Source organism: Monodelphis domestica, chromosome 5 (assembly GCF_027887165.1).
Source record: "Monodelphis domestica isolate mMonDom1 chromosome 5, mMonDom1.pri, whole genome shotgun sequence".
NCBI lineage: Eukaryota > Metazoa > Chordata > Mammalia > Didelphimorphia > Didelphidae > Monodelphis > Monodelphis domestica.
Window position 1 is genome coordinate 37,733,880 of NC_077231.1, and position 50,716 is coordinate 37,784,595.

General features: G+C 38.6%; 1 protein-coding gene across 1 annotated transcript; it reads left to right on the top strand.

Annotated features, from left to right (window-relative positions):
- The first annotated feature begins 2,145 nt into the window (after positions 1–2,145).
- On the top strand, positions 2,146–42,957 carry CCNT1 (cyclin T1). The gene is made up of 9 exons (XM_056798354.1): positions 2,146–2,368; positions 7,997–8,078; positions 25,951–26,079; positions 27,105–27,165; positions 29,408–29,470; positions 30,822–30,867; positions 31,998–32,161; positions 32,906–32,976; positions 36,772–42,957. Exons 1-9 carry the CDS (start codon positions 2,217–2,219, stop codon positions 38,164–38,166), a joined length of 2,163 nt encoding a protein of 720 aa, XP_056654332.1. The 5' UTR covers positions 2,146–2,216; the 3' UTR covers positions 38,167–42,957.
- Positions 42,958–50,716: the final 7,759 nt, after the last annotated feature.

The following is a 50,716-nucleotide window of genomic DNA, read 5'->3' on the forward strand; positions in this document are numbered from 1 at the left end:
TCATCTTCCAAAAATTTTTGCTTCCGAAAGTGACATACTGGTGATGTCTTTTGACTTGGGCATAAATGAGATTTAAGTGAGGCATATTTGATAGTTTCTTTTCCAGTCATCAAAGTCTAGTGGCAAGACAAAAGTCATTTTGACAGCCGATGTTTCATACAATGGATGACCCTCATTTCTTCAATGGCTAATCAAGCTTTAAGTTTTCCAGTGTCTACTTCTGTTGCCTTCATGGCTATAGGAACAAATTGTCATCTGCTTCTGTTACCTTCTGTTGTTCTATAAAAAGAACATACAGACTGCTGGAACAAATTGTTCATCCACCCTTTCTGCGGAAGGAAGTCTTCACATATCTGGGGTAGCTACACCACTAACTCACCTATGGGTTTGAGGCCTGTCAGTTAGTTTCACCCTGGTCTGGACCACTGGCAGACTGGGGTGTGACTGTTATGCATGATTGCATAGAGCTACAGGAGAAAGCTGGGTGGAAAGTAGACACCAAAGGAAGAAAACAGCCTTGACAACAGAGATGCTAGTCTTCCTTAAATACCCAGAACACCAAACTTTCTGAATAGAATGGATATGAATAAACAAAGCCTTGACTAAACTCCTAATTCAACATTCCTAGTTGTGTGTTAAAACTGCACAGGGTAAACTAGAGAAGGAGAGAAAATAAATGGGGAGTTAGGAGTATGCAGGTAAATGTTTAACCAACAGGCTCTGGGGTGAGGGAGTTGGGAGAATAAAACCTAAAAGACACTTACTTTATTCTGCATTTTTGTCAGCACTTTCTAAAGTCTAGATAATCAATAAAACAATAAATCAGGACCCATTTGTAGTTTTGCTGATTTCGAGGTATAAATGCTCATACGGAAAATTTAACAATCAGCTCAGGCTCTGGTTGGTTTCAGCATGCCTTAACTGATTTTTTTCTTTCCCAAATAAGTCTTTTTGCTTGCCTGTGTCTATTTCTTCATCTGTAAAATTAAGGGAACAGGAACTAAAAATGATCATTAAAGTCCCTACTAGATTTTAAAATTCTAATCTTAAACCACCTAAGTGACTGACATTTCCCTCATTTGGGAAATCTTGGATCTTTTTTCCAGTTGCAATTTATCCCCCTTTCCCCTACAAAAAAAGCAAAAACTCAGATCGAGTAGAATACATTTTCTCATTATAAACCTGCATTTATAAAAAGAACATACAGCATACCACCTATATTAAGATGAAGTATGCGTCCCACCCCAAAGCTGGGTTGGTTCCAGAATTCATCTCTCTCAGGATGGATTCACACTTTAGAACATGACTCTATACTAGTTCTACCACTCTTTTCTCTGGCATATACACATACATACATATATATATATACATATACATATATGTATATATATGTAAGCTGCAGGGTCTACCGCACCCGGATCTGGAGTCCCAGCCCCTATGATCGAATCCTGATTCCACTACGTGGATGACGAAGTGACACACTTCAGAAAGGCAGTGGGACAGAACCGATTCCAAAAGTCCCTTTCCTGGCCTCAATTCTACAATCCCGGTGATGATGAGCTTGGCCTGACCCGCCCCAGCACTGGACCGGCTTCTCTTCCAATGGCCGCGGCTTCCATTTTGGACCTTCTTGCAAAAACACCCAGGAAAGGGCGTGGTATCCAGAATTTCCCCCTCCCGGGTCAGCAATGCCACGGGACCTCAGCTAACTTGTAGTGGAAAACCACCAGGAACATTTAATCATCCTCGAGCCAGTCCCAAGGCTCGTTGGTTACCCCAACCCTCCCTCACAGCCTCCGCCTTACAGCAAAGGATTCCACTCCCCGCCCCATTCCACCCACCCCTGGCAAGGCAGGAGCGCGCCACAACTGTCGCTCCTCCCCGAACCTATTCTCGCGCGGTGAGCGCATCTTGCGACGGGATCACCTAACTCCCGACCATTAACACAGCCTCCCCACCCCACCCCCGGACCTGTTCCGGGAGTCTACCAATCCGCTCGAGGTTACTGCCCTGGTCTGAAATCAAGGTGAGGCGCTCTGCGGAAGTGCCCGCCTCTCGCTCCGCCCCTGCCTGCTTGCGGCGGGGTCCCGCGGGCCGCGAGATCGGATGTGCGTCATTGCGCGCTCATGCGGCGCCCAGCGGAAGTACGTCGCTGCGCAATTGACGCCGGGACGTGCTTGCCGCTGCTGCCGCCGCCACCGCCTGGGTGAAGCACTATGGAGGGGGCTTCGGCCAAGCGCTGGTACTTCACCCGGGAACAGCTGGAAAAGAGCCCGTCCCGTCGCGCCGGCATCGACCCGGACAAGGAACTTTATTGCAGGCAGCAAGCGGCCAATCTCCTCCAAGACATGGGGCAGCGTCTCAATGTGTATCCTTAACGCCGCGCCGCGGCCTAGGCCTCGGGCTTGCTTCGTAGGGCCTCAGGCTCCGGGTTCTTGCTGGGATGGAGGGATATGGAGACTGGGAGCGGGATTTAGCGGCCCTTCTTGGAGTTTAGGAATCGCCGAATAGACTCAGGAGGCTTGCGTGGGGAGGATTGGGATTTTTCAGTGTTTCCTTGTGGGAGGCTAGGCGGAGTCGTTTCCCGCTCCATAGTCAGCAGCCATCTACTCCTTGGCGTAGTGTGGGCAGCTCCGGACCCAGGTTTCTTTCCGGTCCTGTCGCTTAGCCTCTTCCTGACTATGGATGATTTTTAAAACCTTTGTTCGGCCTTCCAACACTCGGCCTTGGAGAACTGGCCCCTTTGTATCACCACAGGGCCGGGAGAAATGGATTTCCAAAACTTGAGTTGCCTTTTGTTGAAGACATGATGAAAGGGGAGGTCGGGAAACTGCGGCCACGGACGGGTCTTGAAACAGAATTGTTCGGTAGAAATTGCTTTCAGTGGTTTGCCAGAATTTATTCTCCAAGTGGTAAAAACACCGGGATGGCTCAAATTAACCTCAAATTTTGTCATTGTGCCTTTGCTGATCCTAATTTGAACTCAGGACAGTTCTTGATGAAAATTTTAGAAAATATTTGTTGGCTTGAAAATGCTTTATTTAGTCCTTCGTTTGTGTTATAGGTTCGTTGAGTTGAATTTACTTATTAAGATCTTGAGTGTGGATTTAAGCAATGTTCCCTAACCTAAATTATTTTTCAGTCTATTTGCCCAGACTGATGATATTTGGATTCGACGGTCTAGAGGAGGGGTCTTTGAAACCTGAAATAGATTTCTGGGGCAGGGTCTGTGAATTTGAATGGAAAAAAAAATAAGTATTTATTTTACACAAATGAGGGGCAGCTGGGCAGCTCGAGAGGAGAGGTCCTAGATTCAAATCTGGCCTCAGACATTTTCTAGCTGTGTGGCCCTGAGAAAGTCACTTGACCACCATTGCCTAGCCCCTACCACTCTTATGCCCTGGAACCAATACACATTATTGATTCTAAGGTGCAAGGTAAGGGTTTAAAAAAAAAAATAGTGGGTAGAGTGCTTATTCCTGGAGTCATGGAGGCCTGATTTCAAATCTAGCCTCAGATACTAGCAGAGTGATCCCTAGGCAAGTTACTGAAAACACTGCCTTGATTTCCTCAACTTTAAAATGGGAATAGTAGCACCTACATTCCAGGCTGTTATGGTGACAAAATGAGATAATATTTATTTGTAAAACTCTTTGCAAAGCTTAAAGCACCATAAAAAAATGTTAACGTATTATCGTTAATTGAAATTTAACATTTCTTTCAATTTCTTCAAAGCATTATGGGGGAAAAAACTCCATCAGTCTGCTAAAGGGATACCTTACAGATCCACAAAAGAGTTAAGAATGTTTGCTGGAGGGTTTGGAAGGCCCTACTGTATTGATGTTTTGGTGACTAAATCTGCTAATTCTTTAGTTTTTTCTTTTAATTTTTATTAGGTCAATTTCAAACATTATTCCTTGGTTACAAAAATCATATTATATTCCTCCCATAGCGGACACACAATTCCACTGCGTATTACATGTGTCCTTGATCAGAACCCATTTCCATGTTTGGTGTTTGCATTAGGATGTTCATTTAGAGTCTACATCCCCAATCATATCCCCCCCTCGACCCATGTCATCAAGCAGTTGTTTTTCTTCTGTGTTTCTACTCCCACAGTTTTTCCTCTGAATGTGGATAGTGTTTTTTCTCCTAAATTCCTCTGGGTTGTTCAGGGACACTGCATTGCCACTTACATTCCATTCGATTGTACCACAGTGTATCAGTCTCTGTGTTTATTGTTCTGGTTCTGCTCCTTTTCCCTCTGCATCACTTTTTGGAGGTTGTTCCAGTTCCCATGGAATTCCTCCACTTTATTATTCCATTGAGCACAATAGTATTTCATCACCAACATATGCCACAATTTGTTCAGCCATTCTTCAATTGAAGGGCATCCCCTCATTTTCCAATTTTTGGCCACCACAAAGAGTGCAGCTATGAATATTCTTGAACAAGTCTTTTTCCTTATTATCTCTTTAGGTAAAAACTGAGCAGTGCTATGACTGGATCAAAGGGCAGACAGTATTTTATCACCCTTTGTGCATAGTTCCAAATTGCCCTCCAGAATGGTTTGATCAATTCACAACTCCACCAGCAATGCATTAATGTCCCAACTTTGCCACACCCCCTCCAGCATTCATTACTTTCCTTTGCTGTCATGTTAGCCAATCTGCTAGGTGTGAGGTGATACCTCAGAGTTGTTTTGATTTGCATCTCTCTGATTATAAGAGATTTAGAACACTTTTTCATGTGCTTATTAATAGTTTTGATTTCTTTGACTGAAAATTGCCTATTCATGCCCCTTGCCCATTTATCAATTGGAGAATGGCTTGATTTTTTTTGTACAATTGATTTAGCTCTTTGTAAATGTGAGTAATTAGACCTTTGTCAGAGGTTTTTGTTATGAAGATTGTTTCCCAATTTGTTACTTACCTTCTAATTTTGGTTACATTGGTTTTGTTTGTATGAAAACTTTTAATTTTATATAATCAAAATTATTTTACTTTTTGTGACTTTCTAAGTTTTGCTTAGTTTTAAAATCTTTCCTTTCCCAAAGGTCTGACATGTATACTTCTTTAGTTCTTTTAATCGAAACAAGTAATAATGCTGTGAAGTGGTTAAGAGCCATTCATTAATCAAAATGTTTTTGGAATTCCCATTGGGCAGATTAGTAGCTACAAAGCATTATGACAACTGCTTGGGAAAGAGAGCAGGGATACAAAGAACAAGAGTCTGCTTTCAAGGAATTTGCCATCAAGTAGGGGTATTTGTACTTAAAGTATAAGGTTGAACTACATAACTGTCTAGTCTTTGTGTTATAAGATGTAATTTTAGTGGGGACTAAACTGCTGCTTGGCTAGATCCAGAAATGTTTTAATTATCTAGATTAACAATTGATAGTAGTGCAAAAACAGATATAAGATCCCAAGAAATTTACTGTTTAGGATATCCAGCATTTCAACATGAAAAATTTTCTACAAAAGAGTGAATTCTAAGTTTTTTAAAGCATAGTGATAATATATATTATTCCTATTCAGTAATAAAGTTTCTGCTAGAAATTATTATTTGTGTATTTGTCAGAGAAAACATAAAACCAACAGTTAAGTTCTTGGTTTCTATAGTTGTCGAAATATGCTCTTGAATGTGATTTTCTCAGACTTGCAGTTGCTTGGAATAGCTTTTCTCATATTTGCTTTTTTTTTCTCAAATACTTTGGCCTTCTACCAGTCTGTCGGTATTCCACATTATTTGAAGTTGCATTTTTGTTCATTCTTGGAGCAGTTTTTCTTTGTGGTTGAATTTTCCCTCATCATAAAGTTTTCAATACAAATGTCTCCTTTTATCATCACAGAAAACTGAAGCTAGCTAGTTGCTCATTTTACAGATAAGGAAATGAGGCTAGAGGTTACGTGACTTACAGAGGATCACAGGCTTGGTTCAGTGGTTAAGTGTCTGAGGCTGGATGTGAACTCAGGACTACTTTGAGATGGTGTATTTACTGTACCCATAATCTTTTTTTAACCTGTATTTTCTGTCTTATCGATTCTTTTTTTTTTTTAACCCTTACCTTCCATCTTAGAGTCAATACTGTGTATTGGCTCCAAGGCAGAAGAGTGGTAAGGGCTAGGGAATGGGGGTCAAGTGACTTGCCCAGGGTCACACAGCTGGGAAGTGTCTGAGGCCAGATTTGAACCTAGGACCTCCCATCTCTAGGGCTAGCTCTCAATCCACTGAGCTACCCAGTTGCCCCTGTCTTATCAATTCTAAGACAGAAGAGCATCAGGGGCTAAGTAATTGGGATTAAGTGACTTGCCTAGGGGTAACCCAGTGTGTTGGTCTTTCAAGCCCTTAGTTTTAGTCAGAATGGGGGAAAACCACATCAGTCACCAAATCTTGTGGCCTATTGTTGTTAGATTGAAAACATCAAATTAATACATAAAAATATTGATACTTTTTAGATTATAAAAACAGATGGAGATTTTCTTTGTGTTTGGTCCCTTCCTCATTTGAAAGTGATTCTGTTTCAAATTTTTGTCAGGATCTGTATTTCTGAGGCATTTTTTCTTGATGGAATTGTTATAGAAAAGTAGTAGGGAATATCTGACCTGACCACTTGAGATACCCTACTTAGAAGCACCATATTTCCTTATAATGGATAGTTGAATGGCTGGGAAGGTCAACATGCAGAAACTAGGGTAAAATTGTTGTTAAAAAGCAAAGAAAGTTTTAGTACTAGTGGTCTGGGAGATCTCTCAGGAATATTTTTATATCAGTGATTCACGGAATTTAAATCCTAGGGAATCTACCAGTGCAGATTAGTAGCTCTTTTGTCATTTAAATATTTAAAATTTTTAAATATCTCTTGGAGTTGCTAGGAGCACTGAAAGTAGCATCCCTGTTGTTGCAGAACCAAGACTGACTGGGAGGCCTGTTCTGTATCCACTCTGCCAGTATGCATATCATGTACTATATACAGTGTGATCTCTCATATCATGGAAGTTTTGTTCTAGAGACTCTCGAAATAGGTGAAAATCCTTGAAGTAGTGACATTGTGTTTATTTTATTATTTATGTATTTTGGAGGCTTTATAAACTCTTCTCACTCCCCTGTAAACTTTTTTTTTTAAGCCTTTACCTTCAGTCTTGGAATCAATAGGCAATGGAGGTCAGGTGACTTACCCAGGGTCACACAGCTAGGAAGTGTCTTGAGGCCACATTTGAACCTAAGACCTCCCATCTCTAGGCTTGGCTCTTAATCCACTGAGCCACTCAGCTGTGTGCCTGCCCCGCCCTCCCAAAACCTTTCCCATACTCTTAGAAACACTTTATATGCTCTTAAACACTTTCCACACTTTTAAACCTATGTAATTTAACATTTTACGAAAACTTCACAAAAAACACAGAGCATAGCAATCAGACATCAGTATGAGGTGCGGGAGAGCAAAAAGACTGATACTACAATCACTGAGCCAATCAGCACCCAGAACACAGCAGCACTGTGGTTGGTTGTCTTTCATTCATCCCATTAGCCAGTAGTATGTTGAACTTGCACAAGGGGTAGTGGCATACTGCATTTATCTGCAAAGTCTTGTGATATAGCAAAAACGCCGCAGAATTAGATTTTTTTTAAACCCATGATAAAAGTGAAGCCGCAATAAGTGATCTGTGATATAGTACACATCTGTTAATGACTTCCCTTTTCTCTCCTTATTGTAAGTAAATTACATTTGAACGCCAACATAAAAGTAAGTTACCCAGGCATAAAGCATAGATTTTGGTATTATTGATCTTTTAAAGAGACTTGGAAGTCTTTTTAGTCTGATTGCATTTTGAGAAATTCACTTAGAATCTATGATTGCACTGATAGATTATATTTTTATTCTGGATTATTTTTGTGCTTTGTGTGGTCTGAGAAAAGTAGAAGGTTATTATATGTTTGTTGTATGAGAACTCTGGTCTATGCCTATCTGTGTTTTGACTTAACCTAAATCTCTTAGCTCCCAACTGACTATCAACACTGCCATTGTGTACATGCACCGATTCTACATGGTCCAGTCTTTTACACAATTCCATCGAAATGTGAGTATGATTTTACAAATGATAAGAGATAAATGAATACTTTGTAGATGGTGGGGAAGAAGGAAGCAGTCTTTTATTGAGGACCTACTATGTGCCAGGCATTGTGCTAAGTGCTTTACAAATATCTCATTTGATGGAGAATTGTAAATAATGCAGTACTTTTGGGATTGGTATTGTCTGTACCTGTTCTTATTTATTGACTCTATAGAATTGAAAAATGTCATCATGCACGCCTCTTTCAAATAATTTGAAAGAGGCGTGCATGATGATATTTCCAATTCCATTTCAAGTCAACAGACATTAAGTTCCTTACTAGGGCACATTAAAGCTTGAAAGAGATACATTTAAGACATGTGCTACTTTGCATAATTAAGAAATTTGGAGAATAAGAAATAGTAGATACTAAGAGGAGAGACAGAGAGACAGAGAGAGAGAGCCTTCCAAGGCTATTATGGAGGTAAAGTGAGATCATATTTGTATACTATCTTGCAAACTCCAAAGTGTTGTATAAGTGATAGCTGTTGTTATGGTTATTCATTGTTTTCATGGGTTCAACTCAATTAGTATCAGTTCATGCAAGTCTTCCCAGATTTCTCTGAATCCATCATTACTTTCTATTTCTTTCATACCATCATAATGTCCTCAGCCACTCTTTAATTTATGGCACCCCTTTAATTTCTAATTTGTTGCTATAGCAAAAAATGCTGCTATTAATTTCTTTAATAACATATACCATATAATATTGTAATTTTTGTCCTCTTTCTTGGAACTCTTAATGGTATAAGACTAATAGCATTGCTAGATAGAGGGGGGAAATAGGTTAATAGCTTTTTCGGGAACCCAGCCTTAATTTTTTTCCTCTGCCCCACATAGTCCTGAACAATATTTATTGCTTTCCTCTGCCCCACATAGTCCTGAACAATACTTATTGCTTGTGGAAAAGAACCTTTTCTCATTTGAAAATACTGAATCATTTGCCTGAGGGTATTTCAAGGGGGTTGGGGGGTGGTTAGTGAGGCACAGTAGAAAAAGTTCTGGGTGTGGAATTAGACCTTGAACTCATCCTGCCTCTGGTGCTCACTTACCATCTTTGTGATCTGGTTTGGGCAAGTAGTTAACTGGCTTGAGTCTCAGGTTCCTCCTCCATCAAATGAAGTTTTGTTTTTGTTTTTTACAAACTCTATACACACCAAACCCCCATACAAACCAATACACGATACATGTATTGGTTCCAAGACAGAAGAGCTGTAAGAGCTAGGTAGTGGGGGTCAAGTGACTTGTCCAGGGTGACACACATAGGAAGTGTCTGAAACCAGGTTTGAACCTAGGACCTCTCATTTCTAGGCCTGGCTCTCAATCCTTTGAGCCACCTACCTGTCCCCCAAATGAGGATTTTAAACTAAATGTCCTCTAAAAAGAGGGCCTTTTGAGCTCTATATATGGACCTATGATTAATTGCTTTGTTTTGGAAAATTTTAGGACTTCTTCCCCCTTTAAATGAATGCTTCTAGAATTTGTTATAGGAACTTTTTTTTAGCTAAACTTTTTTTGCAAATATTATTTAAAATTTGTGAAATTCTTTTTTCCTTAGATAAATATTAAATTATCTATTTCTGCAGAATGGAGAACATAATTTTTTTTAACCCTTCCTTTTGTGTAATTGGAAATCTTGTGCCTTTGAACTACATTTCCCAGAAGCCCACTGACTTCCTGTCCTTAAGTGCTGACAAGAGATAAATAGGATGGTCTTCCGAGGCTAGCTCTCTTTTTATTCCTGGGTCAGGACATTGGTGGAGTGAGCTGTTTGAGCAGGTAGATTAGCCATGGGCACATGGTTTTATTTTGTTAATAATTACCTTTTTATTTTGTTACTTCTAGTGATTATTAATAAATCTTATAAAATATAATATACTTTATGATTTATAAATAATCTAATGTAATAAATTATAATAACATAAAATATATAATATAATAAAAAATAACAATATAAAAGTTATTGTATATTAAGTGTAATCTTTACACTTTCCATCTTAGAATGAATACTGAATAACTTGATTCCAAGGCAGAGATTCAGTATTTTCAAACTAGAAGTAGGAGAAAAGGTTCTTTTTCCTCAAGCAATAAGTATTGCTCAGGACTATGTGGGACAGAGGAAAAAATTTAAGGCTGGGTTCCCAAAAAAGCTATTTTTCCCTCTATCTAGCAATGCTATTAGTCTTATACCAGGCGGTTATGTAACTTGCCCAGGATCACATAGCTAGGAAGTGTCTGAGGCCAGATTTAAACTCAGAACCTCTGTCTCTGGACCTGGATCTTAATCCAGTGAGCTGCCTAGCTGCCCCCCATAGAACGTCATTCTATTTATTTATTTGTTTGTTTGTTTATTTATTTTTTGGTTGGGATTTTTTATTTTAGTTAATTTATAGTGCTTTTCCATGGTTGCAGGATTCATATTCTTCTCCCCCCCCCCCCCCCCCCCCCAGCTGATGTGCAATTCCACTGGGTTTTATATGTGTCATTGATCCAGACCTATTTCCATTTTATTGATAATTGTACTAGGGTGATCCTTTAGGATCTACATTCTTAACCATATCCCCATCAAACCATGTGATCAAGCAATTGTTTTTCTTCTGTGTTTCTGTTCCCACAATTCTTTCTCATAAGTCCCTCAGAATTGTCCTGGGTCATGTGACAAGGAAATCACTTTAAAAGACTGATATATATTAATTTAAGGTCGCCAAGGAATTCAGCTATGTAATTCCTAAATGAAAACTCAGGTCAGCAGTTAATCTTTTATAGAGTTTAATTACAAACAGGAGGAAGAAAGGAATTAGAGAGAGAGAGGAAGAGGGAGAGAGGGGGAGAGGGCTTAAATACCCCTTCTGTTTAGACTGGGCCAAAATGCCCAAGCCCTTAGATAGCTGGGGCAAAGAAAGGAGATCAGTCCCTATTACTCACGTGACCAAAATGGAGAAACAGTTTCAAGGGCCTCCACCTCCAGCTTCCTTCAGAGCAAGCTTCAGAGCACCTCTCCAACCACACAGAGCCAAAACTCCCCAACCAACCACAGTCCTCAGACCCCTCTATCTTTAAGGAAACCATCCAAGTTCCCTCCCCTCAGTTCTCACATCTACCAATCACTGTCCATCATTTTCCCTGTGCCAATGGTGGCTCTAGCTTAACCCAGGACCGCCCAGAGGTCTGTGGCTTTGCACATGTCTGTTGAAGGTCATATTCTCAAATAATTAAATCTTGGTCTATGCTGCAGCCCTTCCTAAATCCTGTTAGGACTGAGTAGGTTGGAAATGGTATTTTCCAAGACCTGGTTCTGTCATTCCAAGTATCTCTATTGTATCAATTCTAAAATCAATCATGACTCAAAGAAATTCCTGTTCTGTGCTTAAGCATAGGTCAAAGCCCTTTCCATTGTTCAGCAAAAGATTTCTGTCCTAAAGTAATCTTAAGAAGGGAGGAGGAGGAGGAACCTCCCATGCCAATGGGGTTCACATTCCAATAGCCAAGACCCACTATCAATAGGAAATTTTTCAAGTATGAAATTTCCCAATGGTGAAATTTCCAACATTTATAAGTCTAAGAAATTTTAAGGTTTACAATCTCCCCTGATGATCATTGGGAGACTAGTCTCCCCATTGATCATTTAACATAATCATTTTGTAGTTCTAAATTCACTTCTAACTAAAGATATACACAATATTCAATTTTCTAAGAGAAATTAGAATAGTGAGAGAGGAAATAGAAAAGAAAAGAAAGCAAAACCAATGTTTGCTAGGTGCATTGACAGAAAGCCAAATTAGGGGCAGTCCCTTTTGGCATAAATGTGTACAGTTACAATAAATGTTCAATCAAAAGTTCAGTCCAATCAATCACATCCAAAGTTCATTCTTGATCTTCTTGATGAAGTGTAGGTTTTCAGCATCTTTCTGCAAGAGTTCATTCTCTGGATATAAAAATTTCAAGCTTCTTTCTTGAAGATCTTTTCTCAAACAGAATCAAAATCTTTGAATTTTTTTATAAAAGTAAAATCTTAAACAAAATTCTTGGATTTTTATAAAAATACAATCTCAAAAAAAAATTCAAAAATTCTTAGATTTTAAATTAAAATACAATCCCCCCTGAAGTAAGTATTTAAGGTTTACAGTCATTGTGTTGCTGCTAGTAGAGAAGTCCATTACATTCATAGTACATAAATTGCATAGTACATTATTTTGAAAAACAAAGCAAGACAAACAAAAACCTTTCCTTTACCCTACTATGCTTTGTAGCTCCTGTCTTATTTTCCTCTTGCTATTCTCTCCAAGATTTCTAGGAATTGTCTGTACCTGTTGTCTTTTGCTCCCAGTGCTTTCTTAAGCCTTTTCACCTTGTCCTCTACCCCCACACCCAATTTTACTGAAAATGCTCTTGCTCATGACTAAAGGTCTCTTTTTTGCTTGACTTCTGTGGCATTTGTTACTAGTCACTTTCATGAAATTTATTTCTTCCTTTGGTGATATTGTCTTTGTTTTCCAAGTGATTATTCCTCAAGGCTTTCCTCAGCTTTTTTTCCCCTCACTTTTTTACACTCTCCGTTTCAGAGAATTTGTTCTTCAATGATTTTAGCTACCAATATTATTCCTCCTACTCTGATTCTGGAATTCTAGCCAAGTTCCTTCATTGCAGTATTCTTTTGTTTTCAGACACCTAAGAAACATTTCTGCCTGGGTGGAAATTACTTCCTTGCTATCCTTTTTATTGTCAAACCTATTCCCTCAAATCCCTCCTGCCTGAGGGTGAAGAAGGGAAAAAATGGACTTTTAGTCTAGTCTTCCTTACGTTCCGTTCCCACTCTTTCCATCCTAATTCGTCTTTATTTAAAAAAATAAAAGTATAGATTATTATAATTTGTTTCCTCATTATTAGCCTTCCTAGCCTTCACCTCTCTGTACATCTTGTATAACAAAGTTGTGAGATGGATTATTAGATTTTCACAAGTCCTGCATCATTATAAAATTGTATAATGTCCCTTTTCAGCCCCAGTACCTTAGTGGCATTTTCTTGCTTATTTGAAAAAGTCCAGATACAAACATTTTCTTCTAGCCAGGTTGGTCTTCTGATTGCTGTGCCTTCCTATTTTTCCACTTAGGTTTATTTATTATTTATTAATTTTAATCTTCCTACTGCATTTCTCAAAGCTTTATGTGCACGTCTTGAAACAAGCATGATTGGAGAAAAATTACTATTGTGGGAAGTGTTGAAGATATGAAAGAATATTGTCTCTCTTTCATCCTTAACTTCTTTTCCTTCTTCCATTGTGCCTTCTGGAATCCTTTTTTTTTTTTAAACCCTTACCTTCTGTCTTGGAGTCAATACTGTGTATTGGCTCCACGGCAGAAGAGTGGTAAGGGCTAGGCAATGGAGATCAAGTGACTTGCCCAGGGTCACACAGCTGGGAAGTGTCTGAAGCCAGATTTGAACCTAGGACCTCCCGTCTCTAGGCCTAGCTCTCAATCCACTGAGCTACCCAGCTGCCCCCTGGAATCCTTTTTTATCATTAACAAATTTCCATTAATTTTAGACCTCTTCCTCTCAAATGCTTTCCATCTTCTACTTGGAATTCTGTGGAATGTATTCCATTCTAGCCACCCTCTCTAGAATTAAGTTTCTCTTCTCCTAACTGCCATTTCTAAACTACCATCCCTTTGCTGTCTTTATTTAGTAATTCTTCCTTCTTTGAGATTGTCTCCATTAGCGTGTCATCCTGTCAAGAGCCCCATTGGAGTACCCTGTTGATCTCCAGGTCACCTAATCAAGTGTTTATTTATTGAGTGCCTCCTTTGTGTTAGACTCTAGTAGGTACTAAGCATGCAGGGGAAAAGTGTTAAACAATCTCTGTTCACAGTCAAAGGAGGGAAGACAGTAAGACCATGTGAAAATATATTCAGTATAAAGTTAAAAACACAGATATGTGAAAGTTGTTAAATACAGAGTCATTAGGGAGGAAGAACACTAGCAGCCAGCTAGTAAGGATTAAGAAAGCTTCATGCAGAAAATGGTATTTTGAACTACATCTTAAAAGAAGAGACTTGACGTACTATTTTTCACTTTAGTTTATTTGAGTTTTTATTTTGGAGTTTTGGTTTTATATGATTATTCTCTTACAAAAATGAACAATATGGAAATATGGTTTGCATGATAATACATGTAGGACCCAAATCAAATTGCAAACCTTCTCTAGGAAGGGAGGGAGGGAGACAATTTGGATTATATAACTTCAGAAAACTTATTATGAGGAAAATTGTCATTATATGTAATTGGTAAAATATAAAATATCTTTCTTAAAATAAAAAAGAGGCTTAAACACAGAGGCAGAGGAGTTGGGAGATAGATTGTGAATGAGGAACAAAAAGCCACATTGGCCTGGTCACAGAGTACTGTGTGTTCAATGAAGATAAATTGGGTCCAAGTTGTGGATGGCTAAAACAGAACTAAACAAAGGAATTTCTACTTTATACTAGAGACAACAGGAAGCCACTGGAATTGGTTTAGTAGAGGAGTCACATGATCAGATCTACACATAAGGAAAATTACTTTGGCAACTTAGAATGAACAAAAGTGGTAAGAAACTTGAGGCAGGGAGGCTAAGTTGTTACTGAAGTTGTTACTGCTGTTCTGTAGGCAAGAGGTGATGGAGGTCCCTTGAAATTTGTGTGAATGGAGAGAAGGGTTTGGATTCAAGAGATTCCATAAAAGATGGATTGTAGAAACAGCAATATTTGACAACTTGATCAGATATGCTTGGTGAAAGAAAGTGAGTAGTCCAGGATAATGCCAAAATTAGGAACCTGAAACACTTGGAACAATGATGGCACCTTTGACAGAAATAAGGAAGTTTGGAAGAGGGAAAGAAGTTTAGTTTTAAACACAGCTAAAAATAAAAAGTCCAATAAAGCAGTTGGTGATGTGGGCTCTCAAGGAAAAAAACCGAGACTTTATATATACAGAGTATCCCAAAAGTCTTATTGGAGTTTTAAGCTAATTAGTATACTAAGGCTTTTGAAAACCTACTATAGATCTAGGAATCCTCTGCATAGAGGTGATAATTATACCCATTGGGGTCAGTGAAGTTACTGAGAAAGAGTTTATAAAGGGAGAGGAGAGTCTAGAACAAAACTTGGGAACACTCACAATTATAAATGTGGGTGATGAGCTGGCAAAGGAGATTTGAGAAGAAGCAATCAGACACATAGACATACTAGGAGAGAGTCACAGTAATCCAAAGTAAAGAAAGTATTCTGGAAAAGAGAATAGCAGTGTCAGATACACAGGTTGACGATGAGACTGAGATTTAGCAGTTTAAAAAATCATTTGTTACCAGATCTCCAACTGTATTATAAAGCTGAAACCATCAAAATAAACTGATACTAAGAAATAGAGTAGATCAATGGAATATATAGTATAGCACACGACCATAGTTATTTAGTGTTGGATAAACCCAAAGATTCACTCTTTTGAGACAAATCACTATTTGACAAAAACTGGAAAAAGCTATTGCAGAGACTAGAGACTATTGAATAATAGAGACTATTGAAACCAACATTTCACACCCTATGTCAAGATAAGGTCAAAATGGATACATGAGGGGGCAGCTGGGTAACTCAGTGGATTGAGAGCCAGGCCTAGAGATGGGCGGTCCTAGGTTCAAGTCTGACCTCAGACACTTCCTAGTTGTGTGACCCTGGGCAAGTCACTTAACCCCCATTGCCTAGCCCTTACTTCTCTTCTGCCTTGGAACCAATATACAGTATTGATCTAAGATGGAAAGGTAAGAGTTTATTTTAAATGGATACATGATTTAGATATAAACAGTACTACTGTTGGCAGATTAAAGGAGCATAGAACTGTCTACCTGTCGAGTCTATGGACAAGGGAAAGATTTATGACCAAACAAGTGAAAATATTAGCTAATATAAAATGGCCAACTTTGATTATATTAAACTAAAAAGGTTTTGTGACAAGGAAATCACTTTAAAAGACTGATATATATTAATTTAAGGTCGCCAAGGAATTCAGCTATGTAATTCCTAAATGAAAACTCAAGTCAGCAGTTAATCTTTTATGGAGTTTAATTACAATAGGAGGAAGAAAGGAATTAGAGATAGAGAGAGAGAAAAAAAGAGAGAAGGAAATAGGGCTTAAATACCCCCTCTGTTTAGGCTGGGCCAAAAGGCCCAAGCCCTTAGATAGCTGATGCAAAGAAAAAGAGATCAGTCCCTATTACTCACGTGACCAAAATGGAGAAACAGTCTCAGGGGCCCCCACCTTCAGCTTCCTTCAGAGCAAGCTTCTCAGAGTACACTGCCACCACTCCGACCAACTCCTCAACCACTGCGAGTCTCCAGACCCCCCTGATCTTTAAGGAAACCATCCAAGTTGCCTCCCCTCAGTTCTCACCTCTACCAATCACTGTTCTTCAATTTCCCTGTGCCAATGGAGGCTCTAGCTTAACCCAGGACCGCCCAGAGGCTTTGCACATGTCTGTTGAAGGTCATATTTTCAAATGATTAAATCTTTGATCCTTTGCTACAGCCCTTCCTAAATCCTGTTAACCTGAGTAGGGTAGAGATTGGAATAATTAAATTTTGATCTAGGCTGCAGCCCTTACTCAATCCTGTTAGGACTGAATAGGGTGGAGATTGATTCCAAGTATCTCCATTGTATCAATTCTAAAATCAATCATGACTCAAAGAAATTCCTGTTCTATGCTTAAGCATAGGTCAGAGTCCTTTCCATTGTTCAGCAAAAGGTTTCTGTCCTAAAGTAATCTTAAGAAGGGAAGGAGAAGGAACCTCCCATGCCAATGGGATTCACATTCCAAAAGTCAAGACCCACTATCAATAGGAAATTTTTCAAGTATGAAATTTCCCAATGGTGAAATTTCCAACATTTATAAGTCTAAGAAATTTTGAGGTTTACAGTTTTGAGACATTTATGCACTGCTGGTAGAATTGTGAACTGATCCAACAATTCTGGACACCCAAAAGGCATGTATCCCAAAGAGATTAAAGAAAAGGGGGAAGGACCTGTTTGTACAAAAATATTTATAACAGCTCTTTTTGTGATGGCAAAGTACTGGAAATTGAAGGGATGTGTATCAATTGAGGAATGACTGAATAAATTGTGGTATATGATTATGATGGAATAGAAATGATGAGAAGCCTGGAAAGAGCTACATGAACTAATGCAAAGTGAAGTGATCAGAACCAAGAGAACATTGTTCACATTGACAGCAATATTATATGATGAACATTTTGAATGACTTAGCCATTCTTAGCAATAGTGATTCAAGACAATCCTCAAGGACTCAGGATGGAAAATATCATCTGCTAACAGAAAACTGATGAGTTTGAATGCAGGCTGAGACATACTATACTTTTAATTTATTTATTTTTCTTTTGTTTGAGTTCTCTTTCACAAAATGACTAATACAGGAAAATGTTTTACACTTTTACTCATGTAAAATATATATCAGCTTGTTTGCAGGGACAAGGGAGAGGAGTGAGAGAATAATTTGACTCAAAGTTAAAGAAGGTTAAAAATTGCTTTTCATGTAATTGAGGGGGGAAATAAATATTTTTTAAACATCATTTGATGCTTTGGAGAGAGCATTTTTATTGAGTGACAAGTTAAAAGATTATATAAGAGGTTTAAGGAGAAGAGAAAGTAGAGGCAATGGGTGTTTCAGTTCAAGGTGTTTGAGAAAAAGAAGAGAAATAGAGGAGTTGTAGGGTCTAATGAAGATTTTGTTAATGGTTGGAGGATCCTTAGGAATGTTTGAAGGTATTAGGAAGGGACAAGTTGATAGATTGAAGATTTGTGGGGGGAGAAGAGGAGAGTTGATTAAGGAATTTTTTTTCTGCAGTAGCAGATGAGAGTGGATGGAGAAGCATACATTACAGCCAAGGGACTTCAGAGACTGAAGAAAGGAATAGTAGATGATCTCAAGGGGTTTGGAGATGAAGAGAGAGGCTCACATTAAATGGCCAGATTTTTTTCCCCCAGTAAAGTAAAAGACAAAACCCTCAGCTGAGGTGAGGGGAAGAAGGATATCAGGGAGACTTTGAAAGAAAAGGAGGTTCAGAATGGTTTGCTCACCTTCCTTTCTCTGCAGCCTCTTGAAATCCGCTTTGTTGCCTTCCATACATACAACTTAATTGAAACTGTTCTCTCCTAGGTTACCAAAAAGTCTCTTAACTATTGTCTCTCGCTGGCCTCTTTTTATTTTTTCCTTTTTAAAATTCTCTTCCTCTTTGATTTCTGTCTTATGACACTTAAAATCTCCTCCTAGATAGTCATCTTCCCTTGGCTTCTGGCAGTGCTTTCTTCTGATTCTCCCCTTGTCTGTCTGACTGCTCCTTTCTTAATATCCATTACTAGGTTGACCATCCTTAAGGTGTCTTCTAATGCAGTGGTTTCAATGAGGATCCTTGTGACTACCTGTCTATGTTACTTTTTTTTTTAACCCTCACTTTCCTTCTTTGAATCAATATCGGTTCTAAGGCAGAAGAGTGTTAAGGGCTAGGCAATGGGGGTTAAGTGACTTGCCCAGGGTCACACAGCTAGGAAGTGTCTGAATTCAAATTTGAACCCAGAACCTTCCATATCTGGGCCTGGCTCTCAATCCATTGAGCTACCCAGCCGCCCCGCCGCGGGGGGGGGGGGGAGGGGGGTGTTATATTAAGTATTTCTTTGTTACATTTTTTAAAAAACCTTTATCTTCTGTTTTAGAGTTGATACTAAGTATCAGTTCTTTTTTCTTTTTATTCCTTTTCTTTTTAAATATTTTTCCATGTTTATATGATTTGTTTTCTCTCCCTACCCCCTCCCAGAGCTGACAAGCAATTCCACTGGGTTATACAAATGTCACTTGATACCTATTTCCATATTATTCATTTTTACTATAGAGCAATTTTTTTTAAGACTTAAACCCCAAATCACATCCCTATATATACATGTAATAAGCAATGTCATATGTGCTTTTGCATTTCTACTCCCATAGTTTTTTCTCTCAATGTGGATAGCATTCTTTTACATAAGTCTTTCAGGAGTGACCTAACATTGTAAATGACCCTTTCTTGAGATATAAAATGCCCCAGAACAGTGATAGAATCAGAATTTTAGAGCTAAAAAGAACCAGAGAAAAACGTTGAAAGCATAAGTATCAGTTCTAAGGCAGAAGAAAGATAAGGGCTAGGCAATAGGAGTTAAGTGATGTGCCTAGGGTCACACAACTAGGAAGTGACTTAGATCGTATTTGAACCCAGTTCCTCCCAATTCCAAGCCTGGTTCTCCACTGAGCCACCTACCTACCCCTTCTCAATATTTACCAATTAAATTTTAATCTGGTTCATGCAGGCATTTGATTACGTTGCTCTAAAACTGTCCTAGGACCTCTTTTCTGTCTATGCTGTCTTGTTTTCACTGACACCACCCCCACCCCCGTTGAGTTGTTGTCATCTCTACACAGATGACTCCCAAAATCTATCTCTAATCTCTGTCCTGAATGGCAGGTCCACATTGCTAACTCTTTTTCTGCCTTCATTTGAAAGTTCCATCATCATTTCATATTCAGCATATCTAAATGCAACTCCTTATAGGATCTTAAAAACAAGTTCTATCCAAACTGTGTAATTAGAATTTTGTACCCCAGAACTCCATTTCCCAGAACCCCATTTTCGTCCTTAAGTAAGTTGCGACCTTACATTTTGGAGATAAGGTTTCTGTAACCCCGCCCCTCCTTGGCTCTTCTCCCACTTTTGCTGTCCAGTAAACTTGTCTTTACTCAGGCTATATTTTTCCTCCTCTTCAAATGATTATTATTAAATCTTATAAAATATAATTCTTGGAGTTATTGGATATTAATTTTAATCTTACAAAACTAACTTCTTAGCTTTTATCCTTGCACCAGGCATTCCCTCTTCTTCCTCTCAAATGTCCTATGCCTAGATTCTATTTCTTCTTTGAGCCTCTCTCCTGCCTTCTCTCTGTTAAATGGTCTGTCCCTCTCTGTTAAATGGTGTGTACCATGACACATGAGTTTAATTCATTCCATGGCCAAGCTTGTAACTCAATTTGCTCATGTGTCAAATCAAATTTCCCTGTTTAAATTGATGGAAGTGCAATTAATCTATTCCCGCCCCCCAAAACCACATAAAATTTTTTTTCTCTTTTTTTAAATTTATTTTTATTTTTAAAATATTTTCCATGTTTACATATTTCATTTTCTTTTCCTCCCCTCTTCCCTTGCCCCTCCCAGATGCAGTAAGCACTTCCACTGGATTATATAAATGTTATCACTTACTTATACCTATTTTTCATTTTTGCAATAAAGTAATCTTTTAAAATCAAAACCCTTAATGATGTCATTTGTTTTTCTTCTGTGTTTCCACTCCCAAAGTTCTTTCTCTCCAATGGACAGCATACTTTCTCATATGTCCCTTGGGATTATCTTGTAGTAGCAGCTTCCATTACATTGGATTGTTCCACAATATTTCATTTTCTGTATATAATGTTCTCTTGTTCCTTCTGATTTCACTCTGCATCAGTTCTTGGAGGTTCTTCCCCTTTTGCATCTGAACTCTGTTCTGACTTAGCACTTCCTGAGTCACTAGTTATTCTATCAATATAGCTATTGAAAAGATAGCTCATCATCCCACAGTATCAGCCCTTTGATCATAAATGACTAGAAATAGGCTTCTAAAGTTCTAGGTAGGCAGTGTAGGAAGTTAGGCCTGGTTTGCCAGGCAGAAGAACCTGTCCTTGAAGATTGTAAGAGTAGGTTTTTTTTTAGAAATTTTAGTTGAGATTAGGACGTTAGGTATTGAGGGAGGCCTGAGCAGGAAACTGCCCAGGCTTGGAAGTTCAGAACATCCGTAAGCAGACCCCCAATGGAAAACAAAAACATGTCAAGCAGCAGTATGTACCAGATAAGAACTTAGGGGCCAAGCAGACCCCCGGCGGAAAACATAAACATGTCAAAGTTCCAACAATAGTATGTACCAGATAAGGACTGGGGGGCCATACATGCTGGTGGGTATATAAACCTCTGCATTCACGAGCTACAATTGGAACTCCTATGCTGAGCTCTCCTGGTGTGCACCAGATCAATAAACAACCCTTTTGCTTAATTGCATTGTCTACTGGTCTTCCTTGGTGGTGGGCAATAACCTGGACCCTAACAGTATAATCCTAAGGTATTAGAGTATTTATCTCTTTTTCCATCTTCTATTTTATATCTGTACTTCTCAAATTGAACTAAGTGTTTTTATCAAACTACTCTCCTCACTTTTGTCAAACTCCTACCAAATTAACCCTTAACAAAACCTAGGTAGTATTGCTGGGAAAAGGCTATGCATTCTTTTGAAGCCCTTTGGGCATAATTCCAAATTGCCTTCCAGAATGGTTAGATCACTTCATAGCTCTGCCAGCAGTCTATTAGTTTCCCAATTTTGCCATATCCCCTCCAACATTTATTATTTTCCTTTACTGTCATATTGACCAATCTTCTAGGTTGAGGTGGTACCTCAGCATTGTTTTGATTTGCATTTCTCTTTTCAGGAGGGATTTAAAACACTTTTTCATATGATTATTGAAAGTTTTGATTTTTTTCACCTGGAAACTGCCTATTCATGTTCCTTGGCTGGTCCTTTTCTCTTGAAGGGTCAAATTCCAAAAAGTGTCTTCCATCTTTGAATGACAGGCTTTCCATATTTACCTGCAGACACTTAATCTGTTGACAGTAACTACCATTTCAGTAGCCACAACTATTGCTTCTGATAGGTTATGTTAATAACTCTGACTACCATTGGATCCTCTCCAGTCTCTGATGAATCACTGGAACTTGTAAAGTTGCTGCCTGGAAAATTTCATCTGTGGATACTCATTCACTTGTGATCAGGGACCTTTTCAGGTATTCCTTGCTCTTTGATTTTCGGTATCAAACTTTCCACAGAGCTCTGGTCTTTTCTTTGCAAAGAGTTGGAAGTCTTCTATTTTGTTGAATGCCCATACTTTCCCTTGGAAGTATATAGTCAGTTTTGCTGGGTAGCTGATTCTTGGTTGGAGACCCAGCTCTCTTGCCTTTCTGAAGATCATGTTCCATGCCTTACGATCATTCAGAGTAGAACTTGCAAGGTCTCGTGTGACCCTGATTGGCATTCCTTTATATCTAAATTGTCTTTTTCTGGCTTCCTGTAGGATTTTTTCTTTTGTTTGATAGCTTTGGAATTTGGCAATTACATTCCTGGGAGTTGTCTTTTGGGGGTTTAGTGTAGAAGGTGTTCTGTGAGCTCTGTCAGTGGCTGTATTGCCCCCTTGTTCTAGAATCTCTGGGCAATTTTCTTTGATTATATCTTGTATCACCATGTCCAGTTTGGTGTTTATTTCTGGCTTTTCTGGGAGTCCAATTATTCTTAAATTATCTCTTCTCCCTCTATTTTCCAGATCTATCACCTTGTCAGTGAGATATTTTATGTTCTCTTCTAATTTCTTGGTGTTTTGGCTTTGCTTTATTAGTTCTTGCTTTAAAGCCTGGTTTTCTTTTACAGTTTGGTCAAACTGGTTTTGTAGATGCGTGAATTTCTTTTGCATTATTTCCCACTTTTCCTCCCAGAAGGCTTCCATCTTTTTGGTCATTTCTGATTCAAATTCTTCATGGGTTTGTGGAGAGTTTCCATTTCCTTTGGAAGATTTTGGAGCATTTTCTTGTATATCTTCTTCTATCTGCTCTGTATTTTGTATTTTGGCTCCATAGAATGTGTCCAAAGTCGCCCCTTTCTTCTTATTTTTCTTGGTATTCTGGGGCTTCTGTGCTTCTGTGGAGTTTGCCATCTCTGAATGTGGAGGATTAGCTTTTCTTATCTCTGTCTGGTGTTCAGAGGCTTTAGTCCTGGGCAGATTGTCTGTTCTATGAGCTTTCCCTGGGTTAAACTGAATATGCCTCACTGGAACTGGAATGGAAGGGTCGGACCACGAGGCCACACTCTCCCCCCCAGCTCTCTGGGTCGGGTTGCTTCCCGGAAGTTGCCTTCAGAATCGCTGGCCGTGAGGCTGTTTCATCGGCCTGCGGGGCGGGGGGGGGGGGGGGGGGGGCGGGGATGGGATGGGCTGCAGCTTCCCCAAGCTCCGAGGGCAGGGACTTTCACTGAGACTTGGATAGCAGGATCCAGCCCGTGAGGCTGTCTTGGCCGCCCTGAGGGTTGCTGTTGTTTCGACCAGCTCTCTGCAGCGGATACCCCAGGCAGTAACTTTCACTGGGACTGGGATAGAAGGCCCTGAGGGTTGTTGTTCTGAGGACCCTGCTCTCTGAGCCAGCCGGGCTGCTGCTTCCCGGAGCCTTGGACTCTGCGCTCCTACCCCTTAGGTCCGAGTGATCTCTGGTTCTGGCTTTTGAGGGGAGCCGTACCTTTTGAACCAGGTCCAGGTCCAGGAGGAGGGTTCCCAGGGTCTGTGCTGTTGATCATTTTGAATTTCGGCGCCTTAGGAGCTTATAGTTTGAGATCGGTGGGGAAGGGTTGGGAAGGGTTTTCCGGAGATCTGAACTTTAGCTTTCTCTAAGCCGCCATCTTAACCCGAAGTCCGGGTAGGCCCAAAACCACATAAATTATAACAAATATATTTATCAATAACAAAAAATGTAAAGAAATGAACTTTCTCATGAAATGTTATTTACCTTCAAGGTCAGGCGAAGATGCTGGCAGAGGTGGTTTTCATTTCATGCACTATCGCTTAACAGTAACTTACTCTCTACATACATAATGCTACATTTAAATGCAAAATTGACTTTAAGCATTACTTATGATATGTAACTTTATTTTTTTGAAAATTTTATTAGTCAATTTAGAACATTTTTCCTTGGTTACAAGAATCATTTTTTCCCTCCCCTCCCCCCATCCCTTCCTGTAGCTGATGCACAATTCCCCTAGGTATTACATGTGTCCTTGATCAGAACCTTTTTCCATGTTGTTGATGTTTGCACTAGGATGTTCATTCAGAGTCTACATCCCCAATCATTTAAGGAAAAGATAGCTCATGGGGCAGCTGGGTGGTTCAGTGGATTGAGAGCCAGACCTAGAGACAAGAGGTCCTGGATTCATATCTGGCCTTAAGATACTTCCTAACTGGGCATGTCACTTAACTCCCATTACCTAAACCTTAACCACTCTTTTGCCTTGGAACCAATATATAGTAATGATTCTAAGACAGAAGGTAAGGGGAAAAAAGAAAAGAAAAGAAAAAGATAGCTCCCTAAACCACACCATTCCAAAAGGGATTTTTAAAAATATGTACACTCAGGATTAAAAATTTTCATTCAAAAGTCTCACTATTTAAAACAAGGCCTCTGAAATTTAATCAAGTTCATTTCCTTGCACATCACCCTATCCAATTTCTGCCTTGCCACTGCCTTGGAACCTTTATCCACATAATTTTCCCTTCTTTAAGTGTCCACTCTTCTTTACTAATCTATAACTTATCATTTGTAAAATTACTTCCTTTAATCAATCTTCATTCATTAAACTCTCTTGTGCCTACAATTTTAAAAATGCAATATATGGTTCAATTCATTAGTATCAAGATATTGAATGTACTAAGTAGGCCTTGCTAATACAAAGTCCCATTCTTCATGGAACATTTTAAGTTTTTGACTATTTTATACAATGTATTATACTACAACATTAAATACAGTGGTACCTTAATATATAAGCAACTTAAGTCATGAGCAATTTGAGGTACAAGCAGTCATGAATGATCTGGATTTTTTCCTTTAAGTCAAGAATATTTGAATCATGAGCTTCCCTCCATTGGAGAAGCCCAAAGTGGTTGAGGTAATCAGTACAAATGAGATTAAGGAAATATTGAGGATTTGGGAAAAAAATTAAGCAAGTTTATTGAAAAGGTTGTGGGTTGGAGCTATGTGACAACACTTGTTTCACACATTATTGAAACGTTCTGAAAGGAAGAAACAAACTTCCATGGAAAGGTTTTTGTTGAAATGGTCTCTAAGTGAAATCTCAAAGCCTTCATGTTGCTCATGTTTGGAATGAGATTTATATGACATCGAAGACCACATGTAGTTGGTGCTGAACAAGGAGAATGATAGTGTCACAAACCAAAAAGGTTTTAAAGACTGATTACTGTTTGAATCTAGGCCCCATGAATAGATTTTCAGTCTGGTAAAAGTATACTGTTCTATAGAAAGACTGCTGAAGTAATTACTAACTTGTTAAAATAGAAATAAGAGCTTTATCAAGTTGCTAGACAATTTTTTTCAAAAAGTGTTATATAATTAATTACAATCTATAAAGGATTTCCAAATATACAAATATATTTCCAAACAATTGGCACATTGAAATGGTGAAAATTACTATTTAGATTTTTTTAAATTTGTTATTATATTTAGAGATATGATTTTATTTTTCATACATATAGAAAAATATTCTGTATGTAAATAAACTTGAATAATGTTGACTTTAAAATACAATTACCTTAGATGATGTTACTTTGACCTTACCCTTCCTTATCATGGTTTTCATAAGTTTTTGCTTTTCTCTTTAACTTGTGCGTTTTATATTTGACCTAGTGTTTTAAGGTAATAACTCTGGTTAATAGTAAGTAGGCTATTTATATCAGAATTTGAAAATAAATTAAGAAGACATACATATGAAGGAAGACTTTTGCTATTAAATACCTTAACTAAAAGTAGCTTCCCATGCTACCAATAGGAAGTTATAAAAGACAAATTAAATTAAAGCATAATTACCCCCTCTCCCCCTTTTTTATAAATGAATAACAAAACTCTCCTTTTTTCCTCTTTAAGAGTGTTGCTCCAGCAGCCCTTTTTCTGGCAGCTAAAGTAGAGGAACAACCACGAAAACTAGAACATGTAATCAAGGTAGCACATGCTTGCCTCCACCCTCTGGCTGCACTTCCTGACACTAGAAGTGAGGTAAGAGATTATTTTTTAGTTGTAACTTGTTTTATGCTTTTAAAAGTTTATGTGTAAATCTCAAGTGTATTATGGGCACTGACTGCTAAAGAAATCTCTGAATAGATCTTATTTAAACATTTAGAATTTCTTGCAAAGGGTTTCCTCAAGCAGAACACATCTGTACTGACTTTAATGGCCAAAAGGAGGCAGATGTGGGGTAAAGATGCTTCATTCAGTCATACTTTGCCTAAATAGGCACTGGAATGAGGGCTTTACCATGTGGAGAAAGGTAGGTCTTTGCATCATCTCCCTAAAGTTGTTTGTTTTTTTTTTTCCCAAGTTGTGGACTTTGTCTTGTCTTCTTAAGCCTTCCCTTTTGATTCTATATCGGAATAGCTTTAGTTGGAAGTTGTGACTATGTTATATTCTAAGGTTTCTGAACTATTATTTGCCCACATAAGCAAGAGAAAAGCCCTTTTTCCCCCAAAATATTTTTTACATCTTTTTATCTCATTTGAATCCCACAAGGGGAAAGGGCAGGTAATTCTCATTTTATTGAAAGAGAAAATGGCATAGAAAAGGATTTACCCAATATTATATAGTTGATTGTAAAGTTGAGACCACAGTCCAGCTCTTTTGGCTCCATTTGGTGCCCTTTCTCCTAAACTATGCCATTTTGCCATCCAGGCAGTTTTCTGAGGAGAATTAAATAACATTAGGCTGTTTATAACTATCCTCACAGTACTTTTCCTCATCCTCTCTAAAAGAAAAAGCTTTCAGAACCTAAAATACTACTAGATTCTCCCTGGGAAATGAATTGAACCCATAAAACTGGTGCTAATCATCTTTTATCCAAGTAATACATTTTACCTTTTAACCCACTCAGATTTTAGGGGAATCTTTGATAATTCCCTCTAGTGTTATATGTGGGATAAAGATTCTACTCCCTTTTTTTCCTGGTTATCCCAAGAGAGATTGTTATAATTCTTCAGGCTTTATAGAGTGCCTCCTCGTGAGTAACCTGCCTGTCCTCTCAACCCCAGGCTTACCTGCAACAAGTCCAAGACCTGGTCATTCTAGAGAGCATAATACTGCAGACCCTGGGTAAGTTTTAAAAGCGGACGGGCTGCCACCTTTGGGCTTCACCCAGACTGTGAAGAGTTTGCAGAGCTGAGGGCCTAACCTAACCTATGTCCTGCTCCACAGATGAAGGATAAATACACCTGGCCTCTGAAAGAGCAAGACCTCAAACAACGGATTCTTTACAGGCTTTGTGGTTCATATTTACTTTTAATATGATTTTCAGGTTTAATATGCATTTTTAGTCTTTTGATAAATGGCAGAATAAAAACGCATCCAAGTCTACAAAACCTGTCTGCTTTTCTCCCATAGGTTTTGTTTTCTGTTTGGCCATTGGGCTCTGGATATTGATGTTTGTCTTTAAATTGTAACAAACCCTTCTGTTGGGTCTTGTGACCAGCCTGGACAGCAGAGTGGGAGGCCAACTCCCTTTTAAGTGTTGCATTGGAATAGAACTATAGTTTGTCTTCTACCTTTATAAACTAATTTACTATTTCTCTAGGCTTTTGAATCTGAGGTTTTCTTTTCTTAACCACTATTTCTTTCCCTGCGCTATATTTCATAAGGCAAATTTGCTATGTGGTATACCTTACCATATAAAGATGTATTGTTGAAAAGTTAGTTATAGAATTATTTTTTGGTCATTGATGTTATAAAATGGGAAGTGTGGTAAAATTTTTGCCATAAAACAATTAAAATCACATTTAAAGAGATTACATTTTCAGGGGGCAGCTGGGTAGCTCAGTGATTGAGAGCCAGATCTAGAAACAGGAAGTCCTAGGTCCAAATCTGGCCTCAGAGACTTCTAACTATGTGATTCTGGGCAAGTCACTTAACCCCCATTGCCTAGCCCTTACCGCTCTTCTGCCTTGGAACCAATACCTAGTATTGATTCCAAGACGGAAGATAAGAGTTTTAAAAAGAGAGATTATATTTCCAACAAAGTAATGTTACAAGGCATATTGAACTGAAACAAAGGCATTTTATCAGAAATTGCTCTCGTAGGTCCAGATTGGGGGGTTCTTAACCTTTGTTTTTGTTTCATGAGCCCCCTTGGCAGTCTCATGAAAATGATAGCCCTCTTCTCAGAATGATTTTAAGGGTATAAAATAAAGTACATGGAATAACAAAGGAAACTCCCATTTAAGTTCCATTGTTTGATCAGTTAGCTCTGTCTTTATCCAAAGGTAAATAATGAGCTAAGTGGCACAGTGGCTGGAGCTCTGGCTTATGAGTTAGGAAGACAAGTTCAAATCCTATTTCAGATACTTTTAATTGCTTTCATGACCCTGTGCAAGTCAGAACTTCTTTCGGCTTTAGTTTTTCTCTGCTCTAAAATGAGGGAGTTGGACTCTGACCTCATAAGTTTAGCCTAGCTCTAAGTCTCAAGTATTTCCTTTTAGAATTGAGATTTAGCTGATACAATGCTATTTATTTTATATAGCCTATTTAAGTTTATGCACCTGGGTTACAGGTGATATGACTTTTAGTATCTCTTCATTTTTCATGATGTAAATACCAACATAACCAATAGTTCTATTATCTGATCCCATGAAATAATTTATTTAAGAAAAATTTCCATGATGTAGCTTTTCCTTTGGTAGAGATATGCCTGCATCAAGGAAATGTGTATATTCTAAAACTTGAAAATTATATTTAAAAGAGCACATTTAAAAACATTATTACTATACTAAATTCTGTATTGACTGTAGCTAAAAATGGTGAGTATGATACCATTTGTAGGGCAGCAAAACAATAAATTTTCTTTTGATTGATCGTTTCAATCAAAGATAGTTTGATTGAAAGAATATAATTATGCCTTAATTTAAGTTTTAAATGGAGAAATGAAAGGGGAATATCCTTAACATTGTTATTTTTTCCCTGGTAAAGAATGTTCCAGGGATTTGCCCCACCCCCACCTCTTTCCCCCCCTCCCATCTGCTGCCCAGGCCCTTATACTAGGTTCTTATGTTTGTAACTAAAAACTATTTTGTTTTCAGTGGTGTTTCAACATTGAAGAAGTTCTTAATTACTTGAAGAACTAGAAACAGCAATGGCCTTTCAATTTTATAACTAGCTTTAAATCAGTCCTGGAGATAATTCAACATAGAGAAGAGTTCTTTTCTCTCTTCAGACCTCTTATTCCCCTGAACAGCTATTTTGGGGAGGGGAAGGAGGCATTTTTACTTGCACAGATGCAAGGGGTGCAAAGTATATTGAGTATCTGTTTCTCGTTAACCAATCCTCTTCTGCATTTTTTTTTCAGGCTTCGAAATAACAATTGACCATCCACACACACATGTGGTGAAGTGTACACAACTTGTTAGAGGTAAGAAATCCAGGATTGAGGATTCTAACTTGAATCATATTGCAGATTAAAGGATAGTACTTCTTGATGGCATCTTGATGACATGACATAAGAATTCATTTGTTAGGAATTAAAGTACAAGTTCTGGCTTTCCTTTCCTTTCGTATAATTGTTCTAATAGTCGTAACACTGGAAGCAACCGTGGAAAGTTACCAAGTCTTTTTAGTTATCAATAAAGTCACAAACTCAGTCTCATTCCTAGACAAATGAGAAACTAACCTATTTTTTAAAGGTTGTTTCCAAACTTTTCCCCCCATGGAAGTTGATGTCTTTTTTACTTCCAAATACTTTTCTTCCCCTCCCACCCCCATCCCGAAGTGGACTCTCCCTGAAACTGGAAAAAACTCACTAGCAAAGCAACCAAAGCATATACACTATTCTGGATCTGTCATTCAGCAAGCCATAAGCCTGAGAGCACTATGAAAAATTACAGTCCACCACCTCTCTGCCGAGAGAAAAAATGTATTTCATCTTCTCTTCCTTAGAACCAAGATTATCCATTTTGCAAATTAGTAAAAGTTCATCTATCCTTTCAGTATTATTTTTTATGTTATAGTAATTCTAATACCATTACACTCATGTTTTTTCACCCATTCCTCCAGTTGATAGACAACTATTTTGTTTCCAACATTTTGCTACTTCAGAGTGCTTCTATGAAAATATTCTTTTCTCTTTTAGTAGGATTAATTACAGTCTTATTATAAATCATTATTGGTCATTCTGGATCTTTTACAAGTCTTCCATGTTCCTATTTTAATTATATTTTTAAATTTAAAAAATTACTAAATTTTAGTGTTAAGTTAAACGTTACTATTGAAAAAAAGCCACATGCCCAGGAAACTTTCAAAATATGGGTTTTAATGTATAGCAATTTTCATAGAGGAAGAAATGAGTTTTTGTTTTAATTGGTGAAATACCATCTAAATTATGGAAGGGGTTGTTTTAAATATCTAGGGATATGATGAATGTGTGTTATGGGAATAGATTTCCCTCACGGAATCACTGACTTTTCTGAATTAACACAATTTCCTTTAAAAAAGATTTCAGTGTTTTGTTTTCTGTAAAAGCTGGTTTTGCAAACATTAAGGCCTTTTTTAATATTTCCTTTCGGTTTTATTTTTTTCCCCAGATCATTAAGTTTCCTCTGGATATTAAAAGTGCATAATTCTATTCAGTTATACTCTCTAGCATGAAGAATATGGAAATAGGCTAATAATGAAAAATTTTAAATGCCTCTCCTATAAATTATTCTCACTAGGATCACATTTTCAGCTAACATACTGTTGTGTTTTTTTGTTTTTTGTTTTTCCAGCAAGCAAGGACTTGGCACAGACCTCGTACTTCATGGCAACCAACAGGTTTTTACTTTTATTTGTTTCGTGGGATGGGTTTTCCTTGGGTTGGAGATAGCAACCTTTTTAGGACTGAGTTTAGAAGCCTGAGTTCAAGATTACTTACTTTGGTCTGGAATAACTTTTGTCAAAAAATGTGTAATTTAGAAAACTAATTTGCATTTTCTAACCACTTTCTATGGTTTACTATGCATTTTTCCCTAGTGCTTTATATTTTATAAAATTGAATACTACTCTGTAGCCTCCTTAACTGTCATATCTCTTTGATAAGGGCTTAGAAAACTCAGTAGCATAGTTCTAAGAGGTCTTTGTGAATTTTAGACTCACTGAGAACCATTTCTCTAAACAATTTGGACTCTGGTTTATATAGGATCTTGCTACTTTTTTTTTCCCCTTTTTCGAAACCATCAGAACTTTCATAGAGATTATATCCTCTGCCTCCTTTATTCTCCAGCCCACTGGCTGACTTCAAAAGGCAAAAGATTGAACTTCCCTTGTCTTCCATTTGCCATTCATATGCCCTGACATGGAAAGTTTTGTTATTTTTAAATAGGCCGCAGAACATGAGAATTTAAGGGTAAAATTAAGGCACTGCTGTGTCATTTTAAGCAGAATGAAATATTGCATTGTTAGTAGTTCCCAGAGATAATTTGCTGATAAATTTTTCCTCCCTGTAATATTTGATTAAGAAATTAATGTTTTATTATATACAGGGCAATCTCAGGTCAGCCAGAAGGAGTGTCTTATTTACTTTCCCAAAAGTCTAAACTTGTTCTCAGCTTAAGTAAAGCTCATTTTGACAACTGGATGCTTCTAAGGAATTCAGGCACCTGCTCCGTACTAGATTATGACTTTAGCTTACTCTAAAACTATTAGAATGGGATTAATTTGCCCACATTAGGAATGTCAGTTAGTAGACACATTGTCAGAAAGGAATAGAATTGAAGTGATTTGAGCAAAAAAAGGGTAAAACTTCAAATCTTGCATGTAGGTAAATTGGCAGCAAGACCATTATGATTACTGAATCTGAGCATTTTTACCTGTTTTTTTTTTCCCAATGTTTATTTAGCAGAAAATTTTGGGTTCAGGCTTGAGAGCTCATGGCTTTCTGTTTCTCTCCCTCCGATTGGTATCAGCCTGCACTTGACCACATTTAGCCTGCAGTACACACCTCCTGTGGTGGCTTGCGTCTGCATTCACCTGGCCTGTAAGTGGTCCAACTGGGAGATCCCAGTCTCCAGTGATGGGAAACACTGGTGGGAGTATGTGGATGTCACAGTAACCCTGGAGCTTCTTGATGGTGAGTTTTGGAGAAGGACCTCTAAAAACAATTTTCACTTGGTTCTATCACTGAGGCTCATCTTAGGAAATGTTTATACCTGTGGTTTCCTATATACTTTAGATCAAGCTTTTGAGGTTCAGTGGCTATAAGTTTTATTCTAACTTCCTTTCTTGCAGCTGGTGGTAATGGTGGTAAAGATGATGATAATAAATGTGGTTGTAGCAGATACTTATGTTTATGGCCTATATAAATTCATATTTGATTATTTCAGAGTCCTATAAGATAAACTGGTGTTAATGTCATTTTAGAAAGCCCCAGTGTGGTTCAGTAGATTGGGAAATTGCTTTGAGGACAAGTAGAGTGGTGTATGCCACCTGGGTGACCATGGGCAAAGCCTTTAACTGTTTACTGCCTCAGGCAACTTTGTGAACTACAAATTGCATTTGAGTTGATGATCTCCCATTGAGAAAGTTTCTGCACCAGATGAAGTTACAAATCTGATCTGTGGCTCTCCCTTCCCTACTTCCTACCCTCCTAAGATAACTTATATGAATTAGGAAACCAAGGCTAAGTATGGTTTTGCCCAAGGTCACATAGTTTGTAAGTGGTAGAACTAAGATTCTTATACAGATCTTAGAACAAACTTCCTGTTCTTTATACTTAACCATAGCTATTACCCAGATGAAGCTAGCCAACAAATTGAAATTGCCTTATTTCAGTTGTTTTTATGAGTTTTTCATGTGTATTTTGTTGAACTTACAGAACTGACTCATGAATTCCTACAGATCCTCGAAAAAACCCCTAACAGACTCAAGCGCATTAGGAATTGGAGGGTAAGTGTTATTGTTAATCAGCCTAATGGACCAAAGCCAGTTGTTTTTTCTTGACTGCATCAGGTTACATAAATTGAATGAGTTTACTAAGCTTGGAATTTCCCTTTTTATAGTTATGCAATAGTTGTGACTTTAGCTACATAGCTTGTGCTCTGGCCCAGAAACCAGGGACTGTGGATGGTAGTAGGAGTTCTTTGGTATTGTGTAACTGCACCATTGTGGGGCAATCATTCAGTAAACATTGATTTCATTGCGTGCAGACTCCTTTATTAGGTGCCATGATGAAAAGAAAACTGCTATCAGTCACTGGGATTGCTTTCTGTTAGAAGACGTATGCTTGGAATTATCTACTTTTGAAAATGGATATTAGCAAGATTCAGTTGTTTGTTCATTCCAATTTAACTTTGTGTGTGAAAGGAAGATTTTTATTTCTTATTTATTTCTTATTCAAGTAGAAAGTTTGACTTCAAATTTCCCTAATGCTCATAAACTGACATGTGAATTTATTTTCATAATTTTAAATTGAGGTTCTGGAAATCAACTTGCCTTTCAAAGGGTCTTGAAGTCTTCTCATTGATTCTTTTCTCTTAAATAGTTTCATAGCCAGGTTATCCCAAAGTTTTGAGGGGAAGTATGTCAGGCATAATAGGATAGAGTGTTCATTAGGTTTCATCTTGCCTTTCTTTTTTTCCTTTGAATTTCTGCCTCCTGCCTTAAAGGGCTCTCTCTATATATAGCCATTTATATTGAATTGAGTTATTTTTGTCAGTATTTTCATTGAAATTTTTAATATCTTTTGTTATTAAAAGTTTATATTTCCCAGTATATTCTTTCCATCTTTCTTGAAGGGGGTCATCCCTTATAACAGAATTTTTAAAAAACAAACAGCTGATTTTGTATCAACCAAGTTTGATGTTATATGCATAGTTCACACTAGCCCTTTCCTTCCATACCACAAAGAGTAGTGCATTCTTTTATGTGCTCTTTGAGACAAACTTTTTTCCCCAGCATTCAGTTTTACTTGTTTGTTGTTGTTGTTCTTTATATTATTTTTGTTATGCTAGTTATATAGTTTTTCATCAATTCCTATACTTCTCTACACCAAAAAATTTTAATTGTTAATAATCCGTTACATTAATTTTCTTTGACTTGTTCAGCCATTTACCAATAGCTGAGCATTTACTTTGTTTCCAGTGTGGCTGCTACTGTAATAGCGAGGGGGACTTAGAAAAAGGAACAGCTGTTTGGAGACTGAGTTCTGTGTGGCACTTTCTCTTTCTTCCACTAAGTTGAGCAGCTTTAATGGAGTCAGTTAGTCAGACTAGAGGGTAATTCTACTCCCCACAGTTTCCTTCTAAATTCATGAATTGAAACTCCCCTCCTACTACATAGACTCTCAATCAGTTTCTGTTGTAACTCAAAGTATCTCATTTATTTTGATATAAAGTTATAGAAGGAATGAGGAAAGAAAGGACAGAGGGGAAAAGGAAGGTCCCTACTATTTCCTACTATAACTTTTGAGGGTTTGACCAAAGAAGTCTCTCCAGGGAATATGATTTGAGTTCCCCTACGGGAAAAAATAGTGTCTATTTCAAATGTTGGCTTCAGTTGGACATTGAGATCTTCATTCAGTTCAAGCAGAAAAGATTTGGAGATGAATACTTTCTTCCACCTAGCTCCCCACTGAGTCCTAGATAAGAACAGATCTTTCTGGCTCCAACAGTTTTTTGAATCTTGATGGAACTCTCCCATCCCCTGCAGGTCCTATGAAGGTTCCATTTGCTCCTCTTCTGAGGCATCTTCTTCAACTTCATATTTTTCTTGCTCTTGGCCATTTCCTTATTCACACTACAAATAGGTGCTAATCAATTTTGTCCTTCATCTCCTTGTCTGTGGATTGCAACTTAACTATAATTGGAAGGTTTTGCAGAGCCTTGTGAATAGAAAAATCTTTAATTTTTCATTTCTAATTCAGTGTCATTTAGGAAGTTTGACTTCATTTCCTTTATCATTGATTGTAGTGGGATTTCCGGGTTAGAGGACATGAACATTTTGATCTTTTTGTTAGCACAATTTCAAATTTCTCCCAAGAATGGTTGGACCACTTCCCATTTCCACCAGCAGTGCATTGTTAGTGTACCTGTTTTGTCACATTTGTCATCTTATCAGTTTGCTGCAAGGTGAATTCAGAGTTGTTTGGGTTTGTCTTTTCTCTTATTGTTGCCTTCTGGGGAGCAGTCTTTCATTTTGAGTGCTTTTTGTTTAGGCAGAAATAAATTAATTTCTTAATAAACTTGATCCACTCTGGAATAGATTTATGCAGTTTGATTTCAGACTCTTAAAATCTTGATTTTGCTATTCAAACATTTACTGAGCATCTGCTTTATATAATCACTTTGCTAAGTGCTGAAATGATAATATTGTTGTCTAGGACTGTTATTTTTAAATGTACTTTTACAAATTACATTTGATCATGAGGTTGTTGTTGTTGTTGTTGTTGTTGTTGTTGTTAACTAGTGTTTTCCAGATGAGGAATCTGAAGCTTGGGCTAAATGGCTTGTCCAGAGTCGGGCACTTAGAATTCAAATTTCTGATTTCTATTCTAGTGCTTTTTCTTTTTTGAAATTCTCTACTAGAGCATATTAGTGATTAAAGTATAGAGAGTGGATTTATTTGTTGGAACCCTCTGTCTGTGACCTTGTCACACCTTATAATTATGAAAGAGTCCTTATATCTCATTGTCTTGAGCACTTAAGATTATTAATCATCTTAATTTTTGTTTGTTGAGATCTGGGATTTCACCAGTAGGGAGGAAGCTTCTAGTGAAAAATTCCTCCTGTTATTGCATATTATCACAGGTATTTATTACGTATCTATGATGTGTCAGTCATACTCTGCTAAGTATACAAGCTTTAAAAAAAAAAGAAACAATCCCACAGGGAACTTGCATTCTATTGAGGAAGATAACTTGTATATCTAGAACAAAGACAAGGTAGTTAATGACTCAGGACCCTAGCAATTTGCCATATAAATTTGTAAGTATAAATTTTTTCTTAGAAAATTAGTCTCGTTTAGGGTCCTGGGGTAAAGTGACTTTGCCTAGGATCATATTTCACAGCCAATATGTATCCGACTGGGATGCAAAGACTTGTGAGATTTAAAATTAAAAGGTTGGACTAAATATATGAGAAATGTGGTTGCCAAAATTATATTACTCAAGTCAGGATGACTTGATGCCCCAGCAAGGGGGGCCCAGAGGTAAATTAAACAAGGGTTCTAGCCACAAGGCCTCTTCAAGATTTGAGGGGTCTCTCCAGAGGCTAATACCTCCAGAAAAGCCAGGAAAAGGAGTCAGCCTTTCTACTCATCCATGTGGTCGTTCTAAAGGAAACTCTAAGAGTAGTCCGAGTTCCCAAAGCCTGAGCTCCTTCAAGGTCAAATTCAAAGGTGAAAGAGCTGGTCTCAGGAAGTCCTCCCACTTTTAAAGACCCTTCCTTTCATCGTTTCCTGTGCCTTCCTTTCACTTTACGTAGACCAATTGCAGCTATAGCTTTGTTTAGGACTGCCCAGGGGGAAGTCAGGTGATTCTGATTCATCACCCACTATCGCAGAGGTGGGTCACAGACCTCCCCATATTTAAGGATAAGTGGGGTGTATACACTTCTGATGATTAAATCTAAAAGTGGTGGAGGGGTGAGAGTTAATCCCTTTTTCACAGACTTGAACCCAATCACTTTATTCTTGTATAATAGGTTGTATGTAGTGGATATTTAATGGTCATCTGCTTGATTTCAGGCTTGCCAGGCTGCCAGGAAATCTAAATCAGGTGACCCAGGAGAAGATGACTCCCTTTCAGAGCAGGCAATCTTGAGCATGATCTCTAGGAGCTCTTCAGATATGAACATCGCAGGCTTAATGAGCATGTCGACTTCTAACACAACTAGCACCGTGCCTTCTCTCCCAGCCAAGGAAAAGTCTCCAAATGATTTGAGCAGCATGGAGATGTTACAGGCTGACCACTGGCTGCCTTCACAGCATTCTCTCAAGCTGGAGTCTACTCAGGGTCATCGGACTAATGAGCATCTTGCACTTATGGGAGCTGACCATTCTTTGCAACAAGACCCAGCGACATTTGTTTCTCAGAAGCAGAGCAGCAAAAGTATTCCCACTGCAAAGGTGTCTCTGAAGGAATACCGAGCTAAGCATGCTGAGGAACTGGCTGCTCAAAAGCGACAGCTAGAAAACATGGAGGCCAATGTGAAATCACAGTATGCATATGCTGCCCAGAATCTACTAGCCCAGCAAGAGAGCCATTCTTCCTCCGTCATTCTGAAAATTCCCATGGAAAGTTCTGAAAACCCAGACCGGCTTAGTTTGGAAAAGGCAGACAAAGCAGCTCTCAAAATGAGAATCCCTATGGTAGGCGGAGGAGATAAAGCCCTTTCTGCAAAACCTGAGGAGATAAAAATGCGTATTAAAGTTCACACAGCAGCTGATAAACACAGCTCTGTGGATGAGTTTGGGGCAAAGACCCGAGAACACAAGGAGAAGCACAAGGTCCACACATCTAATCATCACCATCACCACCACAATCACCACTCACACAAACACTCCCACTCCCAACTCCCAGTTGGTTCTGGGACCAAGCGAATGGGTGACTCAAAACATAGCAGCAGCCAGTCAAACATCTTGGCCCACAAAGCCTACAACTTGTCTGGCTCCTCTTCCTCTTCTAGTTCAGCCCGTAAAAGGCCCCTACCTGAGGAATCTGCAGTAATGTATGAGCACCCTGCCAAAATTGGCAAGACCTCTAAATCATCCTCTGTGACTTTCCCTTTCCCACCTCTCCCTGCAATGACACAGTTGCCTGGGCATAGCTCAGAAACAAGCAGCCTCCCCTTCTCCCGAGCCCCTCATGTGAAATCGGACAAAAGCTCCACTGGAGCAAATGGACACAATACCACCCAGACGATAGACTATCAAGACACTGTTAACATGCTCCATTCACTGCTTAGTGCCCAGGGCATGCAGCCCACACAACCCTCTGCTTATGAATTTGTTCACTCTTATGGTGAATACCTGAATCCACGGGCTAGTGGGGTCTCCTCCAGAGCAGGCAATTTAGACAAACCCCGACCACCTCCTCTACCATCAGAACCTCCCCCACCACTCCCACCCCTTCCTAAGTAAAGAAAAAAAAAAGAGATTCCCTTTTTAAACTACTGAGTCTGGACTAAGAAAATTACTTTCCATTTATGAAATTTTTGTCACTCTCCTTGGGCCAGGGAAAGGAGGGTGTAGAGGGTAGGATGTTATTATATCCGCTGCCTCAGAAATAACTATTTTATTATAGTTTTTACTGGTATTAGAGAAGTGAGAATTCCTTAAAGCTGTGAAGGATTGAAAACACTTCCTCTGTTTTTGCTCTTGTGTCTCCTAACAGGGTGGTTGGCATTGGTGGTTTTTTTCTCCTTTCCAACCCCTAAAATTCCCTGTCAGGACTGAAAAGTCTTTCAAACAAAAAACAAAACTTGTGGAACTATTGGGGTTTTAATATATCAAAAGAGAGGAAGTATTTAAATGTCATAAAAATCTTTTTAAAAGTAATTTAAAAGTAAGTTATCTGTTAAGTTTTTTTATATATATATAATTGGGGAAGGGATGTGAGTCTTGCTGGATTGATGTAAAACAGCATTGATTTGAGGGAGGGAGGGGATGGGAGGGCAGGGAGAAGGCTTTTGGCCTTGCCCTAGGCTCAGAGACAGGCCATGGGCAATTTGAAATGTTGAGACCTTTTGGTTTGTGTGTGCATTTATTTTTCTTTTTATGTGTATATTTTTAAAAATCATGTTTCACGTTATCTTAGCCTTCCTTTCTCAAACAGTTTTTACTATAGGGAATATAGCATGTCTCAAAGCTTTTAACAGAAAAAGAAGAGACATGGGTTTTGTTTAGTATTTTCCCCTTTGTGTATGATGTAATAGGTAGCAGAATGTGAACAGTTATATGGCAGCAGCTCTCTAAATTCTAATCAAAGCCTTCTCCGCAATCCATTCATTGTCCTGACTTTACCAGTTCGATTTTAAATCCTATTTTTATTTCCCTCTCTTTAATGTCTTTGTGAAGTAAAGAATAAAGGTGGGGGGTGGGAGGGGTGAAGGATGGAGCAAGTTGATCTCTTGTGCAGAATTCTGTTTTTTGTGGGGTGTTTTTTTTTTCCAAGTTAGGCTTTGAAAAGCTTCCATATGTGAACACTTTCATGGTTTCCTGTGGGAGCTGGAATATAACAGTAAGTACCATGTTCTATCTAGCAAAGTCCAGTCCATATTTATTGATCTGAGGTCTGTGAGAGAAAACACTGGAGGATATAAAAACAATGGAATTGTGATTTGGAATATAGAAAAATGTATTTTAAACTGTATTATGAATGTGAGATTTGCTTTTCATCCAGGTTGTTGAAAGGAAATGGCTTCTTCTCAGAAAGTATGTTGAATGAACTTCTGAAAATGGGGTCAGTATCAATTGAGCCAAATGGGTACCATTTAAGTATGGTTACTTGGATAAACCAGCATGTGCTATGGACACAGTCATGCTTAGCCTATCCATCCATGTGGGGCTTACTCAGGGTCTCTGGCTCCAGGAACTCTGGAGGGAGCTTGTCAGGAGACTTTTAAAAATTAAGGTGTTTAAAAAAAAAAAAAAGAATCCACTGACCCAGAAGCTCCATATTCAAGAGTGAACATATTTGGTGAAGAGGAAAATCTTATCATTTACAAGTAGCTATTAAGAATCCAAAGCCAAATTCCAGCAAGTATCTTCCTAACCTTGAAATTTGTGCAGTGATTAGTCATATGCAGTTTTTCTGCCCTGCCGGAGAGCTGTCTGACCAAAGGTGCAATGTAGATTTTCATTGTATCTTGAGAAACAGTCTTGGATTTTTAAATGTAGCATCTTTCGCACCAGATGTTCTTAAAGAAGAATTAGATTTCTTGTTTTCATTGAAGCTGGCAAGGGAGATGGGAATTGCATTTTTACCCTAGAGAGGAGGCTCACAGATCCAAGGAGTCCTAATAGGAACAATTTGCCTTGTTCAGCTCTGAAAGTCTGATATGATAATGATTAGAAAAAGAGAGAGAAACTGACCCAGTAGAAGAAATTTGAGAAACAAGCCCTAACTGAAGGGATTGGACAAAAAGACTGGTTCACAATTGGGATTTCTTGGGCTGTTTCTCTCTGCCTGTTTAAACTTTGCTTGCTCTGTGCTGTGTAAAATGAGGAACTCTGAAAACCTGTTAACTGGTAATGCTTCTCGACTTGAATGGCACTTGGTGGCTTTTTGATTTGGTTTGGTTTGGTTTTCTGTGTGGTGCTAAGCTGTTGGTAAACCAACAATTCAATAATTAACAGCGAATACTTGGTTTTACATCCAGATACACAGTTGTATACCATTTCTGGGAATTTGGATTGTGTTGCTTATAAGGTTTTTGCCCATCATTTGTTTTAAGTTTTGTTTCTGTAGAGGTTTCTTTCTGTTCTCCTTTGGTTTTGAGGGTTTGGGGAAGGTGTGGGAATTGGGGAGAATCCTCCTCCTCTTAACCTTCCCAAAAGGACATTTACCATCTAATCAGCATCTGCAGCTTTGGTGGGTGGTGGTAATCAGGCCCTTTTCTTGTTTTTCATCAGACTTCCTTGGTCAGTGCCGTAACAGAGGCACCTATCCATACCAGCCTGCTAGCACACATAGTGAGTTCTTTGATAAGGACTAAACTGGGACAAAATATCTAGGGAAGGCCACAGACATATCCTTCCTACTGCCTTAATCTGTATTATCTTGGCTGGACTAACTAGTTTACTGCTCATACAGGCCAATCTAGAGCTGGCTCTAGTTTTATAAGTATTAGTGCTTGCTGGGTCCTGACTTCAGTGAGAGCTGCCAGCAGCACTTGCTTGCAGATCTATGCAATAGTCCGAGTTTATCTCGTGAACCACACCACACCCCCTCCATTCATTGCCTTAACTCCTCCTCTGTCCCTCAACCCACAGAGTGGACTGAGGCGTTATAGATCCAAAATTACTTGGGTGTTGATGACATTTTTTTGTTTGCTTGAGATTTTTAAAGATAATAAGGATCAGTGAGTGAAATCTGAAGCATGAGTGCACTGACTCAAAATGATTCAATTTACTCTATCTTGATGGTGAAAAGAAATTTTCCCACCAGATCTCAGTGCTGCTATAACAGCAGCTGCAAGAAAATGTCCATCTTAAAGCTACTTTTGTGAACTAACATCCTAGTTAAAAAAGCTTTTTATAGTCTTTGAGTGTAGAAAACACTTTGGAGATTTATTTTATCCCTCTCGTTTAGGTGTCAATATGTTTTCTTTTGAAAACTCCTGCCAGTGGTATATTCAATTATATATATAACTTTCCTTTTTTGCCAGGTGAGCTGGCATTTTTATGGCTTCTGAGTTTTAGTCTTAGTACATCTTTTTTTGAGTTCATATTCCTGGTTAACCAGTGCTGAAATCTGATCAGTAATGAAAAGGGTAGAAATTTTAAGAATTAGTCTTCTATTGAAGGCTGTGGATTAAGATATTGAGATTAAAATCATGATAACATCTTTTATGGTGTCTAAGCTTTCTAACTAGCTTAAATTATAAATTCTTGACCCCTTTAACAACCCTCCAGGGCATGGAATTTAAAGGGGGCATCCCTATCACAGTATAGTTAGATTTAAATGGAACAATGTTTTATCTCTCAAACAGATTCATCTTTCTCTTTGCTGGCACTTTTGATATTTATGGTAGGAAAGGGAGACTCTTCTTAGAGTGGGACACAAATATTCTTCAGGGCATGGGGGAGTTTTATGGTCTATGCAATCCGTCAGTGGTGAGAAAGATGTCCACAATGGTTCCACTGAGCTGTCGGTGATTTTGTTACCTCCTGGAATCTCATGTAACTGCTTTTAACACCAAGTTATCAAATGTTTGGTCCTGATGTTAAGAAAATATTTGTATTGCACCACACCATTGATTTTAATTTTGTCTTTGTACCCCTCTGTGGACCTAAATTTCAAACAAGCTTTGTACTGTAATTCTCCAATTTGTATAAAGAGGTTTGGGGTAAGAGTTGGAGTAATTTTTAAGTGAATCCCTCCATTTTAATATGTTTCTTAACTATTTAATATAAACTTGGAATCAGGGGGGAGAAGGGTGGGGAAGAGAGGGAAAGAATAAGAGAATAATGTTTACTAAAAACCAGTGAGTGAGTTAACCGTGATTGACTGAAATGTCAGAAAAGACTGACTCAGGATTTATATCGCCATGTTGAACATGGAGAGGGATGCTTGACAGCATGTGAAAGCTATATTGATTAATTGATGCCAGAGCAAATATGTGCTCCTCCAGATATTTGGGTACTTTTTGGTGGAAAACTGCATGACTAATTAGCAGTTGGAGTATGCTGGAATTGTTTGGGGAGAAGTGATGATTTATTTCATGTTCCACACTAAAGAATACAACAGCCTAAACACTAAGTTTCTGGTTTTGAAACTGTCCCTTCCCAGATCCATCCCCTTATATCAGACCAAAGAACACCAAAAAATAAAAACAACACCCTCCACCCCCACCTCCTGAACACTTTATTGATCTTTGTCACTCAGGTACTACTACTTTGTGGTAAGACTTTTATGTGTTTTCTTTATATAGTTCCCAAGAGCCCTTTCTGCAGCATAGGCATACTCTGCCGCATCAGTCCACCCAGGGGTACATGAGTTGGGATGTTATGTTATCCCTTGTATATCTTCTGCTGGTATGTGAATGATAGGACAAGAATTACAGTAAGGGCTCTTTGTACAAAAAGGACTTTTTTTTAATTGTATACATTTTATAGTCTGGCTATCAGTTGTTTGATATCTTGCTGTCAAGTATGTTTCTCTTTGTATTTATCCACCACATCAATAAATGCTAAAAGGTAAAGAAATTATGCTGTTTGTGTGTGTGTGTCCTTAATTACTGAAAATGCAGTATAACTTCCTCTTTTTCATTTTCCGTATTCTTACATTTTTATCTTTGGGTCGTTTCAGTTGTGGCCAACTCGTTATGACCTCATTTGGGATTTACTTGGCAAAAATACTACAGTGGTCTGCCATTTCCTTCTCCAGTTCATTTTACAGATGAGGAAACTTAGGCAAGCAGGGTTAAGTGACTTGTTCAGGGTCATACAGCTAAGTATCTATGAGACCAGATTTGAGTTCAGGAAGATGAGTCTTCCTGACTTCAGACCTACCACTTTATCCACTGTGCCACCTTGTCGCCCTGTATTTTTTTTTTAAACCCTTACCTTCCATCTTGGAATCAATACTGTGTGTTGGTTCCAAGGCAGAAGAGCGGTAAGGGCTAGGCAATGAGGGTTAAGTGATTTGCCCAGGGTCACACAGCTGGGAAGTGTCTGAGGCCAGATTTGAACCTAGGGACCTCCCATCTCTATGCCTGGCTCTTAATCCACTAAGCTACCCAACTGCCCCCTGCCTTGTATTTTTATATGCTGTATAATCATGTGTCAAATTTTCCAGTGAGTTCTACTTTTAAGCTTTCTCATGTGTGATATAAATTTGGATTCTTGAAGACTGCCATGGACTTAACAAGCTGGTACTAGGTTCTGCCAATCAGAATGGAAAGGCTTAGAATATGGACCTAATAAAGTAAGCTTGTAAAAAATTAGTCTTTGATTTTTTTTTTGTCCATGATAGCTAGTGAAGCCAGATGCCAAGAAGTAGAAGACTATCCCCATTGATATAATAAATCCTTGAAAATATGTAATATCCTATAGGAAAGTGATTTATAGAGTGCATTTAGGATTTTGTGACAAGTACTGATGACCTATGAAATCTGATTGCATTTGCCACTTATTTTTGAATGGTGTGAAATATACTAAGTATTATTGGATAATTTCCTTTCAAATATATCAAGCATTATCATCCAGTGAATTTTAAAACTATTCCACCCTAATCAGATTGTACTTTAGAAGATCTGATTTAGCTATTTCCTGATCAGTAACCATGGAGATACTTGGAATAACAGAATCAGGTCTTGGAAACTCTACATTTCTCCACCCTTCTTAGTTTAACAAGATTAGGAAGGTCTGCATCAAACTCAAGATTTAATTATCTGAGGAAATGGCCTTCAACAGATATGTGCAAAAAAAATGGACAGACCCCTGGGCTGTCCTAAGTCAAGCTAAGCGATCATTGGTACAAATGAGACACAGGAAAGTGCCGTAAAACTATCCATATAAGGCACGTCACTTCCTCTCTTCTCTCTTTCCCTGGATAGGCGACTGACTGAGAGTGTGCTAGGCATTTCGACATCTTGGTGGTGAGTTTTGCCCTTGAGCTGATTCAGGTTGGGGTATCTTAGCTGAGCCCCTTTGGAAGTCAGGCTGATTCTTTCCTCCTTCACACTCAAAACCTTACTTTATAGATCTCCTAATCTTCCCGCCCAGTACTAGCCCCTTCCTTCTTAATCTCCACTATATCAATTAAATCACCATAAAATTTCCAGCTGAATTTGTGTGTTTCATTAGGATTTTACAAATAAAATCCTTGGTGACCAAACATAATTATTACATTCAGTTTCAACCATAATTTTAACCTTTACAATCCAAAGTTTGTTGCAACAAACATTTATTTACTAATTGTTGGGACAGGCTCTGTGGGGGATACCAGATAAAAGGAATGTTTCTTCAAAGAGATTTCAATCCATTTTCATTAGTCATGGGGAATTTAAACTTCTTTAAGCTAAAAGAGCCTGGAGTAGAAAGTTGGGGCACCCTTGCTTCCCAAGGGTAGCCGAGTGAATCCTTGAGAGTTAACCAACATTAAGTGGCTTTCCCATGATCATTTAATGTGGGTCAAGAGTCAGGAGTTGAGGGGGCAGCTGGGAAGCTCAATGGATTAAGAGCCAGGCCTAGAGACAGGAGGTCTTAGGTTCAAATTTGGCCTCAGACACTTCCCAGCTTTGTGACCCTGGGAAAATCACTTGACCCCCATTACCTAGGCCTTAACCACTCTTCCACCTTGAAACCAATGCACAGTATTGACTCCCAAGACAAAAGGTAAGGGTTTTAAAATAAAAATCAGAACTTGAACCCAGATCTTCCTGGTTCAGAAGCGAGTTAGTCCACTGTCAGGAGCCTTACTACTTACTACATTATCTTTTAAAAATACATTTAAAGAGGCCGGGGGGGGGGGGGGCATTTTTCCTGATATACCAAATAACTAGAGCATGTTATGCAACCAAACTATCCCATCAAATTTGTCCTCTCAATAGTACCTTCCTGACAAAATTATTTTAGTAGGTCCCTAATGGATTCACTATCCCTCTCCCCACAATGACTTCCAAAATTCCTGTCAAACTTCCTACAACCCTTATAGCTGGGACCTTATCTCACACTTGAAGAAAATTAGGTTAGTTATGAAGTCCTTTGCTTCCCTATATCTCAAAACCCCATTGACATCATTCCCTATTTTTAACTCCAGTCTCTGATGATATGGTCCTTTACACCAAGGCCAACCCTCATTCTTTATCCAATCTTCAATCTCTTAAACTATTCTTTCAAACTTTCCCTTCACTTTTCAGTCTCTTCCTATCTGCTTCTCTGCTGCCTACAAACAAGCTCATTTCCAGTCCTTTATAAAGAAAAAAATCAAACCTCCCTATTCCTTCAATCTGTCCTTTATCTCTCCTCTCTTTCTGAGCCTAAAACCTAGAAAAAGTTGTTTACAAGTGCTTCCACTTCTCTGGCTGGCTCTTCAATCTTCTACTGAACTTGTTCATTCTGAAGTTAGCTGTGATCTTTAAAGTGCTGAATTGGATGCCTTTTCTCAATCCTTAATCTCCTGGTACTGATCCCATTCTATCAGGGGCTGACAAGTGTGGAAAGGAAAATTGAATCAAGCTTTGGGTCTTTCTGACACTGAGGTGGAACAGACAGCAGTTGGACTGTTAGAGTGAAGATTGATTGACAGCAATGACAGTTGATGGGGAGAGGGACAACTGGGAGAGTGACAGTTGCTCTCAAAGACTTTCCTGACTCTCAGACTGGAAGGAGTGCTCTCTCCCCGTCACTGGATAGACGTACCTCTATTTCTGGATTTTTCCCAACTGTGTGCTCTACCTGGATTCCTGTGATCTTGTCATCGAACAAAGATTTAAGGGGGGCAATTTGAACTGTAAGGCGGATCTTTAGGGTGTTAGCTCGAAGACACAGGCCCAACTCCAAAGGTCAGAACCTTTTCTTCCTCTTGCTGTCTACTGCTAAAGACTTTGAACTTAAAGATAGTTAACAGATTAGCATAGAATAAAAGAAACCCTCCACAAGCCTGGCCTCAGCTCAAAAGCTGAGAGAGAGAGACTCAAACCCAATCTGGGGCAAAATATAGGGCAATTCCCTCTTCCCTCTACCCCAATACCTTCTCTATCTAAACTTTTCATTAAATTCGTCTTGAGTTAAATAACCGGACATAGAGGGAGCAGAACCTAAGGACAGTCATTCAACCATAAACGGTCCTTATCGGACCCCTGGGGGGCAACCTTGGTTGCACCAGCAAGCATCACACCATCCATACATGGACTTGTTGGTTACAGCAAATGGAGAAATTTTTAATGTGGATAAGTTCACTTACCTTGATAGTGTACTTTCCAGGGCTAAAAATGTAGTTGATGAATTTGACACATGCATCGCCCAGTGCTAGTTCAGTATTTTGGAGGCTCCAAAGGAAAGTGTGGGAGAAAAGAGGTATTAGTATGCCTACCAAACTCAAGGACTGTATGCTTTGTATGCCTCTGAAAACTGGGTGTGTGCCAGTGCTATGGCCGAAACGGAATCACTTCCATTTGAATCATCTTAGGAAGATTCGGAAGATTCCCTGGCAAGATAAAGTCCTGAGGTCCTTTTTCATCTGAACTACCAAGCATTCAGACTCTACCATAGCCAACTCCAATGCGCTGGCCATATAGTTTGAATCCCAAAGGCATGTATTTTACTATTTTACAGAGAGCCCCCTTAAGGCAAATGTTCACATGGAGCTTCAAAAGAGGTCATACAAAGACATGGAAGGTCTCTCTGAAGAACTTTGGTATTAATTGTGAGACATGGGAGATCCTGGCACAGAGCCGTTTAACATGATGTGCTCCCATCAAAGAAGATGCTGTGTTCATGCACAAAGAAGAACTCAAATATAAAATGCACACATTTAGAGATATCTTCATTCCAAATATTCATATGGTCACTGTGGTGGAGTCTTCCAAGCTCATAGTGATCTGATCAGTCATAGTCAGACATACTGTACATTGATCCTGACACAGTGATGTCAATTTGGTCCTCTGAGCATAAAGGACAACGTCCAACCAATTATTCCTGACCTTTAGTATTTGATAGTGTAAACCTCAAAATTTCTTAGACTTATAAATGTTGGAAATTTCACCATTGGGAAATTTCATACTTGAAAAATTTCCTATTGATAGTGGGTCTTGGCTATTGGAATGTGAACCCCATTGGCATGAGAGTTTCCTCCTCCTCCCTTCTTAAGATTACTTTAGGACAGAAACCTTTTGCTGAACAATGGAAAGGACTTTGACCTATGCTTAAGCATAGAACAGGAATTTCTTTGAGTCATGATTGATTTTAGAATTGATACAATGGAGATACTTGGAATCAATCTCTACCCTACTCAGTCCTAACAGGATTGAGGAAGGGCTGCAGCCTAGATCAAAATTTAATTATTCCAATCTCTACCCTACTCAGGTTAACAGGATTTAGGAAGGGCTGTAGCAAAGGATCAAAGATTTAATTATTTGAAAATATGACCTTCAACAGACATGTGCAAAGCCAGAGACCTCTGGGCGGTCCTGGGTTAAGCTAGAGCCTCCATTGGCACAGGGAAATTGATGGACAGTGATTGGTAGATGTGAGAACTGAGGGGAGGGAACTTGGATGGTTTCCTGAAAAGATAGAGGGCTCTGAAGACTCAGGGTGGTGGTTGAGGAGTTTGTCTGAGTGGTTGCAGTGTGCTCTGAGAAGCTTGCTCTGAAGGAAGCTGAAGGTGGGGGCCTCTGAGACTGTTTCTCCATTTTGGTCACGTGAGTAATAGGGACTGATCTCTTTTCTTTGCCCCAGCTATCTAAGGGCTTGGGCCTTTTGGCCCAGCCTAAACAGAAGGGGTATTTAAGCCCTATTCCCTTCTCTCCCTTTTCTCTCTCTCTATCTCTAATTCCTTTCTTCCTCCTGTTGTAATTAAACTCCATAAAAGATTGACTGCTGACTTGAGTTTTCATTTAGGAATTACATAGCTGAATTCCTTGGTGACCTTAAATTAATATATATCAGTCTTTTAAAGTGATTTCCTTGTCACAATAGTATTAACCACATTCTCCTGGGTTTCTGCAATGCTGCTTTCTCTTGGTTTCCTATCTAGTAGGTCATTCTTCCAACATTGGGTGTTCCACAAAACTCTTTCCTGGGTGCTTTACTCTCTTAGTATTCCTGTTGACTCCTGTGGGTTTAACTATCTCTATACTGCTGACTCCCATATCTTAAATATTAAGGTCTAGTCTTTCTCCTGAGCAAAGAGATTTATATATATAATCTCATTTGATCTTCATAAGAACTCTCTGAATTATATGTTATTATTTTCTCCATTTCACAGATTAGGAAACTAAGGTGGAAAGACATTAAGTGATTTGCTTGGGGTCACAGAACTGTATCTAAGGGATGATTTGAACACCACTCTCCATTAGCAGTCTCATTTTGAGTGACCAATTGTATCCTCACTGACATTAACCTTAATAACCTCAGCACCCTTGTTTTCCATAAAGGAATAAATGGATTAAAAATTTATGAGTTATTTATTATGTACCAGGCAATGTATTAGACAAGCTCCAGGAATGTAAGTAAAAGCACACAGTCCTTTCCCTTGGAGAGTTTATGTTCTAATAGGAAAAAACATATATAGGGAAGTAGTAACTAGGGAAAAAATGGTGTTTGTAGTCAAAAGGTCATTGAGTTACAGTTCTTTTTCTTCCTTCTTTCCTTCCTAACTTCCCTCTTTCCTTTACCCCTTCCTTTCTTTCCTTCTTCCTTCCCTTTTTCCCTCCTGTTTCAACCAGACTGGAAGTGCAACAGTACCACTAATCAGCTTAATCCTAATACTAATCTGCACAGAAGCTTTAACATGCTGTTTTTCTTACCTAGGCTGGTTCCTCCCTCCTTAGACAAGCTTCTGCTGCAGTGCAATTGTTGTATTTGTACCAAATTTAATTCAGGCACCCAGTTGGCTTGATCTCTCCTGCAACTCAGAACTCAAGCAGTTCATTGGTCTCAGTCTCTCCCAGGAGCAGGGATATAAGCATATATTACCATGAAAGTCACTGTGACTTCCTATGTGTCCACAGAAGTAAAAAGGCAATGCAGTAGAGACATTGTCTTCCTCTTCTGAAGGGAGGCATGTGAACTGGGGAAAAGCAGTTTGACTTTTTGTATTGTATTGTATTTTATTATTAGTATATTATTTGTTTATGTATTGTATATTGTATATGTGTTGTATTTGTATATGTATTGTATGTTGAATAAATACTGTGTATTGGTTCTAAAGCAGAAGAGTGGTATGGCCTAGGCAAAGGGGGTTAAGTGCCTTGCCCAGGGCCACACAGCTAGGAAGTATCTGAGTCACATTTGAACCCAGGACCTCCTGTCTCTGGGCCTGGCTCTTAATCCATTGAGCCACCCAGCTGCTCTCTAAAATCACATTTTTGAAGAGCCTTAAGTAGCACTTCTGAGTCTGAAGGAATACATAGATCCCTGGGTGAGATCAGATGTACTGGAGGGAGTGGGTTTGACTCTCCCAAGTGTTTTCCCCTTTTAAGGGAACCTCAGCTTTAGTCTGGAGGACTGTATAGTTCCCTATCAATCCACCAGTATTTATCACATCTACTATAAGGCAGGTATTGCATTAGATGCCCATGATACAAAGATAAAAGTAAAGTTCTTGCTCTCAAAGGCTAGCTGGGGTAAACAACATGCACATCTGTAACAGTGGATGGAAGATAATGTGACCAAAGAGAACTAGTTGCTCCCTCTCTCTGGACCCAACCACTTCATGGATGGAATCACTGACCAGCCTCAGTGTTTTGGTTTTTTGTTTTTTGGTAGGGGGAGGGTAGAGCTAGAAAAATTTTCCTTGAACCTGAACAATAATAATAAAGGAAAGTTGCCGGGCACAGCTAACTTATTTGTGCCCAGGGGAATCTATGACAGACTAGATTCATGTGGCAGAATCTTCTCCTTAACTTTGGAAGTTAAAATATTTACCAATAAAAGCTCTTTTGGTTCATTTAGAGCTCCCAACAGGGCACTCCTGAATGATTTGGCCAGAGAATTTTCTTCTCTCTCTTCATGTAGTCAAACATATCCCTACTTGAGCAAATGAAATCCGTACAGATTAATACTAATATTGGGTCAAACTTCAATTTTTTTCTCTTTAAATTTTTTTGTTTTATTTTTTCTTTAAGAAATTTTTAGTTAGGATACAGACTTTTTTTTTGTGGATTGGAGGAAATCCACCTGACTGACTCCAATGTAAAAGAAATAAGTATGCAAAGGTATTGTGAAAACACCAGAATTGATTAAAATGTCAGAAAACCTTTTAAAATTGAAATGTGCAGGCTATGACATAGGAGATCACTTA

Excerpts from the sequence above, each read along its gene's own strand:
- CCNT1 (XM_056798354.1), top strand. The coding sequence starts at position 2,217 with ATGGAGGGGGCTTCGGCCAAGCGCTGGTACTTCACCCGGGAACAGCTG. Across the intron at positions 30,868-31,997 it reads TACTTCATGGCAACCAACAG|CCTGCACTTGACCACATTTA; the intron begins GTTTTTACTTTT and ends GATTGGTATCAG. Across the intron at positions 32,162-32,905 it reads AACCCTGGAGCTTCTTGATG|AACTGACTCATGAATTCCTA; the intron begins GTGAGTTTTGGA and ends TTGAACTTACAG.